General features: G+C 39.2%; 3 protein-coding genes across 3 annotated transcripts; 1 reads left to right on the top strand and 2 right to left on the bottom strand.

Annotated features, from left to right (window-relative positions):
- Positions 1 to 544: 544 nt before the first annotated feature.
- Positions 545 to 19,197, bottom strand: Ovch2 (ovochymase 2). The gene is made up of 15 exons (XM_057778754.1): positions 19,110 to 19,197; positions 16,422 to 16,531; positions 14,772 to 14,863; positions 12,535 to 12,707; positions 12,084 to 12,179; positions 11,698 to 11,849; positions 10,974 to 11,163; positions 9,898 to 9,921; positions 8,326 to 8,416; positions 8,075 to 8,199; positions 7,027 to 7,167; positions 6,535 to 6,665; positions 3,874 to 3,967; positions 3,155 to 3,286; positions 545 to 639 (listed from the first exon to the last, which is right to left on the bottom strand). Exons 1-15 carry the CDS (start codon positions 19,195 to 19,197, stop codon positions 545 to 547), a joined length of 1,734 nt encoding a protein of 577 aa, XP_057634737.1.
- An 8,377-nt stretch (positions 19,198 to 27,574) lies between these two features.
- Positions 27,575 to 28,516, top strand: LOC130879735 (olfactory receptor 481-like). The gene has a single exon (XM_057778520.1). It carries the CDS (start codon positions 27,578 to 27,580, stop codon positions 28,514 to 28,516), a length of 939 nt encoding a protein of 312 aa, XP_057634503.1. The 5' UTR covers positions 27,575 to 27,577.
- A 5,067-nt stretch (positions 28,517 to 33,583) lies between these two features.
- LOC130879653 (olfactory receptor 469) lies at positions 33,584 to 35,185 on the bottom strand. Its single transcript, XM_057778380.1, has 2 exons — positions 34,481 to 35,185; positions 33,584 to 33,823 (listed from the first exon to the last, which is right to left on the bottom strand). The coding sequence occupies exons 1-2, from the start codon at positions 35,183 to 35,185 to the stop codon at positions 33,584 to 33,586; spliced, it is 945 nt and encodes a 314-aa protein (XP_057634363.1).
- Positions 35,186 to 60,948: the final 25,763 nt, after the last annotated feature.

Genomic DNA, 60,948 nt, shown 5'->3' with positions numbered 1-60,948 from the left:
CTTCCTGATTGCCAGTGCTGTGACTGCTTAGTCAGCCTTGACAAATATGTTAGCCATTTCTGATGAAATCATTTGCTAAAGCTACTGATAAAAGAATACTACAAACTGCACCAGTGGCTAGAATAGCATAAATTTATTGTCTCCACATTTCTGGAGCATAGAGGTCCAAGGTCAGTGAGTCAGCAGGTTGATTCTTTCTGGGGGCTGAAATGCTTCTCAATGCCTTCCATGCCTCTCCCCCTGCTTTGATAGGTCACTGTCACTTGCTGGTGTCCCCCTGATGTTTGTCTTCATCTTCTATGTTGTTCCTCTTTGTGTATCTCTCTCTGCATCCAAATTTCCACATTTTATGAGGACATGAATTATATAGGATTGGAATGCTCTAATGACCTTATTTTTAGTCAATTACTTCTGTAAAGACTGTATCTCCAAATATCAGGGTTACCTTCTGGGGTACTGCAGTTTAGGATTCCAGCACATTTTAGAGGACGTTAATATATCCCAGCTCTTACTGTGCCCTGAGTGAATTGTTTAGTACAATTCCTCAAAGCAGCTTACCAGAAACTTTGATTGCTCCAGGAGGCACAACCAATGTTTCCAGAAGCACTGATTCATCCTCTGATATGGAGACGTTGAAATCTGAGTATAAACATAATGCAATTGCTTGGATCACAGACTGTCAAACCTGGTGTATCAGAAAATGATTTATGGTGATTTTATCAGAATCGTCGAGACACCTCAGTAAACAGGGCTAAATGGGTCTTTTAGGTGTAATATTTTAACTGCAACCTGGTTTCCCCTTCAGCAGCTGTTTAAGATTTAACCAAAATGGAAAGCTCAGGAAGCAGATAACTGGCTCTTTGGATCTCCCATACAGAAGGAAATTCATGAGTATAAAGATATGGAGGTTGAGGAACACAAATGCCCAGGGCCTGGGATAGATGAAGTCGTTAAATGATCTTTTCACTGGGTGTGTGTTCCACATTTGCACACAGCCAAGTGAATCTTCTCTCATTTAACCCCGACTCTCACTCTTTTTTTTTGTTTTGTTTTTTCTTAGCTGTGTTAGGTGTAGAACCTAGGGCTTCATGGATGTTCAGGAGATACTCCAGCACTGATCATAGCTTCCCACTCCACTCTTAAATATGAATTATTCTCTCACCGTAAGACTGGAAATATGAGTCTACATGACATTCCCAAGACCATACATCTAGAAAGGGCATGCAGCCTAATTTCATTCTTTGTGGAGTCCACACATGGATCTTCCTAATTACTAAAATGTATTTGTAACCTGCGGTGGTTTGAATGAGAATGGGTCACATATTTGAATATTTGGTTCCTAGATTGTGGACTTTTTAGAAAGGACTAGGAGTAGGACTATGTTGGAGGAGGTATGTCACTAAGAATGGACTTTGCTCTCAAAAGCCCGCTGTGGTGGTTTGAATGAGAAAGGCCGTACAGACTCACATATTAAAATGCTTGCTCACCAAGGAGTGGAATTGTTGGAGAAGATTAAAAGGTGTGGCATTGTTTGAGGAGGTGTGCCACTGGGAATGGGCTTTGAGGTTTCATAAACCCACTCAAGGCCCAGTCTCCTCTCTGCTTGGTGCTTTGGGATCTGATGTAAAGCTCTCAGCTCCTACTCCAGCACCATGCTGTCTGCATCCTACCATGATGATAATGGATGAACCCATAAGCAAGTCCCCAGTGAAAGCCTTTATTTTATGATGATTGCCTTGGTCATGTTGTCTCTAAGACACTCACTCCAGGCCCAGCCATGCTCTTTACTACCATGTGCATGTGGATCAGGAGTGAGCTCTCAGCTATTGTTCTAGCGTCATGCCTGCTTGTCTGCTTGCCTGTCACCATGCTTCCCACCACAATGATCCTAGACTAACCCTCTGAAACTGAGGCACGCCCCTAATTAAATGTTTCTTTTTGTAAGTCATCTTGGTCATGTCTCTTCACAGCAATAGAATGGTAACTAAGACATAACCCCACAGGTCATAGTCATGGTGCTTTTATGACACACATGATGCCATGTTACCTACCAGCTGAGGTGGCACGAGGCACACTCTGCCACTGCTCCGTCCTCCTTTTTTTCCCCAGATTTATTTTATGCGTATAAATGTTTCACTTGTATATGCTTGTATATGCACTTTGTGTCTGCTTGGTGCCTATGGAGGCCATAAGAGGGTGATCAATTTCCCAGAACCAGAGTTACAAATAGTTATAAGCTGCCCTGAGACTGGGGATTGAACCTGGACCTTCTGTAAGAGGAGGGAGTGTTTTTAACCTTCACTAGCTCCAGATTTCAAAAGTCTTTGCCAACATCTATTTGTTGCCCTGTCATTTTGCTGTAGTTTCTGTGTGTATGTGTGTGTTTTATTGATGATTTAGCTGTTTAATATAGCTCCAAAGTTTAGGGTTGAAGTGCCCCCTAGTGGAAGAAGAAGACCACACTATATCCCACAGAGAAAATACATGAATTTGAGGCAGACAAGATGGCTCAGCTGATAAAGGTGTTGGCTGTCAAACCTGATGACCTGAGTTCAATTCCTGGAACCCACAAGGCTGAAGAATAGAACAGACTCCTGCAAACTGTCTTCTGAACTCAAAATGTCTGTGGTGGCATGTGTACACACACACACACACACACACACACACACACACTAAAAAAAGAAAAAAATAAGAATGACCTAGGTATGGCTCTACAAGCCTGTAATCCCACCATTTAAGAGGTGGAGGCAGGAAGATGGTGAGTCTGAGGTTACATCAAGTTCCAGGTCAGTCTCAAATCAAAAGCAAATCAAAATACATCTGCTAGATAAGTTTTTTAAAGACATGCATTATAGTGCTGTTCTCCATGAATTTAATGTTAATGAGTAAAAATGAAATATTAAATAAGGTAGATTTAATGAAGTTATATACTGGCTGGCTGATACACACACCAGGGGTTGTAAAACCTGACCACATCGATTCCTAGAACATTTACTGACTTCCTGTCTCCTATTTAGCATCCTTGGTGACTTTATAGGATGCAGTTGCCCTAAGGAGCATCAGCGGTACCTGTGTTGTACTGCTCAGATTTCCCTTTGCTACCATGATCTGAGGATTAGAGCTGGAAACCTAAGAGCTGATTCAAACTTCTTACCTTCTCTAGAAATGAAGGAGACTTCGGCCTGGAAGCCCCTGGCGGTGCCATTCTCGTCTGATTGGAAGCTGATGAGCATTACACTGGAGGTGCTCAGCACAGGGCTGGGTACCACATAGCCACATAGGCGAGCTGCGAGGCCCCACACAGGTAAGCGAAGCCAATGTGAATACATATAATATTAGATAAAGAAAAGAAAACACGAGTGCTTTAGATATGTTGACAAGCTTTCCTGAAAATACCATAACTCATCTTTAAAACAAAGAGATTTGCCTCTTCAAAATGTGTTTTGACTCCACCAGCATTTCAAGTTTGTCCCATCTGCTGAATACTCCCAAAGTGCTGCTAAGGGAATTGCCTCTAGCCAGAAGATTCACTAAGCAAGATTTTTTTTTTTTTTTGTGCCAGGGCTAGGGATGAGCCCAAGGGCCTTGTGCATGCTGGCTGGGCAAGCACTCTACCACTGAGCTGCCTCCTTATCCCATGAGGCTTGTGTCTATCTGACTCCTCTTCATTTGGGTCTTTTACATTTTGGTTCCAGTAGTCTTTGTTCCTTGTTCTTTGCTCCTCTACACAAAATCAGGGGGTGCTGAAACTATCGGGAGAGACGGAGGAGGGTCAGGGAACACAGGAAAATTAAGAAAAATCGTTTTATCCCTTATCCCAAGACCAGGTCCAAGACCAACCAGCGGATGCCAGGGCTTCAGGGGAATACAAACCTATTTCCTTCTCCCCCTCGACATCACTGTGTACAGTCACATAGTCAGAAGTGCAGTCTCCATTTTCTTCCATTTCTAGGCTCTGAAATGACAGCTGAGAAGACTTCTGGTTATATCAAGGAAAGCTCAAGGAATGAGCAGACAGCTCTAGGTCATTTACCTTGCTCTAGAGGAGTGGTTTTCAACCTGTGGGTCATGACCCCTTTGGGGTCGAATGACCTTTTCACAGGGGTCGCCTAAGGCCATTGGAAAACACAGATATTCCATTATGATCCATAGCAATAGCAGAGTCACAGTTACGAAGTAGCAACAAAAATAATTGTATGTTTGGGGGTCACTACAACTTGAGGAACTGTATTAAAGGGTTGCAGCATTAGGAAGGTTGAGAACCACTGCTCTAGAGTAAGAATTTAGTTGAGAAAGTTCTAGAGACATTCATAAATGACTAAGTTACTTAGGAAAAGACAGTAGATTCACTGTAAATAGTGAAACATAGAAGCTATCAAACACAGCCAACTTGTAAGGGTGAGGATCTGTGCAAGCATCTGAACTCCCTAGCAGCTGTAGGGATAGAAGAACTACCCTAAAGAGACTGTCTTCTCTGGAGGCTGTTTTGGGGTTGTGCTATTTGACCATGTAAGTTTTTCTTAAGGAGCAATTAGCAAAATTGAACTCAAACACAGTATGAATGCACAGTGTTTCTGGTGTTCTTGCCTGTGTTACATCAGGTGACTCTACTACAGCCTTGGTTCTGAACATATAACATGTGCACTTGACACTAAGCATGCAGCTGCATAATGTTTTTTGTTTTTGTTTTTTTTTTTTTTTTTCAAGACAGGGTTTCTCTGTGGTTTTGGAGCCTGTCCTGGAACTAGCTCTTGTAGACCAGGCTGGTCTCGTTGCATAATGTAATGACTGTGAATGCTGCACAAAACACCATGACTCAGATGCAAGCCCAGTGTTTGTTATGACCTCAGGAGCTTTTGCTGCACATACAAAGTTTCCTGCTTTTATAGAAACGCAATGGCTTTATTACAGAAAACAAAGATTCAAATATTTCCCTACCACCATTCCTCAGCATGAATCAGATCACCAGATCTTTGAATCAGATTGTGTTAGAAGACTTGATTTTAAGAACTTCCGTTTGAGTTACTGACTTAAATTTTTTAAAAAAGAAATTTGTCTTGGGATTAAGAAGTATTGCAAGCAATTTCTGAAAGGGACATAAATTACTTCTGTCATTTTATATTTTTGCAAAGTTAAGTCTCAGCACTGTTGATTATAAAGTCAAAACACTGGATCGGTCCTGGAAATCATTGCAGATTCTCTCTGTCCTGAAATATCCACCCTCACTCATTCTTAAAACCAGGATGACCTCATTTATTTAGGCTTCTATCCTCTGACTGCCCATTAGTGTTTAATTGGCAACAACGAATGGGGTCAAATACGCAATACATTTCTTATCATGATATTCAAAGGCCTATACTTTGGCCTCAGCCTCGCTTTCTCTTATTCTTTCTAAGTACAATTTATGATTTTGTTGACTACCTTGCCCTGGTTGGTGCTGGCTCCTTTTTGCTGTATCTTCTCTGCTTGCAGATAGTAACGACACTGGCAAGATTTTATCAACTTTTTAATTAGTAATACTGTATTTGTTTTTCTAATTTGAGTTTATAAGGAAGAGTGATTGTTCTTAAAAATGCTAAAGACTTGTCAAAGTCTCTAGGTAAAGTCAGTCGTTAAGATAACACTGGGGAATTTGGGTTTGAACAAGAGCTACAGAGTGCAAGTGCCATCTAGTGGTGGCTGCAGGGAAGCAAGTTGTCATTGGAGTATTTAATCAGATACTGAGGACAAATGTATGGCTGTAAACAAGTCAGATAAAAACCTCTGCCTGGGCTGGGCGGTGGTGGCGCACGCCTTTAATCCCAGCACTCGGGAGGCAGAGGCAGGCGGATCTCTGTGAGTTCGAGACCAGCCTGGTCTACAGAGCTAGTTCCAGGACAGGCTCCAAAGCCACAGAGAAACCCTGTCTCGAAAAACCAAAAAAACAAACAAACAAACAAACAAACAAAAAACCCCCTCTGGGTTGAGGTCCCAGAGTCCAGTCCAAGAGTGGGAGGAGCAATAATATGAGCAAAGGGGTCAAGACCATGATGGGGACAGCGAAGGGGAACCTGTATAGGACCAAACTAGAACCTCTGAATGTGGGGGAGTTGTGTGGCTTGAGCAGTCTGTGGGGCCACTGGCAGTGGGACCAGGATTTATCCCTAGTGTTTGAACTGCCTTTTTGGAGCCCATTCTCTTTGAAGAAACCTTGCTCAGCCCAGATAGAGGGGGCGTGGAGCTTGGTCCTGCCTCAAAGTCATGTGCCAGATTTTGTTGACTCCCATGGGAAGCCTTACCCTCTCTGAGGAGTGGACGGAGGGTGGGGTGAGAGGAAGATGTGGGGAGCGGGAGGAGGGGAAGGAGTGGGAACTGTGATTGGTATGTAAAATGAGAAAAGATTGTTTTTTAAAAAATAAATAAAATAAAAGTTAAAGAAAGAAAGAAAGAAACAACAACAACAAAACAAGAACACCAAAACCAAAAACCTCTGCCTGCAGTGTCTGTCAGGTATCTCGTGACTGTATCACGTCTAATTTAGGGCAAACACAATACCTTAATTAGGTAATGGTTGGGGGCTTGAAAGATCCAGGTACAGCTAGCCATGTCACTGTAGTCTTCAGGATAGTGAAGGCTATGTATGGTGCCTTCTTCAAAGAGGATAGTTAGAGACTCGCAGCCAGAATCTAAAACAAAGGAGGGCAGAGCAAATGCAACCACTGACAAAAGACTTCTGGTGTTCTTCCTCCTGGCTCTACCAAGTGATAGACTACGGCTTGTGGCAGAGCCAACACAAAGGTAGAGTCTTGTGACCTAGCTAACATAGTTCTTAAGGCCATCTCAGCTCACTTGGGTCAGTGATCACCATGAACCTTCAGGACAGGGGGAGGAGAGACTGCATCCTTCAGCTGGCCAATGTGCCTTCTCCATTATGAAGCCAGCAGACCTTGGTTGGGGGAGGGGATCCCTGCCCCTCATCCAACTCCTCTGATGCCAAAACTTCTGCAAAGGGCCTAGAAGTGAGCAATGGAAGTAAATGGTTTTTACCAGGAAGGTAGTTTGGCTTGAGAGCTTTATAGGTAAGATTAAACCCAATGGCATAATCTGTGGCATCAGAGATGAATCTCAGCTGGATAGAACTGGAGCCAACGAGAATGGACGAAGGGAGGCTCTCTCCACAGAATTTCCCTGTAATGTGAGAAGAGTCTTTGTTCAGAGTCTGGAACACAGCACCATACAAATGCATCAAGGAGATGTGACCTTGTTCTGGAATTTCAGGATGGCCTAATTAAGCTTCTCACCTTCTGCATGGCTGGGGTTTTGATCCGGAACGTTCTCTGTTCATGCTGCTGTTTGGCTTTTGTGGGATGTTTATTTATGTCCTATCCTATACAGCAGCACCTCCTACAGTCTATAGTATCACCTATATTCCCCTATAGTCTACAGTATCACCTATAGTCTTCTATAGTCTATAGTATCACCTATATTCCCCTATAGTGTACAGTATCACCTATATTCTCCTACAGTCTATAGTATCACCTATGTTCTCTGCAGTTGCAACAGTCAAGAATACTTCTACAAATACCCAATGAAGTGGGCAAAGTTGCTTCTGGGTGAAAATCACCGAAACACTACTCCATTTCTGTAATTTGATTGCTTATTTGAGACAGGACATCACTATTTGGGTTACAGATATGTGTCACTCTTCTTGGCTTCATTTCTGTTTTTGACATAAATATATTTTGCTTCTTGGTGCCATTCTTCCCAGTCTATTGAAGCAGATAAAAGCCACTTGCACACATATGTAAGCAGTGTCCTGCTTGGGGTGGCAGGAGGACCCAGCAATTCATGTAAATTTTAGTCCTAATTGGGTCAAAACCCAGGCAGCCTGGCTTTAAAAATATCAGACGCAGCTGCTGAAGTGCCCATAGCAGGCGCAGACTCAGTTCTTCCCCACTTTAGAGAAGGCTCTCAAAATTAGAAAAGGATAATGTGGCATTTACAGATGGCTCAAGGTCAGACATACAGTAACCAGACCTTGTTAAGTCCACTTAGCACAGCTTTCCATATGATGACAGAGTTAAGGACCACTCACCAATGAGTCTGTCTTCTAGGGAATACATTGCCAGGTAATTGTGGTGACAAGATTCTGCATCCAAGTGGGACAAATTGAACAATATATGCATATCCTCTGGAACCAGCAGGGTCCAGACACACAGTCTGCAGGTAGATAGATACATGAAAAGGGTGTTATTTCTAGGCAAAAAGTAACAGTCACGGTTCTGTTAACGGACACAGGCAGACTGGAGGTGGAGTCTTGGGGAGGACAACGCAGGGAGCACTTACTGCTTGCTCTCATAGTACAGGTGGAGGCGTTCTGGAAAGTGCAGCTCTCCCTCAGACCCACTTATTAGACCATCAGGCTCACTACATGAAGCTGAGAGGGAAAGTCACAGCATCAGGGCTGGCACCCAGTGCTAACGGCTAGTACACCTTCCGGAAGCTGAAGACAGGGAGCCTCTGGTGCTCCTTTCTGAATACTTTCATTCTTCATGCACTGTTTCCTGTCTTGGCTGCTATGAAGCCTCATTGTTTTGAATTTTTTGTCACTTTTATGTCCTGCTTACCTTTGAGATGCTGTAACTTCCTCTGTCACTTTGACCTTGTAGCTCCAATCTGTGGGTGCAGGGCCCCCCCGAGGTTCTAGCCTAGGTTTCCTTTTCTCTTTCTATCCAGGTCCTCAGCATAGGCTCAGTCACATCAGCAGCTTCACTGCTTACCTCTATTCTCCTGGACATTAGGACAGTTTTACAGTAATGTCCAGTTATCTTTCCCGAAACTCCTCTTCATCAGTAAAACTATAGCTACTTCTGATTTGATTATGCGTGTGCTTTCTGTAATGCTCACAGCTGTGATGACGTAAAGACTCAAGTTGGATTCTTCCTTGTCTTTCCTTTCAGCCCTCACGAAACTGGTTCTAAACTTTTTTCCTTTTTATCGTTTCATTCTCTGGCCCTTATCTTGTTTTAATCCTTCATTTTTTCTTTTCTACCTTGAATTCTCCTTGATTTATTTGTTCCTTAATCTCCCTCATGCTGTTCTTCTGTTCTTATGGTATAGATAAAATGTATTTATATTAATAATCAAGTTCCCATCATAAAATGAAGCCCATTTTTTGACCGAAATGTGCAGATTCCAGAATTTGATCTCAAATTATCTTTCTATTCCTTTTTCTTGTGAGAATTCCTTACACTTCCTACCCTTGAGCTGTCTTGGCTGTCTTGCTGCTGCATCCTATATTTTTTTCTTCATCCTTTGTAGTCTATCTTGGATAAGGATGCTTCTGCTCCAAAGGCCACACACTGCTCATTTATATCTGTGAGCTGCCTAGCTCTGGGAAGTCTACTTTGCTATATCACTTTTTGGGACAGAGTTCTACAGGCTCAAAGACACAGTGATGAGTAAGCTAAGACCCAGTCTCCTTTCTTTACAGATGATATAACTGAGGAAAGAACTTGCCCCAGATCTCAGAATGAATTCATCCAAGGAGTGATAGTGAGCAGGGATAAGCCCCCTGTGTAAGTAGGGGCACACTCAGGGGAGGGTGTGTAGCTTATTAACTGTTTCTGCACCACATTCCCTCTTCTCCTATTATCTAATTGAAAGATTGTATTTGTCAGTTAGTGTTTGCTAAATTAGACAAAGCTATGGTTTGACAAAAAGATACATGGAATGGGGGCTCGGTGGCCATGGAACTGGCAGACTGGCAGGGATATGTGGGTACTCTTCGGAGTTTTATACCAAGTGATCAGAGAAACACCTCCGAGGAAGACTTTTGATGTTAACAGGAACTGAGACTTGGAAATGTTAGTATGTTAATTCGTGCTCCTGCAAGGGCAGGCTGCAAGGGCTACCCACCTCTGGTGTTCTTTCTCCGATGGCCTGAGAAACAAAAAGAAAGATGCAATTCAAAGCTTCTGCCACCTTGACAAAACATTGACTAAAAAGTAGAGCATTTTAGTCAATATTCAAATACTGAAAATTTAATCTATGAGAAGAACAGCAGCTCGGATAAAATGACAAAGTATAGCAGAGGTCCTGGCATTTTGAAACGATTTCACTTACTTTATTCTCACTAATGAAGAAACGGTGATTAACTTGGAGATTACAGAGAGCAAAAAGAGGCAAGGAAGTATGAGAATAGAGGCCAGAAATAGAAATAACCTTCCTCCAACCATGAGCATTTTGAATAGTCACACACTGAGGAACAGATACCTGTCATTGTATAATATTCCTGAAAAATAACCCTTTAATTCTGAGTTAATTTTAATTAACCCCTTTTGATAAAATGGAAGCCAATTTGAGACTAGAAGACACTGGTTAAGGAAACAGTTGAATTTGGAGGTGGAAGCAAAGTTACAATTTTTTGGGGGGCTGGGCTGATTGACTAGAAAACTGTATGTAGACTACACCTTTCAGATTTACCACATTTGCTTCTATACCAGGGGTTCTAAACCTTTGCCTCATTAATTTGGAGTGAGATTATTCATTATGGTGAGGACTATGTGCTGCACTGTATATGGTTTAGCAGCTCCCATGATCTCTAGCCACTAGGCAGTGATATCCCATCTGTAATTGTGACATCGGAAAATATTTTCTAATATTTTCTGGGTGGTCAGATTATCTGTAGTTAGTTGGTCATTACTGCGCTATGAAGCTTGGTGAATCTTGCTAGAACAGTTGAAAAGTAGGTAGAGATGCATATATCACCAGTTAACATAGTTTCAAACATAGACAAAGCAATTTATGAGGAATGTATTCATTCTTCAGTGAATATTTTAATACTCGGATATGGATGATGTTTTGCTCTTGTATTAGACTGTACATTTCAGAATCCTCAAGTGTTACACTGAGAACAGAAGTGTCCCCTTCAGTCCCGACTTGTCTACCCCGTAGAACTGTAGCTTCCTAAGCTTGCAGGATGGCTTCATTACCAGTCTGGACGTGCTCGTAGATCCAGGGAAGCACTCTGCTAAGATCTGTGAAGATTCCAGGAGATCCTTGCTCTTTTTTCCTTGAATTGTTTCTCCAGCCTCGACCACAGCCTAAACCCCAAGAAGTCACGCCAGCCAGAGTCCAGGCCCCTTTGCTATTCTGGCACATAAGTGATCCTCCTGAATCTCCCTGTAGGAGGAAGAAGGAAGCCTCTGTTACCATAATTGTCAGTGGAGGGGTCTCAAAGTGCCCACTTACCCACAAGGGTGCTAATGACAAGCATAGCATGGCCTCAACTTCTAATAATTTAGACACACACTCCGGAAGAACATCTAGACATGATTTCCATTTAGTCCTCAAACAGCAGAGTCTGTCAGTTGCTGCTCCTTCTCCCCACACCTGGCTGTCATCAAAGCAGCAGAATGCCTCCCCTTTCCTGTTCACATCATGGACTCAAAGATGTCCTGCTTAGTGATACAAATGACCACAGTCTTCATAGTGCCAAGAATTAAGAAGGGTCATTCTCCACTCCCCTAATCTAGAAATCTCAAAATAAGAAGAGACATCCTTACGTGGTGGGAGAAACCTGAGCACCTCATCCTTAGGACCACCTCTATTATTTTCAGTGAAAAACAGATTCCAGGTTTGTCTGGAATCCGCATGCTTAGTCCCCTCCCTGCTAACAAACTTTCCTGGGCCTGGAGCATAGCTGCACCCACTTACCTGACAAGCATCTCTTCCTCCATCAGGGGATCCTGTGCAGAGAAAGGTCTTCCCAGTAACGGGGTTCCTTAGGCTCAACAGAGCCGCCTCACATTCCTCCTGAGTCAAAATTGGCAGGTTCACCTGCTGCAAGACTTGTGGGAGGTTACCACCTGGAACAAGGGGATAGGTCTGTCAAGCCATGCACTCTTCGGAGGTGTAGGTGCCTGGTTCTTTTGTCATCAGCAGTTGGATGCAGGTTTGTGTCTTTTGGGAAGGATGTTGATTTCTTAAATGCACTGAAATTCACTGCCTTTTGAAATGCTTGCCTGGTTTCTTAAAAACTTTCTGGTTGCCCATCAGAAAGTTTTGATTTGGATTAGTAAGAGTGGCGCAGGGGCCCTTACCTTCAGCCAAGCGCCCCCAGCCTGCAGTTGTGCAAACAAATCCAGCCTTAAAGTGTTCTCCTGACTGTGGAAGACACACGGGCCTCACAGATTGGCCTGAAGAAAAGATCAAGGGAGGGGTTGGCTCCTTCATGCAGGAAAGGATACCATAGTTATCCACCTATTGGCATCTGGTGGTCCCCAAAGTCCCCTTAAGGTTTGTGATGTATCGGCCTGGCATCTTCAGGGGTCATTTGTCAGCTCTCTTCCCCAAAACCACATAACCTTCCCTCCAGAACCATAAACAAAGGACATTTTAGGCAGAGGACCCTCCAGAAAAAAATCCATCTTCCAGTTAATGATCCAGAATAGCTGGTCTCAGGCTATATAACATGATGTGTAGGGGATACAATACAGGTCAGATGATACGGGGAAACAGGGTAGACGATCAGGGTGCACTACAATTATTTACCAAATCGGAAGGTTCCAGCCATCTTCAGAAGAGCAATATCATAGTTCATGGGTCTTCTGATGGAGAACTGCGGGTGTATTATGATGGTTTCAATGGCTAGTGTTTGCTCTCCTGGCTCGACTTGGCTTAAGTCATGTTCCCCAGCAGTAACATTCAAAGTTAATGCAATGTTTCTATGAAAAGGCAGAAGGAAAGAGATGGGGTTTTAATGAGCCTTTGAGCGTGGTTGTAAATGCTGGCAAATTGGCCTCTTCAAATTGACATGGGTGGATAATGTGGAACGTGAGGATGCCGAGCAAAGCAACCAAGAATGATTTCATTGCTATAAAAAAAAAAAAAAAAAAACGAAACACAGAGATTCTCATTCCAGTGCAGGGCTTGTAAAGCGTAGAGATAGTGGTATAATATCATTCATATTTGTTATCTGTAATCAGCTAGAGAGATACACGTGCATTGTAATTTGGGGAGCTAAAATACATAATGAGACATATTAGGTCAGTGGTTCTCAATCTGTGGATCATGACCCTTTTGGGGGTCAAATGACCCTTCTACAGGTCATTATTATTATTATTAATTATTATTATTTCATAATAAGATTATTAGGAAACACAGATATTTACATTATCATTCATAACAGTAACAAAATTACAGTTATGAAGTAGCAACAAAAATAATTTTTGAGTTGTGTGTCATGACAACGCTGGGAGCTATAATAAAGGGTCACAGCACTAGGAGGGTTGAGAACCACTGTATTAGGGTGTTCCAGTCACAACACCAGGGAGTTATTTTGTGTATTAGGATGTTCCAGTCACAACACCAGTGAATTATTTTGTGAATTATTTGTGATTCCCAGTAAGGATGATGCTTCAGTGTTAGAAAATTTCAAGTGGCATTTGTATTATAAAGGCAGGACACTAACTCTGATATTCTAGGGATACTCATGAATTTGGGACCAATTACAACAATAGAAAGTGGGGATTGTCTCTATGCCTTCTTTATATTTGTAGTTTATAGTTCTCCCATGAAATGAGGAAGATGAACTTGATAGGATGCAATGGGGTGGAGTAAGCATTTTGAGGTTTTTATTCTTTGGGGCCCTTCATTTCCAATGGTGATACTTTATACATGATTGGAAAAGGTATCGCTTCTCTTGGAATGGGTTCCTGAATCCTGGTTGTGTTAGATACTTAACCTAGTAAATAACAACTCTAGCTTACCACTACCTGTATTGTAGAGACATTGTCAGCTATTTATTCATTTGTTTGTTTGCTCCTTAATTTTTATTTTTTACTCAACATATAGGATCTTTTTATGTTGCTCAGGCTGGTCCCAAATTCCTGGACTCAAGCTTCTTCCTGCTTCAGCTGTTCACATAACTGTGTCTATAGATATGCACCACATATTTAAAATTAACAGGTTAATTTCTCCTTTAAACAATGGACCCTCTGGGAGGCATCATTTTTGTGTCTGTAGTACACACTAACAACTGGTGGTAAATGAGCATCCTGAGAATGTTTTCAGACTTGAATTGAAAGGACAACTGTGGGAGCATGATCTTGGTTACAGCCCAGTGCACATGGAACACCGACAGTGGGGTATTTGGATCACACTAGAAAGTTGATAAAAAAAATGAAAGTTCTTAGGTTGAAGCTCAGAGAAGCAAGGCCAACAGGAAGGAAGACTTGAGAATCGGTATTTTACTGGTCTGTCTTTATTTCTTTTTATCTACTTATTAAGATGTATAAAGGACCAGATAATGCTTCTTCATGGAAATATTTTACCAAAACTAGTAGGAGACTTTTACTAGTCAGTCTTTTGCTACTAGTCTTTGTTGACTTCAGTGGGTTTATATAAATACAGTATTTTACTTCTGCAAAGAAACCTTTTTTAAAAAAAATATTTATTTATTTATTGTGTATACAATATTCTGTCTGTGTGTATGCCTGCAGGCCAGAGAGGGTACCAGACCCCATTACAGATGGTTGTGAGCCACCATGTGGTTGCTGGGAATTGAACTCAGGACCTTTGGAAGAGCAGGCAATGCTCTTAACCTCTGAGCCATCTCTCCAGCCCCCAAGAAACCTTTTCTAACATGAGGATCAGCCTACAATGTCAAGGAGCTTCATTTGTTACACCCAGTTAGAAAGATTCCTTGTGTATTACATGAGTAATTGATTCTGATTCCAAAGAGAAAGAAGAGGCAACCTGGTCCTCCTCCATGAGCCAAGCTTTCCTACCTGTTAGCCATGCAGTGAGCGGCTGTGATGACCCACTGTGAAGAGATGATAGTTCCTCCACAGACATGCTTCTGCTTTTGTTTCAGGGACACCTAGATGGCAATTTAAGTTGGTGAAAGTTAATGCTGTGGGATAACCCTAAAACCTATAACTTAGCATTTTCTGAAAGACAGATACAGATAGCTTAACCACAGTGATTGTGACTTAGGGACGATAGCAGTCTATACGAGAGTAGTTTGGGCCTACTGTTTTCTCATATGCTTAATGAACTATTTGACCCCTAGAATTTCAAATCTTTCTTTTAGTTAGCCTCTTCAACATACTTAAAATGATTTTATTCATTTTTATCCCCATTTCTCTTTGAGTACACTGTGAGTTTGTGTGTGTGTGTGTGTGTGTGTGTGTGTGAGTGTCACGCATGTGAGCCCACATGGAGGTCAGAGGGCAAATCTTGGACATCAGTTCTCTATGTCCACCATGTAGGGCCCTGGGCTCTAAAGCAGCTTGTCAGGCTTAGTAGAAAGCACATTTACTCATTGTAATGTCTTTTTAGGCCCTATTAACTTTCTTTCTCTTCTCAACTTAATCTATCCATGATAATTGTTTTGATTCTAAGGTGACTTAGACAAGTAAATATTTTCAATGGATAGCCTCACATTTTTAGGATGAGAAAAAGGCAGTTGATTACAATTTTTCACTTTTTAACCAAAAATTGTTTATGAACAATAGAAAAGAAAAAGTAAAAGAAACACCAAGAGACACAGAAAAAAGTTGCTAAAGTTGAGTAACTCAGTGGTACAGTAAATTCTCAGAGCTTTTTTGGTTCTAACTTAGAAGCTTTAAAACAAAACAAAAAACAAGGAACAATCAAAAAGGATAAATACTGAGAGGAAGCTAAGGATAAAAGGTGTAGAACCAAAAACCATGAAAGAAAACCCAATGGGTCACCATTATGATTTAAAATGAACTTCTGATTTTAACAGATAACCAATTGATCAAATGATCAATTGTCTACTCAAGCAAGTATTTGGTAAGTTTATCAGTGACAGTCAGTGTGGTAGTCTGAATGTAATTGGTCCCCATAAGCTCATAGGGAGTGGCACTATTAGGTGGTGTGGCCTTGCTGAAGTAGGTGTGACTTTGTGGGAGGAAGTGTGTTACTGTGGGGGTGGACTTTGAGGTCTCTTATGCTCAAGTTATGCTTAGTTCAATTCACTTTCTGCTGCCAGTGGATCAAGATATGGCTCTTCCTCAAGATTTTCAACTCCTCCAGCACTATGTCTGCCTGCATGCTGCCTTGTCCTGCCTTGATGATAATGGACTAAACCTCTGAACTGTAAGCAAGTCACCCAATTAAATGCTTTCCTTTATAAGTGTTGCTGTGGTCATGTGTCTCTTCACTGCAATAGAAACTCTAAGATAGTCAGGCAACTCACTGAACAACAATTCAACCATGAATATTAATCTTGATTAATTGGGCTGGGAAGCATCTTTCTTCAAGATTAGGAAAGTACAGCTCTGGGAGTGTTGTGAGGGTTTTTTTTTTTTTCCCTCCAGAGAGGGTAACCTAAGGGAGGTAGCATGTGATCTGGGGAGATACAAGCTTGAGCATCATAGTTCACCTACTAGAGAAGAGTTTGCAAGACTCACCTGCCAAGGAAAGGAACCCTTTTCTACTTGGCTTCCCCCAACAATGCGACTGAAAAGGCTAAAGTAATTCTGAGGTTGGTGCTTAACCAGACTCTGCCCACAGTTATGAGCTGGGAAAGACAAGACAGACACTGATTAGATTCTAGGACTATGATATATAGAAAAATCTGAACAAGAAAAAAAAAAAACGCAGTAGATGGAAAATGTAGAAAAATTACAACATGGCTTTAAGTTAGTGGTTGAGATTAGCTATGTTGTGTAAAACAAGAGATTATTACTCAGGTTTTGTCACACATAAGATGTGCACCATCAGGAGACAACTTCTATTTTATTTGCACATGTGGGTGTGTTCATTTGTGTGTGGGTACATATGCTCATGTGTACATATGAAGATCAGAGGTCAACTTTGACTGTCTTCCTTAGCCTCTTTCCTTTCATTTTTAGAGACAAGGCCTCTCACTGACCTGGAACTCTCCGAATGGCCTAGGCTGGCTAGCCAGATAGCCCCAGGGATCTGCGGTCACCTCCTCTCCAGAGTTGCAGTTGGGTATGGGCATCACCGTATCAGCTTCTTAAAAATGGTTTTTATGGATTGAACCTAGTCTTTTGTACTTCACTGACTGAACTGTCTCTCCAGACCAAGGGATGACTTCTAATGTGAAGGTTAAGGGCTCTAGGTTTAGGTTGGTACTGCAATGTTGTCAGGAATGCAGCCTCTTTTCTTTCTGAGCTCTCTGGTCTCTGAAAAAAGAGCACAGCACTCTCTAGCACCCTATGGCACTAACTTGGTGCCAGGACAATTATTTTTGGCTTTCAACCCAGCTAGATGGTGGGCTCCACAAACATGGGATTTAGTATTTTCCTTCTTTCCTTCCTTTCTTCCTTTCTTCCTTTCTTCCTTTCTTCCTTCCTTCCTTCCTTCCTTCCTTCCTTCCTTCCTTCCTTCCTTCCCTCCTTCCTTTCTTCCCTCCCTTCTTCTGCCCCTCCCTCCATCTCTTTCTTTCTTCCTTTTTCTCATTTATGAGACAAGTTCATTTAACTATGGAGCTTAGGATGACCTTAAGTTTACGATTTCCTGCCTCTGCCTTTGGAATGCTGAGATTACAGGTGTGAAATGCCATATCAGGCATATGCACAATGTGTATTACTAGTCCTGATGTACAGAGTTGCTTGGTTAACTTGTTGATGATGCTGTAATTTGTAATTGTGTCCATATCCCTCCCTCTGCTTTGTGCATGAGACTGAGTCTGAGACCATGGTCTGTGGTGCCTGCCACAAATCAGAAATAAACAAATCTAATCAGATTTAATGTAGGACAGAAAATAGATTGTTCAGGGTTAGTGGCATGAAGACAACTTCAATTCACATATCAGTATTAAGACAAATACCTGTCAAGTAAAGAGAAGAAATAATTTTACAGAAAAAGTTTTCATTCCTGAAAACATTTCATTTGTGTATATTTAAGTGAGCGTTTGACTTTTTGTGTAAGGGGCTAGATTAAATTTATTTACTTGCACCGGGCAATCCAGTGATAAATTTGTTACTCTTGAGGACAGTTCTTTCCATGAGGTTTTCAGGAGTGCATATAAGACTCTGCCTCATCATCACCTGGCTTCTTTACCTAGATGACTCGTTGAATGCTTACCTACCATCTCAACTGAGATTTCTGCCTTGATTTCCTCAAACTGGGTTCTGACCCTCTCCCATAGCATAGCACTCTCTCTCCCGGCTCTTCATCAGCCTTCAGTAGTTCTTTATGTGAATAAATTGTTTGCTTCCCTCACTGCAGTATGGACTTCTTCAGTGAGAAACTCAGGAATGTGGGTCCTCCATATTTGTACTTCTAAGGTCTAGCACAACTCTTGGCCTGCAGATTGCACTTGAAAAGCATGGGTGAATGAGCAAATGACTTTTCTTAAGAATATAATCTTAAGAAGATAGCTAATTAGATCAATGTTAAAGTATACAAGCTCACCCATATAACTTATTACTTAATCCCCACACCTTGCCTGCAAAAGACACTTTCATTTTTAGATGTAAAAACTAAAAATCAAAGAGACACATAGCTCATAACAGTAGAACATGAAATAATCTTTGGTGTCTTCATTCTGAACCCAGTGCAGGTATGAGCAAAAACTTTTCCAGCTGCTTTAGCTGAATGAGTCATAAATCTGCTAGACGTAAAATTTAGTATTCCTTGAAGTCACTGAGGCAGAGGCACAAAACATATTGATCGTCCATGCTGGCAAAGTCTGATTACAGAGAAGTCTGCCAACAACTGTTTTCAGCTTATTATAATCAAAGAAAAAGTCATTTGTGGTATATGTCATTGAGCAGGATAATTTCCCTGAGGCTTCTAAATGTTTGTAAAGCTGTGCTGATCTCCTGAATTGTTTCATGAAAGAATACAGGATTATGTAATGTATTCAAATAAGTGAACAATCCCATATCTGTTGATGAAACTAGGAGAAAATACTTACCCCCCATAAATGTTTCACTTTAATTTCATATGCTTATCACAGGATCAAAATTTAAAGAAATGGTTTTGAAAACCAATTACATTTTTGAAATAATTTGTTTCTCTTATATTCCAAAATGAACAAGAAGTGGAATTGTTACTCTGATTCACAGAAAGTAATTCCATCAGGCAAAGAAAGAAGGTAGTTACAAAGTTAATTTGAAACTTACCTCTGATGGAGGAAAGGGTTGCAGAATTACCTTGTTCCAAACAGACCATTCCTAGTATTAGAATCAGCTTTTCCTTGCTTACAGTCATTTTGAGATTCAAAGCTTCTCACAGAAATGTAGAGAGGCTAACGGAGGGAGAGGCTAACGGAAACAAGGGTGGCAATCTTTGAAAGAATAGCAAGAAAACACTTGAAACAGCTTATTTATTAACTAAGACTTTGGGCATTCAACCTTGTCCATAAGATGTTTCTGAATGTGGTTTCTTAGAAATGTCTTTTGTAATATGTGGGCCATCAACTACAGAAGCAAAGTCTTGGTTGAGCAGCTTAACGTATTCTCTTCCACCTACAGCAATAAGTTGCTTCCTCCAGTGTTTCTGGTTTAGCAAAGTGGTTTGTGCCTGAGGTTTTCATTTGTGATTGTTACTTGCTCTGTTTTCTATTAGAGGACTGAATATTGGTGTGTGACACTATTCATGGAGTGACGCAAACAACTGCTTACTCACCCAGGTCGGGAACTGATGACAGACTAAAGCAAGGATACTGCCAATGTCCAACTTGGTGGGCCAATGAGTTTTATTGGAGTCAATCACAGAAATATGAGTGAGGAGTTACTCACAAGAGCTGAAAGAACTCAAAGACATCTGTATTAAGCAGCATGGGTGACAGCTCACAAAAGTTGGAAACCTAGAGGGCAGTGTATGAATACAGACAATTGGACAAGTTGAAGAGAGTCTTTTGTAGGCAGCTCTATTGGTTTGAGCTTCTAGGCAGCTCAGCTGTTCTGAGTATCTTTTCAGCAGTATTTACTGTTTTGCACATGGGAGGAGTCTAGTGAATCTGGTCAGTTTCAGGGAATTCCTAAAGCCTTTACTTCTTGAGCCTTAACCAGTCTTCCTTTAGAACTTCCTAAGTCTTAAAAAGCTTCCTTCCACAATAGAATGTTTTATCTCAGAAGAATTTGCTACACAACAAATACCAACATTGTTCCTTTGCAAGTGTAGACATCCTTAGCTGTTTGCAAACAGTCCACTAGAATGTACCAAAACATTTTACTTTTCTTATTTTCCAAGTGTAACTGCACGGTTATTATTACCATGTGTTAGTGAGGAAGAGGAGAAGAAAAGTAACTGAGTATTGCACTCCATAAGGCATACTGTTAGACACTCCTTTAGGATTTTAGGATGTTGTCCACTAGGGTTTTTGTGAAGTATCACTTTTCACCATTTAAAAATATATTCTAGAAGACAAACGATATTCACTTCTACATGTGGTAGATGTCTAGACACAGAAAATTGGCTATAATTACTTCCAGATTTTCCTCTTCCCTGAATGAATTATCAGTACACTGTGTTGGCCAGTTTTATGTCAACTTGATACAAGCTATAGCCATTTAAAAAGAGGGACAAAAAAATGCCTCCTAAGCTCGGCATAGAGCCAAGACTGTAGCACATTTTCTTGATTAACAAATGATGTGAGAGGGCCAAACTCACCTGGGCTGGTGATCCAGGATGGTCTAAGAAAGGCTGAACAGCCATGAAGAGCAAGGCAACAAGGAGCACTTCTCATGGCCTCTGCAACAGCTCCTGCCTTCAGGTTTCTGCTTGAGTTCCTGATTTCCATGGTTGATGAACTGACTATGAGCTGTAAGATGAAATAAACCTTTCTTCCCAAGTTGCTTTTAGTTATGATATTATCAACACATTGAATATATATCTACACTCTACCGTGAGTATATATAAGCACCTATGCACAGCAGGGAACTGGGAATTGAGAATTTGGTGCTCTTACCTTTTGGGACACATTTTGTCTTATTCATTGTTCTGTGAAGAGACACCATAACTAAGGCATCTGTTATAAAAGAAAGCATTTAACTGGGGCTTGCTTACAGCTTCAGAGGCTTAGTCCTCATCATGACAGGGAGCATGGCACAGGCAGGAGTGGTGCAGACAAAGTAGCTGAGAGCTGTATCTTGATCCACAGACAGAGAGGCAGAGAGAGAGACTGGGCCGGGAATATGCTTTTGAAACCTCAGACCTCACTCTCAGTGACACACTTCCTCCAAGAAGGTCGAACCTCCTAACTCTTCTAAGCCTTTCAAAGAGTTTTAATCCCTGGGGACTGAACATTCAATCATATGAGCCTATGGGGGCCCTTCTTATTCAAACTATCATATTTACTCCCTGGCCCCAACAGGCTAGTAGCCATATCATAATGCAAAAATGCATTCAGTTCAATCCAGTCCCCATAGTTAATCACAATCTCAACATTGTTTAAAAGTTCAAAGTTCAAAATCTCTGAGACTCACGTTAATATATAACTGTAACCCCCTGTAAATCAAAATAAAAAAGCAGATCATACACTTCCAACATATAATGACACAGAAGATACATTACCATTCCAAAAGGAAGGAAGGGTAGTGAGGAAATGCTGGACCAAAACAAGACTGAAAACCAGCAGATCAAACTTCAAATTCTGCATCTCCATGTCTGATGTCCACGCATTCTTCAGATCTCCACCTCTTTTCAGCTTTATTGACTGCATACATTTCTCTCTCTTTGGCTGATTCTACACGCTGCTCTCCTTGGAAGGTATCTCACTACTCTGGTATCTCCAATATTTTGGGATCTCCCATAAAAACCAGGCCTCACCTTTAGAGCTTTTATTCAGTGGCCTTTCTGGGCTTCCATGTAGAGACACCCCTGTCACTTGCCCAGCCTCAGAGCTTTCTTAGCCATAGAGGAATTAGCATCAGAATTTATCCTGAGCCAACAATAGAAAAACTAAACCAGGAAAATGTTGCCACTGTGTCAGAGAGAAGACTTAAATCATTATGGAGACTAAATAATATAAAATATAATAGACACGATGTTAATATTTTTGAAGAAATGAAAGGACAAACACTTTAAGAAAAGATCAAAAATAAAAGAAAGCACCCACATCCATCCACACATACAATAAAACACTCTGTATGTAAAACAAAAATGAAACAAAACAGAGGCAGTTTAATCACAAAATACATACTCTGGAAAGATAAGATAAACAGTAAATTAGATATCAACGAAGAGGGAGCAAAAGAGCTGGAAATTAGCTTGGTGAAGAAAGGTGGTGGTAGCCAAAAATGAAAAAAAAAAAGAAATCCTACATGTTCAGAAAAGAATGAGGAAGTCCAACAAATGCCTAAGAGGAATGACAAAAACAGTCAATTATGCACAGACTAGAGGACATCCAGCGTTATGAATCATGATGACCAACTTAAATTCCATATAAAATACAAAGGTAGATAGAGTAGGGACCTCCATAGACCCATCATCTGGCCTCAACAGTTACATCCAAGTTGTTTTAATTTGCATTTCCCTTATCGCTAAGGAGGTTGAGCATGACCTTAGGTGTCTTTTGGCCATTTGAATTTCTTCTGTTGAGAATTCTCTGTTCAGATCAGTGCCCCATTTTTTTATTGGGTTCATTAGCATTTTAAAGTTTAGTTTCTTGAGTTCTTTATATATTTTGGTGATCAGACCTTTGTCTGTTGCAGGGTTGGTGAAGATCTTCTCCCAGTCAGTGGGTTGCCTTTTTGTCTTAGTGACAGTGTCCTTTGCTTTACAGAAGCTACTCAGTTTCAGGAGGTCCCATTTATTCAATGTTGCCCTTAATGTCTGTGCTGCTGGGGATAAACGTAGGAAGTGATCTCCTGTACCCAACAACTTTGAGATACCATCTTACACCTGTCAGAATGGCTAAAATCAAGAACACCAATGATAGCCTTTGCTGGAGAGGTTGTGGAGAAAGAGGCACACTCATTCATTGCTGGTGGGAATGCAAACTTGTGCAACCACTTTGGAAATCAGTGTGGCGATTTCTCAGGAAATTTGGGATCAACCTACCCCAAGATCCAGTAATACCACTATTGGGAATATACCCAAGAGATGCCACATCAAATGACAAAAGTATCTGTTCAACTATGTTCATAGCAGCATTGTTTGTAATAGCCAAAACCTGGAAACAACCTAGATGCCCTTCAATGGAGGAATGGATGAAGAAAGTGTGGAATATATACATATTAGAGTACTACTCAGCAGTAAAAAACAATGACTTCTCGAATTTTGCGTGCAAATGGATGGAAATAGAAAACACTATCCTGAGTGAGGTATCCCAGACTCAAAAAGAGGAACATGGGATGTACTCACTCATAATCGGTTTCTAACCATAAAATAAAAGACATTAAGCATATAATGTGTGATCCTATAGAAGCTAAATAAGAAAGTGAACCCAAAGAAAATCATATAGTCATCCGCATGGAGAGGGGGAAGTAGACAAGATTCCAGGGCAAAAACTGGGAACTTGCGGGTGAGGTGGCATGGGGCAAAGGGGAAATGGGATGAGAAATATGAGAAGGGGAGGATGGGAGGAGCTCGGAGGATTGGGATGGTTGGGATATAGGAAGGATGGATACGGGAGCAGCGAAGTATATATCCTATCTAAGGGAGCCATCTTAGGGTTGGCAAGAGACTTGACTCTTGAGGGGTTCGCAGGTGTCCAGGAATATGTCCCCAGCTGGTACCTTGGGCAACTAAGGAGAGGGAACCTGAAATGACCCTATCCTATACTGATGAATATCTTGCATATCACCTTAGAACCTTCATCTGGCGATGGATCGAGGTAGAGACAGAGTCTCAATTTGGAGCAACGGTCTGAGCTCTTAAGGTCCAAATGAGGAGCAGAAGGAGGGAGAACATGAGCAAAAAATCAGGACCACGAGGGATGCACCCACCCACTGTGACAGTGGAACTGATTTATTGGGAGCCCACCAAGGCCAGCTGGTCTGGGACTGAATAAGCATGGGTTGATTCCGGACTCTCTGAGCATGGCGGTCAATGAAGACTGATGAGAAGCCAAGGACAATGGCACTAGGTTTCGATCCTAATACATGAACTGGCTTTGTGGGAGCTTAGCCTGTTTGGACGCTCACCTTTCTGGACATAGATAGAAGGACCTTGGTCTTCCCGCAGGGCAGGGAATTTGGACTGCTCTTCAGTATCGAGAGGGAGGGGGAATGGAGTGGGGGGAGGAGAAGAGGAGTGGGGATAGGGGGAGGGAAGTGGGGGGAGGGCAATATTTGGGAGGAGGGGAGGGAAATGGGAAATGGGGAGCAGGTGGAAATTTTAATTAAAAAAGAATAAAAATAAATAAATAAGTAAAAAAAAAACAAAAAAAAAAAACAAAACAAAACAAAAAAAAAAACAGTTACATCCAGTCCATCTCATTTCTTTTTGGATGCTCTCAACACTCCACTCCACAAATTAGTTTTTCAGAAACAAATTTTGTGTGTTAAATTACTTCATCTGTAATTCAGAATGAGTCTCTTCAAGATGAGAGGTCAATAAAACACAACAGGAGGCAGCATCGTTAAACTAAAATTTCCTCCCATCACTTCAAGAAATGCCATATCATATTTTATTCATGACATTTAAAATTTACTAAGCATTCTGCAACATATTGAGCTAGTTTCCCAAGATCTGCTGAACTTGCTGAAGTTGTACCTAGGAGACCCTTTCTCTCTGAAGGCCCCTTTTCCCTACAAGTATCTTAGTGTGAGTTCACCATTCCTACTCTCAAGAGACTCTTATATGCTGAACTTCCTGATCTATTCAATTTTTTGATCTATTTCCATTTTAATGTTATTCCATGTCTTAGTCCTCTTGTGTTCTAGGCACCTAGTGATGGTCATTTTTCACAGATTTCACAGATGATCACAGCTTAGTCCATGTTAATTGTGTTTATACAAATCACATCTCAAAATTAATTAGATCATTGCAGTTGTAACACTGTCTACCAAAGTAAATATAATAAATGAAGCCCCTGGGATTTGATCAGCACAATCATAAATGAAAATGAAAACACATGCAATTTTCTCAGTCTCATTAACTTCTCTCCCACTGGACTTTCAATAAGATGCTAGCAGACAGGAACATGTCTAGGGGTGATATTTATGGTCTTACATTTCAAATGGTCCCTAGTCCTGCATAAAAAAGGCCTGCAGTACAAGGATGATTCCTGAAGCTTTTTCTTGTAATGTGTAGCTAGCAGGTAACATTCAATCTTTGTTATTGATCTGTACATGTCCCAGAAACAAAAATTGCAGTCACTTTTAATCTGTCACAAATAAATCTACAATCTACAATATCCACTGAGCATCACAGTAATCAATCCTACTTTATTGACAGTATTATTACTTCAGATACCTTAAACCTTGGGGACTTAAACTAAATAAGAAACATAAATTCAAATTCAACCTTACATCAGAATAAATAAGTATAAAAATTTTTAGGAGAGGGGAGTACATGTAGGGTTTTTGTTACTTTCTGTTTGGGTTTGGTTTTGACCCAGAGATGAGTTTGAGACAGAAAACTTTCCTTCTCGCCCTTGGCTAGTAAGAGGATATTTTCATTGAGGTTGAAAGGGGGGATATTCTTGCATTTTTAGTAGCTATGGAGTGAGGGCAGGCATGGGAGCCTCCACTCTCCATGCCCCACTGTCTCATGCCCTTGTTTCCAGTGCCTGTACAGTTAAAGCATAGTTCCTTAGTGTGGAGTGGGGCTCATATCTCTAGATAGTGTGTTCCTGTTGTAGCTAGTTTAATGCTGGTGATCAACACCCAGTGAGAATACTTTTTATTTTACTGAATCCAAGTTTTGAATTCTGAATAAAAAATCAAATTGTTAAATGATTAGACAGTGGTTATGTATATTTATGGTGTACAACATGACATAATGTATATATCTATATGTGTATATATATATATATCTGTATAAAAATCATTGTAGAAAGGTTAAAGCTGCTCACCATATCCATCACCTCACTGTTCTGTTATTTTTATATTGCATTTCAAAAACCTCAAATCTATTCCTTAATAAGTTTGAAATATAATGCAGTATTAATTATGGTTACAACATGTCAAACTCATTGCTAAAATATATTATTACTATTTAATTTAAACTTTGTACCAGTCCGTTCACTCCTCTCTGTTCTCCATTCATGTTGTCTACTGCCTCCATTGCCTGGTAATCACCATTCTACTCTTTGTTTATGAAATGGACTTTTAAGTTTCAAAATATGAGATTGTGCATTATTTGTTTTGTTTATCTACTTTTAATTTTCATAACACAGAGCCCTCCAGGACTTTCTATATTACTGTAGTGATGAAATTTCCTTCCTTTTAAGGCAGCATGCTTTCTGTGCAGGTATCTTACTAGTAATAAATATTCTAAGATGTGAGAGGTGCTATCTTACTGTGAAATTAATTTGCATCTCTGTAGTAACTGTAGATGTTGAACATTTTTCACACTTTTAGTAAATAAATGAATAGTATAAGTATTAAAATATTGTAGAATATTTCCTCTTGCGAGCATTGTTTAGATGAAATATTGCCTTCATTTTGTTTACTTGTTCATTCTCCTAATGAATTTTCCCTCAGTGATCTCTTGGTACTCTTACTTGCTTATTACTATGCTTGCTTTGACAAGACTGGCATATTATAAGTTTGGTATTTTCTTAAAAAGCCATTGCCTTATCTAAATATGATTATAAAATGTATTCTATTTATTGTTCATCCTGTGTAGTTCTTAAGATACAAATAATGACCCCTAAATAGAACTATTTTTCATTATTTTCTAAGTATTAATCTCTACATGAAACTTCCATTTATAATAACGTGTAATTATATTACCCAGGTAGTGTTAGACTGTCCCAATAAATTAATCTTGGGAACTTAGTGTTAGCTCACATATAATAGCTCTGCCTTACTTCCAGTGCATGTACCGTATATTTCCTCTTCTCATGTTTGAAGCTCACATTGGTAAGAAGTGCCACCATACTGTAGATGTAACATGTGAAATGTGCCACTGTGGAAAGGAAGAGAGAGTTGTCCATTAGAACACTGATTTAATTTTGAAGACTCATGCACATTTGTTTTCACAGCAGATTGGCATGCACACAATGGCACATAACTACAAGAAGACGGGAATAGTGGGTAGGCTCCAAGGTTCGAAGAAATAGTGTGATACCGTAAACACCAGCATGCATCCATCATTTCAACCATTTGAGGTTTAGAACATCAGTCTTCTATGTACTCACTCAACTATTTGGGATCTCAGAACATCAGTGTTCTAGGCATTCATTCGGACTCCTGACTTGATCAAATGTCAGATCTGTGAGTGAGTCCTGTGTTCTGATCTGAGTCAGTGTGCAGTTTATATCTGTAGCTTTAAGATAAATGGTGATTAGTATTCTGAAGTCAGGCATGATGTAACTTAGATTGGGAACACTTTGGGGAGAAGAAACATGAGACCAAACTGAGATCCATATTTATTATTATTGGGTCAAATGTAGAGTGGAGTATATCAATCATAAAGTCATTTAGTGTATCTGATAGCCACTGGTTTTATTTCAGTAGGAATCGTCTCGAAAAAAATGGAAACTGGAAACCACACAATGGTAACAGAGTTCATTATTTTGGGGCTAACCAAGGACCCCACCCTTTGTGCCATCTTCTTTGTATTGTTTCTGGGGATCTACCTCACCACTGTATTGGGCAATATCAGCATAATCATGTTGATCAGAAGAAGCCCTCAGCTTCATACCCCTATGTATCTCTTCCTCAGCCACCTGGCCTTTGTGGACATTGGGTACTCTAGCTCAGTCACCCCAGTCATGATTGTGAGTTTCCTGAAGGAGAGAACTACTATCCCTGTGGCTGGCTGCATAGTCCAGCTTGGCTCTGATGTGGTCTTTGGGACTGCTGAGTGCTTCCTGTTGGCTGCCATGGCCTATGATCGCTATGTGGCCATCTGCCAACCCCTGCTCTACTCCACGTTCATGTCTCCCAGGATCTGCTTCATATTATTGGTCATTTCCTATGTGGGTGGATGTGTGAATTCTTCATCATTTACCAGCTGTTTATTGAGCCTGACTTTCTGTGGAGCAAATGAAGTCAACCATTTCTTCTGTGACCTCCCACCACTGGTGGAGCTTTCTTGTACCCATGTTTACATGGTTGAAATGTCTCTGGCCATCTCAGCAGGCTCCATCATCGTCATCACCCTGTTCGTCATCATTGTTTCGTACCTTTACATCCTTCACTCCATCCTCAGGATGCGCTCTGCTGAGGGCAGGCACAAGGCCTTCTCCACCTGTACCTCCCACCTCACCGCAGTCACCTTGTTTTATGGGACAGTTACATTTGTTTATGTCATACCAGAATCAAGCCATTCACCCAACCAAATTAAAGTAGTGTCTGTGTTCTACACAGTGGTGATCCCCATGCTGAATCCCTTGATCTACAGTCTGAGGAATAAGGAGGTAAAAGAGGCCATGAGGAAATTGATGGTGAGAACACATTCCTCATTTTGAACAATATTCAATGTGTATATATAAATATTTAAATGAATTTTTGGGAATATTTGCAGTAGTTTTTGTTGTTTGCCTTCTTTTATATGAAAAATCTCTTAATTGTACAATAGCATTATGCTTATTAATGATAACTTACTTAATACCTTTTATGACTTTAGTAAAATTCATCATTTGCACTAAAATCTGGACTCAAATTAAATGTATATAGTTCATGGTTGTGATACCTGTGTGATGCGGTTTTATTCATTCTGTATTATTTTGATAGTCCATGGTTATAGGTTACTTTCTCATCTATTTAGTATTGTATTTTTAAAAATGTTAATTATCATCTTGGCGGATGTTAAGTGTTTCTTTCCAATCCTATTGATGACATTGTTGATGGAACTTGACTCAGGAACTCTTGGCAACTTTTGCATAGGATCATCATGCTTCTGGAAATCTTGAAGTTTTGCAGTATATGTATTTCAGTGAGATTAATCAAACTAATGTATGAAACTTCTACTTCCTTTCTAAAGTTTTTCTTCATTTTTAAAAAGTTATTATGGTTTCTGAAAGGCCTTACATCATTATTTTTAATGAAAATACTTTAATTCTATCAACATTTTTTTTTTTTGCATTCTGAAACCCGACTCTGTTCCTTGTGTTTTTGGGTTGTCACCCGAGTGCTCCCTGCTCCCTGCTATGACCTACAATTGCTGGAGTGGCTGTTTGCTCACCTGTACTCTACCCGCATATCCTATAGGGTCTGTATCCCAATGTTGTTTTTTATGTGGGTGGTTGTGTGGATGTTTAGAAAGTTGTTAGTGACAGTGAGTCTGTTCTGTGGACGCAGTCAGCTCATTTCCTCTGTGACCTTACCTATGCTGCTGTATCTATTACTGAAATTGTCTCCTAGATCTCTTCAGACTCCAACATTATGGACAGCATGTCATTTCTCCCTCTTCAGTCTTCATCCTCGTTACTGCCTTGAAGACACAATCGACAGAAAAGTAACACAAGGCTTTCTTCAGATGGACCTCTCTCCTCACTGCTATCATTCTCTGCTATGAATTGATTGCCTCCATTTCTGTTGTTTATGTCCAGCTACTCCATGGATCAGAACAAAGTGGTTGAGCTCTACATCGGGATGATCCCCATGTTGAATCACCTGTCTACAGTCTGAAAAACAAAGATGTAAAGGAGGTTTCAAGGGAGGCAACTGTTAGAGTATATTCATTGGATATGTTCTTTGAATTGAAGAGAACCATTTAAAATTTTCATATAATATTATCATCCATAGGACCTGTCAATTGATGTGTATGTGGTTCTTTAGATTAAGAATGTACTGTGTTGTAATCTTCACTTGTTTCTTGAGACAAGGTTTTTCTGTTTAACTCTGGCTGTCCTTGAACTTGCTCTGTAGACCACGTGGCTCTGCCTCCTGAGTGCTGAGATTTAAAGTTGTGTCACCACCACCCAACTGCAATTTTCAGTTTCAAACACATGTAATCTGTCTGTTTGGGAGACAATGAGATCTGTTGTATAATCTATCATCTATCCTATCTATCTATCTATCTATCTATCTATCTATCTATCTATCTATCTATCTATCATCTATCTATATATCAACTATGTATGTATCTATCATCTATATATCTATGTATCTTTGTATCTATCTATTTATCATCTGTCTGTAATCTATGCATCTTTGTGTCTACCTGTCTGTCTATCTGAGATAGTCATAATAACTGTTATGATTTCCTTCAGATGTCATCCACTTCTCTTTTACTTAGTTTATTTAGCAAACAATAATCTGTACTTACAACATGTCAGATATCATTCTCGGCATGTTACTTTCATTAGCTCACTCATTCCTTAAAACAACATAGTGAGGCAGTCCTATTAGCCTTAATTTAAAAATAAGTAACCTGAGGCCCCACATAAGTAAGTAGCTAACCCATAAAAAATATCCTTAGAATATAAGAAACTATTATTTGAATCCAGAGTATTTGATTTTTACAAATACATTATTCTTCCACTTAAATTTTCACAGCAGTTGTATGATGCCAGAAATTAAGAATTCCCTCATTATTAGGAAGTTACAAAAGATTGCTTGACATATATGATCTCAACTTTGTTTTAGGTTCCTTGCATTTAGTCTATACCATGAAATACATTGATGCATGGGCTCCTAACTCTATGCTTACTCGGAAGAAACAGGAGTGCTAGAATGAACTTTGTAACAGAGCCCCCTAGTGGTGAGATAATCTTAAGCCGCTCAGCTCAAGAGATGTGGAAGGAGAGTCAGGCAGAACTGTAGATGGGTCACAAAAGAGGAAAAGAATCAGTGGCTGGGGCTACAAGGGACAACAGAAGTAGCGAGGAGTGGAATATATAGGACAAAAAGAATCTCAAAACAATGTTTTGTTAGAAAATGTCACAATGGTATCTAGCACATTGTATTTCGAGTTTAAAAACTTAAAAGTTGACTATCTTAATGCGATCTAATAAACATTCTCTCTAATTTCAAAACAAGAATTCACAGTTTCACAGCTGTGTTTGTGATCCTAATATTTGCCGTGTGTATCTCAGTTACAGCTGCTGTCAAACTAAGGCTAAGAACCCAGTGGCACCAACAGTTCAAGTAAGATGAAGCTTGGTCATTCATTTACCCATTAGTTTATTCGGTATTTTATTCCATTCGTATCAACTTGCATTTCAGTTTACTGTGTTCTATGACCCAAGTAAAATTAGGCTTTGGTACACCAGTTGATCCATCTACAAGAAGCTTCCAGCATTCACAGGTGAAAATCAAACCCTAATTATGCAATTTCCTGTATTATTTGCCTAATAATATAGTGGCCTAAAAAACAAGTACACAGTGTTCTCTCTCTCTCTCTCTCTCTCTCTCTCTCTCTCTCTCTCTCTCTCTCTCTCTCTCTCTCTGTGTGTGTGTGTGTGTGTGTGTGTGGTGGGGGGTATAGTGGTGATCTTAGCCTTTGAGTTCCAGTAAGGCTCTTTGGAAGTGGATTAACAAGGGATGGATTGGTGTCTGCAACATTGAATAGGTGCTGCACCGGTGATGAAAGGAACATGCTGCAAGTGGGGCTGTGAGAGACTCTTGAGGCAGCAGAGAGTGGGCATGCTCAAATTTTTGAAAGGAAAGGAAACACCATGAGAGAGAGAAGGGGAAAAGACCACATCCAAGGTCTTTAAAAATATTTTATTTTTATTTAAAAAATCATGTTAACAAGGTAACAGGTTTTCATACATATTTCACATTGGTTATTTCTCTGTCCTCTTATATTCATTATGACCCCATTGTATCCTTTGGGCCCCAATATTCTTCTTACCAGTTAGTTCTTCACCATACCACTTCCTTAAAGTCTCACTTACCCCAAGTTTCATGGGCCCTTTTCTAGTTAGAGACTAGAATCTTTTGAAGTTTTTATGAAGAAAGTAATTTGTTTGTATATATGGTTATGGTGGTACTTTGCAACATGATTTGGAAGATGGAAAGATAGGAAAATTCATCAGAGATTGTATTTATTAAGCTTTCCCTGGAACAGAATACATATATATATATATATATGTATATATATATACACAAATACTTTGATATTTACATTTATGCACCTATATTTACTATTGTTAATATATTTATTTCAATATTTATTATACATTTTATATCCATGATTTCATTTTAACTATACATATAAGGGTGTTATATATGTATATATATAAACTTTCTCAAATTATATATATGCAAAGTGCACAGTCTGTTAAGTATACAAACAGCTTGAAAATACTGGCAAGAGTTGAAACTGTAGTCTAGAGGTCGAGTGTTCCAAGAGGTCCTCTTTGGAGGACCTCAGGCTTTCTTTTAAGGTCTTTAAATGATTAGACAAGAGCCATCGATATTAGGTATTTTCTTTTTACAACTATCAGCTTAAATGCCAAGCATGTTTCAAAAAATAGCATCAAAGGTACATTTGAACTAGTGTCTGACCAAGCACCTGGGTGTCACACTCTTATCAAGCTGACAGCTAAAGTTAACCCTTTCACTGGAACTGTTTATGAGAAACTGACTGTGAAAGAGGTGGGGCTGAGGCAGAGGCATTGGCAATGAAGACAGAGAGAAGTAAACAAATCTTGGCCCCAAACATGAAAAATTTTATAACCAATGTAGGAGTGCAGAGAAGAGAGATAAATAAATTACTCTCATGCTTCTAATCTATAGAAGGATTGAGTCCCAGAGCCCCTAATTAGAGAAGGCCAAGCTGGAGGTAAAAGGGAGGATGGAGAATGGTAAACACAGTGGTGGTCCTTAGTAAACTTAGATAAATTAAGACTCTTAGGAGGAGCTGGAGAGATGGTTGAGTGATACAGACCTTAGTAACCAAGAACCAGACACTGGGTTTCATTTCTAGCACCACAATGGGCAATGAAAGATTTTCAGAAGAGTGGGTTAATCAGGGATCGTGCCTCCTTTCTTTTCTAGAGAAGCCTACTTCTTACCCCAATCCAGAGACCAGGGACCCAGAATAGAATGTTACGAGTTCACAAAATCCCTTAGGAGCAGTTACTAGTACTCCAGGAAGAACAAGTCCAGGATACAGGAACAACACTTATAAATCTGAAAATAACTACAGGAAATTTATTTGTCATTTTCTCTTGAAATGTATCCTCAGAAATGACTATTCTTACCACGCACATTGCAGAAGGAGTTACTCTTGAAAATCCAGAGACCTTAATCATTTGCTTGTTCCATGATTGTAATTTATAGAAGATACCTACTTTTGAAAACAAATGACTGAAAATAAAAAATAATTTTCAGAAAATTATTTTTTATAAAAATTGTTCTTTTATTAATCATAGGTTTATTTAAATATATTACATGTAACATTATGAAAATATGATTTATTACTTAATATATAAACATCCACCCTCTACAGTTATAAAAAGTTTTCAAGTGGCTAATTATATATACCAGGAAATACATTTCAGCCACATGCATTTAGTTTTTTCCATTATTGTATCAGTAGGATGTTATTACTATATTAAATCTTACAATATAACAGACATCACTTAAGAGAATATTTTCCTACCAAGCTGTCTCTTCAGAGCACCCTTAATCTCATTATTTCTGAGGCTGTAAATGAGGGGGTTCAGCATGGGGATCACCACCATGTAGAACACAGACACCACCTTGTTCTGGTCTGTGGAGTAGCTGGACTTGGGCATCACATAGATGAAGGTGATGGTTCCGTAGAACAGAGTGACTGCAGTGAGGTGGGAGGTGCAGGTGGAGAAGGCCTTCTGGCGGCCCTCAGTGGAGCGCATCTTTTTTTTTTTTTTTTTTTAAAGCATTATTTATTTATTTATTTATTTATTTTTACTTACTTATTTATTTTTATTCTTTTTTAATTAAAATTTCCACCTGCTCCCCATTTCCCATTTCCCTCCCCTCCTCCCAAATATTGCCCTCCCCCCACTTCCCTCCCCCTATCCCCACTCCTCTTCTCCTCCCCCCACTCCATTCCCCCTCCCTCTCGATACTGAAGAGCAGTCCAAATTCCCTGCCCTGCGGGAAGACCAAGGTCCTTCTATCTATGTCCAGAAAGGTGAGCGTCCAAACAGGCTAAGCTCCCACAAAGCCAGTTCATGTATTAGGATCGAAACCTAGTGCCATTGTCCTTGGCTTCTCATCAGTCTTCATTGACCGCCATGCTCAGAGAGTCCGGAATCAACCCATGCTTATTCAGTCCCAGACCAGCTGGCCTTGGTGGGCTCCCAATAAATCAGTTCCACTGTCACAGTGGGTGGGTGCATCCCTCGTGGTCCTGATTTTTTGCTCATGTTCTCCCTCCTTCTGCTCCTCATTTGGACCTTAAGAGCTCAGACCGTTGCTCCAAATTGAGACTCTGTCTCTACCTCGATCCATCGCCAGATGAAGGTTCTAAGGTGTGCCTCTTTCTCCACAACCTCAGTGGAGCGCATCTTTAGAATGGTGATGAGGATGTAAGTGTAGGAGACGGCTATGACAAACACTGTGACTATAATGACAAAGGCAGTACAGAAAGAGGCAGAAACTATGGGGACATTGCCACTAGAACAGGAGAGCTCTATCAAAGGAGCCAAATCACAAAAAAAATGATTGACTCTATTTGGTCCACAGAAGAGAAGAGAAGAGAAGGAAAGAGTAAAAGAGGAAGCATTAAGGAAACTCCCTATATAAGATCCTACAAGCAACTGGACACAGACTCGTGTGGACATTTTGGCTGAATAAAGCAGTGGATTACATATTGCTACAAAGCGATCATAAGCCATGCTGGCCAGAAGGAAACATTCAAGTGTTCCAAAGAAAGCACCTGAGCCAAGCTGGATGGTACACCCAAGGAAGGAGATGGTATTTCTCTCCACCAGGAAGCCGACAAGCATGTTGGGGGTGACAGAAGATGAGTAGCCTATGTCGGTAGAAGCCAACTGACTCAGAAAAAAGTACATGGGGTGATAGAGCTGGGAAGAGACTCTGATGAGAAGGATGGTGCTGAGGTTCCCAGACACGGTCACCAGGTAGATGCACAGGATGATGGTGAAGAGGACGACTCTAAGGACTGGGTCATCTGTCAATCCCAATAAAATGAACTCTGTCACTGCAGTGTGGTTCCCATCCTCCAGGAGAGCCATGGGTCAGTGTAGCTGCTGACAGAAAAAGGCTGTGATGGTGACATTCCAGGAAGGGATTTTTAAATATGTAGCATCATTTTCATCAACTCATATATGAATACTATTATAAACAGATATGTCATTTAAGAAAAAATTTCAGGAAAACCATTGAATAAAAATTTAAACTAACTTTTTAAATTTAATTTTTATTTTATGCCACAGTTTTAGAATTTATGTATTTATTTGCAGTAAACCTTCTCATATTTCAAAAATTGTTTTTAACAACAACAACAACAACAGATAATTTGCTTCAAGTATGCTCTGTGGATTCAACTTTGAAGAAAATATTTCTTATGTGGTATTTATATAAAATATATAATATTACATATACTTAGATGTTGTTAAATGTTTTCAAAGGACTTTGAAGATAAGGTTTTTAAAAGAAATCATAAATATAAGAAAATGATTACAACTTCTAAATTTAGGGTTATGTGATAAAGATTAGAGGAAGCAGTAATGCTTCCTAAATGCTTACTAAATCAACAGCCTAGAAATTAAAACTCACGTATAGCTATATTTTAATTTCCAGGGGATAATATTAAGTACTTTCACTGTTTCTGTTTCATAGGCAAGGAAACTAAGGTTAAAAATGTTAAGTTACTCACATCAGTTAACACAGGATGTAGACTGGATTTGGGATATCAGATGCAGGCAAGCTGAACTTATTGCACTCATTCTGAAACTCATGTATGATAAATGAAATAATCACGTATGATAAACGAAATCATCATAGCAGTTAAGTGAATACTAGTCACAGTGATGCTGGTTAACAATGTTGGATTCTTCAGCTTTCTGATGCAAAAGCCCAGGGTGCCATCTTTGCTGTCTAGTTCACAATGCCTGTTGGTTAAACAAGACTGTCTTAGAATAAATTTTATACTGAGAAGTCAGATATTTTTTACAGAACAAGGAAGATCTAGAAAGGAAGTGAAAGCTACAAGTGAAGTCACTATTTAAACTTTAAAAATGCTTCAATGTTTCCAATTCAGGCATAGCTTTCTGAAATCATCTTAAATATCGCGTGACTAATACTTCAAATAAAATTATGATTTAAACACGCCAGAATCTTTCCTACTGTAACAATGTTCAATTGAAGTGTGGAGATAATAAAACTTCCACCCTGTTAAGTTAAGGAGTGGTGCTGGAGAGATGACTCAGTGGTTAAGACATTGTTGTTTTTGCAGAGGACCTGGGTTCACTTCACACACACACACACACACACACACTGCATGTCTCAGCACTGCCTGTAACTCCAGTTCTAGGGGTTCCAGGTCCCTCCTTTGGCCTCCGTTGGCACCAGGCACCCATATGGTTGCACATACATGTGTGCAAGCACTCACATAAACACATAAAATAAAAACAAATCTTAAAAAATTAAAAAGGATACTCAGGTTCACTCATCTAGAGACCAATTGAATCTCATTCTTGCCACCCCACTCCCACCCCGCCACAATTTGGCTTTATTTCCTACTCTTTGCCCAAAATGTTTGGTGTCTGGGATGCTAGAGTATCTGTATAATTAATAAATGAAGCAAGTTTTTCTAAAAGAAATTTCCTAAAGGTAATTCCAAGTGCTTTGAAATTATCCACTAGTTTAGGCTTATTGCAGAGTGATAAATTTACATAGTTAGACATCATGCGGTTTCTGGTCTTAGGGGTTGTAAACTGGTTATGCACACTCTACAATGGAAATTTAATTTACCCCAGCTGAAATTGTTTTCTCCCTAACTGCTTGTTTTATCTGCACTATTGTGAAAGGAAGGCTTTTAGATGCAGATACTATTTGAAGGAATAGTTCTCTTTAGGCATAAATGGAAACAAGCAAGATTTGATCACAAAAGCTCAAATCTTACCTCTTGAAAAAAGAATTCATTCATCTTACCGTTATTATTACATGACAGCCATGCTATCTTTTATAATGTTTGGCTGAGGATAGGTCTCTGAAAATCCTAGAAATTCAGAAGTAAATTCAAACCCAACAGGGAGCATGATCATAGCCTACCCAACAGGGAGCATGATCATAGCCTCAAGTGAATATTGAGGAGTTCAGTTCATATGAACACATCTAATTTTCAAGGATTCTGTCCATCCTGAAATGTCTATTTTACAGTATGCAATGGCACACTTTTATTTAATGATTACAGTGGGTGAAATACAACATATTGTGCCATTTCTAAATATTGGCGTTAAGTTTACTTTGCTATTTCAAGTTATCCCACCAGTTTCTGATGGGTTCCAAACTCAGGGTCACATAGATAGCCCTATGTGACACTAAGCAAAACAAAAACCTATAAAATGGGAAAGGTATTTGTCAGAAGAATAAACACTGGCCAGGATTGGGCGAAATAAATTATGTTGAGGGAAGAGTAACCATAGTTCATTATATTCATGTTTGAAATTGTCAAATTATGAAATTTATTAATTAAAAAAGAATACAAAACTGAAAATATAAATAGGCAGTATTACATCCAGCACCTCTTCATTTTACAAATAAATGTTTACAGTACACAATGCCCATTATATTGTTGAAGTGCAGAGAGGAAATAAACAACTATTTAAAGCACACACATAATTTTTATAAGTACTTCCAATTTATATTAAATACTGAAGCTAATGAGTAAAATATTTTTTCATGGATTTCAGACTTAAGTGAAAAAAGAGTTAGAATAAACCAACTTTATAAACACAGAACATGCCAGGATGAAGAGATTGGCCAGCGGTTTAGGCACTTGCTCCTCTTGTAGAGGAATGGAATTTCAGCAGCGACACCCACTTCAGGCAGCTCCCAGCTGCCTTTATCTCCAACTTCAGGGGATCCTATGCCCTCTTCTGGCTTCTGTGGGAACTCACCCATAAATACATGTGTCTTCAGGTTTCTTTTGCTGTGATGAAACATCATGACAAGAAAGCAAGCTCGGAAGGAAACAGTTTACTGGAGATCCACACTTCCACATTGTCCATCTCTGAAGGAAGTCAGGACTGGCGTGCAAACAGGGCAGAAAGCTGGAGGTAGGAGCTGATGCAGAGGCCATGAAGGGGTGCTGATTACTGGCTCCCTCACCATGGCTTTCTCAGTCTGCTTTCTTATAGAACCCAGGACCACCGGTTCAAGGAAAGCACCACCTAGATAGTCTGCATCCTCCCCCATCAATCACTGATTAAGGAAATGCTCTAATGGCTTTCCTACAGTTTAATCTTCTGGAGGCACTTTCTCAATTAAGGTCCCTTTCTCTCAGGTGACTTTAGCTTGTGTCAAGTAGATATAAATCTAGCCAGCACACACAAACATATACACACAAACACAAACAAATACATAAAGATAAAATATATAAATCTTAAACATTAAATAAACCCAGAGCATGGTAAACATGGTATGGAAGAGACACAAGCCAGTGGATTCACATGATGGCTGGAGGGTAGCTACAGTGCCAGCTTACCAGTCTAATGAGAAAATCCAAACCCAGCCATATGATATCTGTGGGAGAATGGCAAAGGACCCAATGATGCAAGCCCATGAGAAAAGGCTGCCAGACATAAACAGCAAATGCAAAGATTCTAGGAAATTCAAGAGATTAAAAAATGAGGCCATGGTAAACCATGCAGAGACCCATAGGCCATGAAAAACGTTTACAATTCAGTTTTTATGTATGGTATGCTATAATTCTAAGTGTTGTAAGAAGTACTACTTACAAAACATTGAATGGAGGAGTTAGCAGATGAATTTTCATTATTTTTATATAAATCTATGAACTTGATGATATTTTAACAAAACTGATAAGCTACGATATATGTTGTTCTATTAGTGATTTATACAATTAACTGTCAATCACATTATCTCTATGAGGTCATTTCTTATCTTGGGTATACTATATACTAATCTACATAATTATACAAATTTTATTAAAATATGCGGAAAAGATGTAACTGTCAAAAGAAAAAAACACATAATGACAGACATTATTTAGAAGACACATTGCTGATAAAAGGCTGTCATTAAAAACATTGAGTAACTACTGAATCTCAGCAAGAAGGAAACAAAGAGGATGACTAAAAGCTAAGTCAGAAACATTCACAGAAACCCCATTGGAGGGAGTAGAACAAAGAGTTTATGCAAGAGTGCTCCAAAATTAGTTCATTAAGGAACTGAAAATGTAAAGAGAGATACTCTTATATACCAAATATAATGCCAGAATCTAAAACACCAAGATCACCAAGAAAATTTAATTTCCATTATTTGTTGGAATGTACATAATATACCCATTTTGAAGGGTATAGTTGAAATTTCTTTTAAATTGTTTTTACTGAGCTATATATTTTCTCTGCTCCCTTCCCTTCTTCACTCCTCCCCTTCTACCATCTCCCACAATCCCAATGCTCCCAATTTATTCAGGAGATCTTGTCTTACATGGTCAATAAGACAAAATGGCAGCCTACAGAATGGGAAAAGATCTTCACCAACTCCACATCAGACAGAGGGCTGATCTCCAAAATATACAAAGAACTTAAGAAATGATCATCAAGGGGGCTGGAGAGATGGCTCAGTGGTTAAGCTCTTCCAAAGGTCCTTAGTTCAATTCCCGGCAACCACATGGTGGCTCACAACCATCTGTAATGAGGTCTGGTGCCCTCTTCTGGTCTGCAGACATACACACAGACAGAATATTGTATACATAATAAATAATAAAAAGAAGAAATGGTCATCAAAAGAACAAATAATCCAATAAAAAATGCGGTACAGACCTAAACAGAGAACTCTTAACAGATGAATCTAAAATGACCAAAAGACACTTAAAGACATGTTCAACATCCTTAGCCATCAGAGAAATGCAAATCAAAACAATTCTGGGATTCCATCTTACACCTGTAAGCATGGCCAAGACCAAAAGCACTGATGACAACTTATGCTGGAGAGGATGTGAAGTATAGGGAAGACTCCTCCATTGCTGGTGAGAGTCAAACTGGTGCATCCACTTTGGAATCAGTGTGGCAATTTCTCAGAAAATTAGGAAACAACCTACCTCAATATGCAACAATTAATTTTTTAATGAAAAAAGAAAGTTTTGGAAATATCATCAAATAGTACAAGATGCTATAATCAAATGTATGTGTTATTATTACATAAACATAAGCTACCTTATTTTATGATTGTCTTGAAATGTCCTTATTCTTCCACCAGTATTAAAAGGAAGTTTTCCTGGTTATTGTAACCATGGTTGACTGCTATTTTCTTTTGGGGCTTGAAATATTGTTTTCCTGGCTTCCAGGGTTACTGATGAAGGCTATGATGCCATTCTGATATGTTGGTCTTTGTGTTTGAATTCATGTCTTTTCATTACAGCTTATGTATATATTTTTCCTGAGTTTTTGATATATTTACTGTTGTATGTTGTGGAGAATTTCTGGTACATTCATGCTATTTAGAGCTCTAAACCCCTCATATATTTAGATGACAATTTCTCTAGATTCTGGGGGAATTGTCTATATCATTTTGTTGAATTGATTCTCTGTTCTTTTGTTCTTTATCTCAGCTACTCCTATTCATGAATTCTTAGGTTCATTTTCTTGACTGTATGCCATAGCTCCTGTGGTTAGATTAATGTTTTCTTTATTGGTGTCTGAATATATTGATTTCTGATACTCTTTCCTCTGCTCCATGGAGTGATTTTTGATGCTTTCTAAAACATTTTACTTTTGATTCACTGGCCTCTTTACTTCCAAAATTTCTATTTTTTTTTTAGATCTCAATTTCTTTGCTTAAGTTTTCTGTCATGTTGGTAACTTTGTCATCTGTACTGCTTATGTTCTCATTCATTTTTTTCTAACTTTTTTCTTTTGTTGCTGAGTTTTGATTTTTCTCTCCAGGTATGGGGCTGAATTCATGTATTCCTCCATTCAAATTATTAATCAACTTCTTACAAGTAAATTTTTTAAATTAAGTCTTCATTATTTCACATTTCTGATGTGGGATTCCCCTCTGTATCCTGTGAATATGTTTTATTACCACTGATTAATAAAAAAGTTGCTTTGGGCCTATGGCAGCACAGAACAGAGCGTGGTGGGAATTCCAAGCAGAGACAGAGGAGAAAAGAAGGCAGATTCAGTGAAACACCATGTAGTTGCCAAAGGAGACAGACGCCCCAGAGCCTTACCAGTAAATGATGAACCACATGATAAAATATAAAATAAAAGCAATGGATTTATTTAAGATATAAGAGCTAGATAGACATACACTTAAGCTACTGGCCAAGCATTGTTGCAATTGATATAGTTTCTATGTGATTATTTAGGGTCTGGGAAGCTGGGAACAAACATGCAACCTTCTATCTACAGAATGGAGCCCAATGAACATTAGGGGTTGATGCCTCCCACCCACTTCAGGTCTGGATGCTTGTGTGCCCACTCAGAGTTGTGGGGAAAATAGCTGAGCTCATGCTTGCAGCTCAGGGCCCCTGACCTGGGCAGGTGACAGAATCAATTCTGCTAGGAGTACACAGGCAGGAGAGCATGATGGATTCCTGCCACCATACACAGAGATATTTCCAGGCCACACACTGTGCTGCATGGCAGATTTAGCTTTTACTCAAATAAAAGGGGTTTATAAGTTACATGGTGCTACCCAGAGTTGAGGTGGTGAGGACGGTTCCTACCCAGCAGTCCCAAAGCTGGTGGTGAACTACCTCTGCCATATTGAAAGCCTGAGAGAGGCAGAGCCAGCATCCAGGGCTGCTGTGATCAAACTGCTTACCATTTTAAAAGTACTCCTGGTCAGAAAAACATTACAGATATGCAATAAAGACAAATTCATGTAAAAAATAGCTCTAAATGGGTCACAGTGTTAAATAAATGTATGCAGGCTTGGGAGAGAGAAAAAAAGAGTAAAGAGACAGTAAATGTAATATAAAAGATTATAGACAGTCATAGATTAAAGGAGTAAAGATAATAAAATAAATATTAAACTTATAGAAAAAGTAATAGAGTAAGAAAAATAAGTCATGTAAAGATGAAATATACACAGAGAGTCTGGATTATGGATATTGTTGAGTTTTTTTAAAATTTTTTGACTGTTAATGAGCTAAGTACAGAGAGACATTCCATTGTACAGGCTGCTAAGATAAACCAACATATATACTTTGATGGTATCTTGACTTCAAAATTTGGGCCTAAGGATATGTTACTTTGGAACAGAGGATAAAAAGCTGTGAATTCCTTACCAGATAATATGATTTAATTAAACAAGATTCCCTGATACAATGGCTTAGATGGTCTAACATTCATGACAGTTTAAGAACTGCTGGCTGAGATGGACCTAGCACACAGGATACCCCATGAAAGACCTAATAAACAGTGCCCCCAATCAGCAGGAAGTAGTCTAGAGAACCACACCCAAATTCCTAAAAATATTGCTTATTAACTTTTGTTTAAATCTAAAGGGAGATATGATATAGTGATGAATGCTTACATTGATATGGTACTTGGTTTACTGATACAAATTTAAGGTCAATTTTGTTATATATGTATTTCTGCTCTTGATTAAGGTATTATGTTTGTGAAGCTCATTTAAATGTAATGAATGATTAAGAAATACAGGTTAATAGGTAGTTATCTATAATAGCCAAGCTTGTAGTCATGTTAGGTTTTGTAGCTGTACAGAGACATATTTCAAGTGGATAAGCATTCTTCAAACCTTTCAAAGACTTATAGAATATTGCATTTAAAATGTTTTAAGAACTTAGGACTTTTCATGACATTGAGACACATATGTTCCTGGCAGCACTAATCCACTTTAAGAGGATGATGGGCATCAAAGAGGCTCCTTATGGAGTTTTTTAGCCATTTGGGCAAGAAACTGCTCTTGCCTGGCCTGCTTGATGATATGCTGTATAAATTGGCCATACAGGATCCACAGAAAAATGAGTGTTGAAGTTGCCTAAAGAAGGTGAGACTGTCCTTCAGGGTTCCTGATTCATGAAAGAGTCTGCCAGACATTCTTCAGGACACAGAAGAAAGTGACTGACAAACTGCCAATATAGACAGAAATGTCTTTGAAATTTCCTGCTTCATGGAAAAGTCTACTGAATAGGATGGGTCTGTAGGTTAAAGATGAATGCTACAATGTTACAGATAAACTTAGGGTGACTGTCCAGGCATGGAGATGTCTCTGTCAATTCTAGAGTTTTGGAAGCTGCTTACAATGCACTTCCTGTTTACTTAGGTAATAGTATATCCTTCTGGAGTCTTTGATGGAGTTGAAAAAAGATAGTTATAATTATTATTATTTTTTTTAGTTTTTCGAGACAGGGTTTCTCTGTAGCTTTGGAGCCTGTCCTGGCACTAGCTGTTGTAGACCAGGCTGGCCTAGAACTCACAGAAATCCGCCTGAGATAGTTATAATTATAAAAGATAGATTAGATATAAAACTTAGACTCACAAAGATAGGATAGGTGCTAGAGTATTTTCCTTAATTTTCTGAGTATAAATGGACTAAATATTGTAACTACATTTCTTGCTTGGTAACTTTTGTTATATGCAATTTTACTATGTTAAAGTTAAAACCTTTCTTTTTATTTAGACAGAAATGGGGAAGTGGTGTGGGATTTTCCTCTGTATGCTGTGAATATGTTTTATTACCATTTGTTAATAAAGAAACTACTTTGGGCCTATGGCAGTACAAAATAGAACAAGGTCAAAATTCCAAGCAGAGATAGAGGAGAAAAGAAAGTGGAGTCAGAGAGACACCATGTAGCCACCAAAAAGACAGATGCCTCGGAACTTTACCAATAAACCATGTGCCTCCTTGTATAATATAAAATAATAGGGATGGGTTAATTTAAGATGTAAGAGCTAGCTACAAGTATGCCTGAGCGATTGACTAAGCAGTATTGTGTTAAAGTAGTTTCTGTATGATATTTTCAGGTCTGGGCAGCTGGAACAAACAAGCAGCCTTCTGTCTACATGTTTCAGTATCTTCAAGTTTAGCAGTTGAGGAGGTTGGGGTCTCCTAGAGAAGTTACACTTCCTTGCTGATGCATGTCTCTTATATTCCTGCATTACAAAGTATCCATCTTTTTTGTATGTTGACCTTGCAATTGTTATAAATAATTTTTAGTTTTTATATTTATTTATTTATTGTTTTAATTGAACTATATATTTTTCTTTACTTCCTTCTTTTCTTCCCCTTCCTATTCTACTCACTTCCATTATTCCCACATTCCCAATTTACTCAGAAGGTCTTGTCTTTTTCTACATCTAATATAGATTAGATCTATGTGTGTCTCTCTTAGGGTCTTCTTTGTTGTCTAGATTCTCCAGGATTGTGAATTGTAGGCTGTGGACTAGATTTTCTTTGGTTTATGTCTAAAAGTCACTTATGAGTGAGTACACAGTGTATTTGCCTTTCTGGATCTGTGTTACCTCACTCAATATGATGTTTTCTAGATCCACCTATTTGCCTTCAAATTTCAAGATGTCATTTTTTCCCACTGTGTAGTACCCCATTGTGTAAATGCACCATATCTTATTTATCCATTCTTCAGCCTAAGGGCATTTAGGTTGTTTCCAGGTTCTGGCTATGACAAATAACACTGCTATGAGCATAGTTGAGCACATGTCCGTTTAGGCTGTTTCCAGGTTCTGGCTATGACAAATAATACTTCTATGAGCATAGTTGAGCACATGTCCTTGTGGTACAATTGAGCATCATTTGGGTATATATCCAAAAGTGGTATTGCTGGGTGTCGAGGTAGGTTGTTTCCTAATTTTCTGAGAAATTGCCATACTGATATCCAAAGGGGCTACCTGTTTGCACTCCCACCAGCAATGGTGGAGTGCTCCCTTTACCCCACATCCTCTCCAGCATAAGGTATCATCAGTGCTTTTGATCTTGGCCATTCTTATAGGTATAAGGGAATTTCAGAGTTGTTTTGATTTGTATTTATCTAATGGCTAAGGATGTTGAGCATTTCCTTAAGTGTCTTTCACCCATTTTAAATTTATCTGTTGAGAGTTCTCTGTTTAGGTTTGTACCCATTTTTTTATTGGATTTGTTTTTCTTTTGATGATCAATTTCTTGAGTTCTTTGTATAGTTTAGAGATCAGCCTTCTATCTGATGTGGGGTTGGTGAAGATCTTTTCCCATTCTGTAGGCTGCCATTTTGTCTTACTGACTGTGTCCTTTGTTTTACAGAAGCTTCTCAGTTTCAGGAGGTCCTATTTATTAACTGTTTCTCTCAGTGTCTGTGCTACTGGTGTTATATTTAGGAAATGGTTTCCTGTGTCAATGCATTCAATTATACTTTCCATTTTCTCTTGTATGAAGTTCAATGTGGTTGGTTTTATGTTGAGGTCTTTGATCCATTTGGACTTGTGTTTTGTGCATGGCAATATATTGATCTATTTTAATTCTTCTATATATTGATATTCAATTATGTCAGTGCCATTTGTTAAATATGCTTTCTTTTTTTCCATTTTATATTTTTTGCTTCTTCGTCGAAAATCAGGTGTTCATAGAAATCTGGATTGATATTCATGTCTTCAATTTAGTTCCATTTTTTTGTCTGTTTTTATGCCAATACTAGACTGTTTTCAGTACTATAACTCTGTCGTAGAGTTTGAAGTCAGGGATTGTGATGTCTCCAGTAGTTCCTTTATTGTACAGGATTGTTTTGTATATCCTGGGTTTTTTGTTTTTTGTGGCGGAGCAAATGAATGCAGACAGATTATATAGATATATACAGCTTTAATAAGGAAATAGACTTACAGGACCACAGGTTCCCGCGGAGCACTGGAAAAGCAGAGCAAAAGAAAAGGGCTGCTGGGCTCACGCCCGGCAGCTTTATCCGTAAACATTAGCCCGAGGCGAACACGCCCCCAATGGGTGGGGCTATGTCCCTACATCTCCCCCTTTTGTCTAAATAAGATAGAACCAAACCAAATACAACTATATACAATAATAACAAATAATAAATATAACGAACAATATTGAGAACAAAACTTTTGCTAAACATTCTATCTCAAGGAGTCTAAATAACAGAGAGAGTAACTACAATTATATAATCTTCAACTCCGTCAAAGATCTGAGAAGAGAATAAATATTACTTAACAATCGAGAGATATCCAAAATGTGCAACAATTGACAGAGACAACTGACTACCTGGGCAATCACCCAAAGTCTCGTTTGCAATGTTGAGTCAACCAACTTTGGCTAAGGCCTAACATAACTGGCATACCATTATAAAAGGCAAGGAACTTTCTTAGGACTATCCTACCCTGTCTTGGCAAGATAAGACAATCCTGTTTCATCCACTTAGGGATATTCTGTATCTTTGTCAGAAGTTGAGGTATGGGCTTTTCTTAACCCAAAGGCCAGTTCTGCCAAGAAGACAAGCTCCCAGTGGAGTGTCTTTGGTGCTCAACGTTCTCTCGGGAGTAGAGTGGTGTTGCCAGGAGTAATTGTGTCTCTTTGGCACAGAAATTTTAGGTTAGATTAAAGGCCATTTTCTACAGCTCTTCGAAGAGGCTGAAGATCATACTATCTATACTAAATATAATCTCTATGTAACTAAAAGACCTGATTAACTTAAAAATAAATATGACAAACATATAATTCTCAATACCTATCTAACTTTGAAGACTAAAAGAATAAACAACTGTGCAATATATGAAGACAATGATCTTCAACTGTAAACAATGTCATAGTATCAGAGGTAGAAATGTACAATGTAATATGGTAGATGTATCAATACAATATAGACAAAGTTATAAGCATACTCATACAAAAATAGAGGTAGGAACACTCACATTCAATATTCAACATATCAATATACAAGAAACAGTACCAGTACAATTTTCTATAAACAGTAATTCACAAATACCAATCATCCCAAAAAACCAGTTACCCCCTTCTTCTTCCTCTTCTTCTTCTTCTTCTTCTTCTTCTTCTTCTTCTTCTTCTTCTTCTTCTTCTTCTTCTTCTTCTTCTTCTTCTTCTTCTTCTTCTTCTTCTTTTTTTCCAAAAAAAATATCACCCCATCCCCTCAACCCTAAACCAACCACTAAAAGATGTCCCCAACCCTGAGGACAAACTCTGTTGGGAGAGGGGATGTCGTCCTCTAAGATTGCTTCTAGCTGACATGGGGGCAACGTTCTTCTTAGGGGGTCCTGTGAAAGCAAATGATGGTAAAATTCCCAAATTAACCTTTGACCTAAGAAAATTGTAACTAGTCTCAGAGCGTTTTGAGAAGGTCCGACCAAAGTGTTGTCAAAAATGTGCACCATTCGAAATTGTCTCTTGTAGTTGGTACCAAAAACCAGGTCTAATATTAGCGCTTTAAAAAAAAAATTCATGACTTCATAAAAACCAGATGGAGTTGATGTTGTGGGGCCCCATCTTCATCCTGGAAACTTCAAAGATTACTGTAGGAAAATTTGTTGCTTGTTATGGGAAATTTAAACATTAACAACAAGGACATATACTGACATATAAAGAAAGACACAGATATGAGGAAAAGCAAAGAAAGTTTAAGATATATATATATATATATATATATATATATATATATATATAAATTAATACTTACAGAACAAGTCCCTCCATCAGTAATTAAATATTAGGGGTCCCTTAAATTCTTTGAAGATGGGTATTTTCCTGTGGATATAAGAAGAGAACCCTGCCCCCAACCTATCTGTATTACTTACCATCAGTATGATTGCCATCCATGTGATTGAATTGTTATTTATCTTTCCCAACTGGCTTCTCTTCATCAAAACGAACCTTTATCAATTTTGATGGAATCCACAATTTTTCCTCACCTGTGGAGACAAGAGCAAATCCCCTTCCCCAACGCAGCACATCTCTTGGCTTCCATTGTGAGGTCAGCACATCCTTGAAATAAACTGGTTGATTTAGTTCAGTAGACTTTTCCATTATCCAATGTCTTTCTGCAGCCGATGTTCCCTTCTCATTAGCGTTGAGGAAATTCAAGGTTAACAAAGCATTATGTAACCTATTTCTGGGGGTATTTTCCACACCTTTCTGTTTGTTCAACATATCCTTTATAGTTCGATTTGATCTTTCTATGACTGCTTGACCTGTAGGATTGTATGGTATACCTGTAACATGCTTGATATTGTAATAATCAAAAAACCGTTTCATTTTCCTAGAGACATAAGCAGGACCATTATCTGTCTTTATTTGTGTAGGTATACCCATGATAGCCATGACTTCTAATAAATGAGTGATAACTGAATCAGCCTTTTCTGAACTTAAAGCCGTTGCCCACTGAAAGCCTGAATACGTGTCAATGGTGTGATGAACATATTTTAATTTGCCAAATTCTGCAAAGTGGAACACATCCATCTGCCAGATTTCATTCCTTTGGGTGCCCTTTGGATTAGCCCCTGCAGGCAGTGGCGTTTGGTTATAGAAAGAGCAAGTAGGGCATTTCTTTACAATTTCCCTAGCTTGTTGCCATGTAATAGAAAACTCTTTCTTCAAACCTTTGCTATTAACATGATGTTTTTTATGAAATTCAAAGGCTTGTAGCACACTACCAATTAATAATTGATCAATTTCTGCATTACCTTGTGCTAGAGGACCTGGCAGACCCGTATGGGATCGGATGTGTGTTATGTACATAGGGCAAAGCCTGTTCCTAATCAAATCTTGCACCTGGATAAACAAAGAGGTTAGTTCTGTATCATCAGGTATAAACTCAGCAGTTTCAATATGTAAAATAACTCTTTCTGCATATTGTGAATCAGTAACTATATTAATAGGTTCTTTAAAATCCCTTAGCACCATAAGAATGGCATATAATTCTGCCTTCTGGACAGAATAATAAGGACTTTGTTCCACCTTACCCAAATCTTCTGATTTGTAACCTGCCTTCCCTGATTTATTGGCATCAGTATAGAACGTACGGGCTCCAGTTATTGGAGTATCACTGACGATTCGAGGAAGGATCCATGAAGTTCTCTTTATGAAGTTAAGCCTCTTACTTTTTGGATAGTTGTTATTAATGTCTCCCAAGAAATTAGCACAAGCTCTTTGCCATGGTTCATTATCTTCCCATAATTTCCTTAGTTCATCAGCAGTGAAAGGCACTATAATTTCTGCTGGGTCTATGCCTGCTAGTTGACGAAGTCTCAACTTGCCTTTTATAATTAACTCAGAGACTTTTTCCACATAAGTTTTCAGTTTCTTACTTGGTTTATGTGGTAAAAAGATCCATTCCAAGATAATATCATCTCTCTGCATTAAAATTCCTGTAGGGGAAATTTTTGATGGTAGTATGACAAGAATACAATCGAGCTCTGGATTTACCCTATCCACATGTGCCTGTTGTAATTTTTCCTCAATCATCATCAGTTCCTTTTCTGCTTCAGCTGTTAATTCTCTGGGACTGTTTAAATCTTTGTCACCATCCAAGGTTTTGTTCAAATGAATTATTAGATCAGGTGTTATCCCAATAGCTGGCCGTAGACTGGAAATGTCCCCTAATAGTCTTTGAAAGTCATTAAGAGTCCGTAGGCGATCTCTCCAAATTTGTGCCTTTTGTGTCTTAATTTTTTGTAAACCTATTTTATAACCTAAATAATTAACAGAATCTCCCTTCTGAATCTTTTCAGGAGCAATTTGCAATCCCCATTTTGGTAAAAGTATTTTTATTTCTTCAAACAGTCTGTTCAAGGTATCCATGTTTGAATCGGATAACAAAATGTCGTCCATGTAATGATATACTATCGATTTGGGAAATTTCTTGTGTATTATTTGCAATGGTTGATTCACAAAATATTGGCACAGGGAGGGGCTATTTAACATACCCTGGGGGAGGACGGCCCAGTGGTACCTCCTCGAAGGTTGAGAATTATTATAAGTAGGCACTGTGAAGGCAAATTTTTCTCTATCTTCTTTTTGTTAAGGTATAGTGAAAAAAACAATCCTTTAAATCAATAACTATGAGAGGCCATCCTTTTGGCAATAAAGAGGGCAAAGGAATTCCAGATTGCAGAGGGCCCATAGGTTGAATAACCTTGTTGATAGCCCTGAGATCTGTCACCATTCTCCATTTACCTGATTTTTTCTTAACCACAAATACAGGAGAATTCCAGGGGCTGGTAGATTCTTCTATATGTCCAGCATCTAATTGCTCTTGTACCAACTGTTCTAAAGCCTGTAACTTTTCCTCAGCTAAAGGCCATTGCTTTGTCCATATTGGTTTCTCAGTCAACCATTTTAAAGGCAAGGCTGTTGGTATCTCTGAAGGACATCAATTGCTTGTTCTTGTACAGCCCGAATGGCCGGTTTTCTCTGTTTGTAATATCTTTTAATATTATTCTCAGAAATATAGGCTCTAGAAGTAGCAGGAATGTTAATTTGGGTATTCCATTGTTGTAATAGGTCATGACCCCATAAATTCATTGCAATATTGGCTACATATGGCCTTAATTTTCCTATTTGTCCCTCTGGTCCTATACATTCAACCCATCTCGTGCTCTGCCTTACTCGAGATAGGGTTCCAATTCCCAGGAGCTGAGCATTTACATTCTGAAGAGGCCAATATGGATGCCAAGATTCTGGGGTAATGATACTTACATCCGCACCTGTGTCCAGCAGGCCAGTAATAAAAATGCCATTTACACACACTCTCAGCTTTGGTCTTTGGTCATTTATAGAATTTTGCCAAAACACACGGAACTCATCTTTCTGATCATTATTGCTTGTAACAGTAGGCATGGGGCTTTCTAATTGTCCTGAAGAGTCACGTTCTCTGTAGTAACTGGAAATGACTGAACCATGTTTGCCATGGGGGCCTGTGAGGCCCCCCCTCTCACGTTTCCCATCTGTATCAGGTTGCCTTGTCTATCTCTTGTAGACCTGCACTCATTCGTCCAGTGTCTGCCCTTTCCACATCTTCTACATAAACCTGAAGGCTGAGTCCTCCTATTTCTGTTATTTCTAGAAGATGCATTATTATTATTTCTGAAAATCCATTGTCTACAATTCCTTTTCATATGACCCATTTTGCCACAATTAAAACATTTGGTATTCTGATGCCTCCTTTTACCATTGGAAATTGCTTCTTCTACCCATGCTTCAGTGCCATAGTCAAATGTATCAACATCTAGTGTATGCAAGACCCATTCTTCTAATGGCACTGATCTGAGCTTTAAAGGTCCCAAAATCCTTTTGCATTCCACATTTGCATTTTCATAAGCCAAAGTCTCGATCATTATACCTCTTGCTTCTGGGTCAGATATCCCTATTTGTACAGCTTTAGTTATTCTTTGTAAAAAGTCAGTAAAGGGTTCTCTCTGACCCTGTTTAACTCTGACAAATGATTCCATCCTCTGTCCTGGGTCTTGCACCCTGTCCCAAGCCCTTAAGGCTGCTGTAGTACACACGGAGAGTGTGTTTTCATCCAAATTAGCTTGTTCCTGAGGGTCAGAAAATAGCCCCTCTCCCAAAATTTGATCTATGGAAATCTCAATTCCCTTTGCTCTTTCTTGCTGTTCTAAAAGTCTAGCCTCTTGCCTGAATAAGCATTTCCATTTCAATTGCGTTCCACTCTCAAGGACAGCAGAGCTCAGTTGAAACCAGTCAGAGGGCGTGACCTTATTCGTTGTGGCCCAAGATCTTAGCATCTCTTTAACAAAAGAGGCATTCATTCCAAAAGTCATTACAGCCTGTTTAATTTCTTTGAGATCATTCATACAGACAGGTTCCCATGTATCTTCCTTGATGACCCTAGGGTTTCTGGAACCAACTACTTTCTCGGTTGTTACAACTGGAAAGGCAGGTAGAACTGTAGGTAGAGCTTTGTGGGAATTGTCCCGGAGGGATTTACCCACAGATTTAGTTAAAATTTGCCTTTCTACCTCTTGCTCTTCTTCCTCAGAATTTAGAAATTCCTCAATCTTTTCAATTCTATTCACCATTGCCTTCTTTAATGTCTGAATCTCCTGTCCAGAATTATGTTCTAAAGCCTTCATTGAGGATTCTAAAGTATGAAGTTTGTCCATTAGAGATAACGTCTCATCTTTGGACATAATTTTTATAGCATATACCGTGCCTTCTTGTATAGATAATCTTTCTGTCAATCTGTCATAAGCTTTAGACAAAATCCGATTGTCACATTCAGCAGTTTTGATTCTCTCAGTTAATGTTTCAGTTCCTACTGAAAGGGACTGAAGCTTACGATCCAAATCAGCTGTTCCTTCTTCCATAGTAATGAATTTCTCCTTAATATCAGCCGTTAATATTTCAGTTCCTACTGAAAGGGACTGAAGCTTACGACTCAAATCAGCTGTTCCCTCTTCCATAGTAATGAATTTCTCCTTAATATCAGCCGTTAATGTTTCAGTTCCTACTGAAAGGGACTGAAGCTTACGACTCAAATCAGCTGTTCCTTCTTCCATAGTAATGAATTTCTCCTTAACATCAGCCTGTACCTCTTCCAAATTTTTTTCAGTTTGTCGAGTTGTGTTAAACAAAGATCTGTTTTCTGCCTGGAGAACTTCAAACTGATTTTTGAGAAGATTGTTGTCATTCTCAATTGTTTTTAAGCGTTCAACCTCGTCTCGTAAAGACTTTATCATATTTCTATTATCAAACCATACAGTACCAAGGAAAACTACGAATCCCAGAAAGATCCATATCTGTGGGCTGACAGACACTTCTTGTAAAATCTCCCACATGGTACAACTGAAAAGGCTGTTAAAGTCTTGAATGGTAATGTTTTCAGACATTTTTCTTATTTATAAAAGAAAATTATGTACATGTAATGAAGTTTTCCTGCCAGTGGTGGCTAAAGAAATGCACCTGAGTCCATGTGGTCTAAGCCAGAGCCGGTCTGAAACAATTAACTCAAAACAAAAATTATTGTACTGCCTGTTAAGGGAAGGGGTTGGCGGCTTTTGCTTCAAAACCGCAGGTGCTTCCCTTAAATCAGGCAGTGAGGATTTGGAAGAAGCAGGGAGCTATTAACTGCTCTGTGGGGGGTCGCTGCTCTGCCACTGTAGTGGCCTGGAGTGGGGGAAGGGAAAGCGAGCAGGGAGCGCGCTGTAAATCGCCTTCCTGAGCTCAGGTAACTAGCCGGGAAAGGTGGAGCTTGCGCCCCCCCTGTGCCGGGTCGGGGGCAAAATAGCCCAACGTTGGGACGCCAAAATGTGGCGGAGCAAATGAATGCAGACAGATTATATAGATATATACAGCTTTAATAAGGAAATAGACTTACAGGACCACAGGTTCCCGCGGAGCACTGGAAAAGCGGAGCAAAAGAAAAGGGCTGCTGGGCTCACGCCCGGCAGCTTTATCCGTAAACATTAGCCCGAGGCGAACACGCCACCAATGGGTGGGGCTATGTCCCTACAGTTTTTCATATGAAGATAAATATTGTGCTGAAAATTTGATTGGGCAATGCATTGAATCTGTAGATTGTTTTTGGTAACATTGCCATTTTTACTATGTTAATTCTGCCTACCCAAGAGCATGGGAGATCTTTCCACTTTCTGGTGTCTTCTTCAATTTCTTTATTCAAAGATTTAAAGATCTTGTCATATGAGGCTTCTACTTGTTTTGTTATAGTACTCCAAGATATTTCATGTTATTTGTGGCTATTGTGAAGGGTGATGTTTCTCTGATTTCTTTTTCAGCCCATTTATCATCTGTATAAAGTAGGGATACTTATTTTTTGAGTAAATCTTGTATCCTGCTACATTACTGAAGGTGTTTGTGAGTTATAGAAATTCCTTGGTAGAATTTTTGTGGTCTCTTATGTAAACTATCATATCATCAGCAAATAGTGAGAGTTTGACTTCTTTTCCAATTTGCATTCTCTTGATTTCTTTTTGTTGTCTTATTGCTCTAGCTAAAACCTCAAAAACTATATTCAATTGAAATGGAGAGAGTGGACAAACTTGTCTTGTTCCTGATTTCAGTGTGACCTCTGTGAGCTTCTCTCCATTTAGTTTGATGTTATCTGTTGGCCTGTTGTATATTGCCTTTATTATGTTTAGGTTTGTTTATTTTATCCCTGCTCTTCCACAACCTTTATCATGAAGGGATGTTGTATTTTGTTGAAGGCTTTCTCAGCATTAAATGTGATGATCACCTGATATTTTTTTTCAGTTTGTTTATATGCCAGACTACATGACAGATTTTTGTTTATTTTGTCCCTGCTCTTCCACGACCTTTATCATGAAGGGATGTTGTATTTTGTTGAAGGCTTTCTCAGCATCTAATGTGATGATCACCTGATATTTTTTTCAGTTTGTTTATATGCTGGACTACATTGGCAGATTTTTGTATTTTGAACCATGCCTGGATCTCAGGAATGAAGCCTACTTGGCTATGGTGGATGATTTTTCTGATGTGTTCTTGGATTCAATTTGCCAGTATTTTATTGAGTGTTTTTACATCAATGTTCATGAGTGAGATTGATGTGTAATTCTTTTTCTTAGTAATGTCTTTGTGTTTTTGGTGTTTGGATAATTGTTGACTCATAATAAGAGTTTGGCAATGTTCTTTCTGTTTCTATTGTGTGGAACAATTTGAAGAGCATTGGTATTAGTTCTACAATTGTAGAAATCTGGCTGAAACCATCTGGTCCTGGGATTTTATTGGTTGGGAGACTTTTGATGACTGTTTCTATTTCTTTAGCAGTTATAGGTCTATTTAATTTTCTTCTCTAATTTTAATTTTATTTTGGTAAGTGATATTTTCCCAGAAAGTTGTCCAATACTTTAAGTTTTCCAATTTTGTGGAGTACAGTTTTTCTAAATATGACCTAATAATTTTCAGAATTTTCTCCATGTCTGTTTTTATGTCCCTCTTTGTTGACCAAGGTTTCTGTCCTGCCCAGTTACTGCAGTCATTAAGTCCCAAAGAAATCACACAGAGGTCTACTTTAGTTATAAACTGATTGGCCCATTAGCTCAGTCTTCTTATTAACACATAACTTATATTAGCCCATTATTCTTATCTGCGTTAGCCACTTGGCTCAGTACCTTATTTGATGGGGCAGTCACACCTTGCTTCTCCTGTGGCTGGGACAGGACTGTAGAAAGATCTTCTCTCTTCCCAGAATTCTCCTGTACTCATTGATCTGCCTCTACTTCCCGTCTGGTTGTCCTGCCTATACTTCCTGCCTGGCTACTGACCAATCAACATTTATTTAAAATATAATTGGCAGAATACAGACCATTGTCCCACATCACCTCTTTTCATTTCTGATTTTGTTAATTTGAATATTCTCTCTCTGCCTTTTGGTTAGTTTGGTTAAAGGTTTCTCTATTTTATTGATTTTCTTGAAGAACCAACTCTTTGTTTCATTGATTCTTTATATTGTTTTCTTTTTTTTATTTTGTTGATTTCAGCTCTCAATTTGATTATTTTCTGCCATCTAGTTCTCCTGGGTGAGTTTGCTTCTTTTTGTTCTAAAGTTTTCAGATGTTCTGTTAATTCGCTAGTGTGGAATGTTCCCATCTCCTTTATATAGGCATTTAGTGCTATTAACGTTCCTAACAGTGCTTTCATTGTGTCCCATAAATTTGGGTATGTTTTGTGGTCATTTTCATTGATTTTTAGGAAGTCTTTAATTTATCCCTTTATTTCCTTGACATTAAAAGATATTAATGACCAGTGATTGTTAATGCTTGCTATTTTTAGGTGGTAGTGTTTGTGTGTTCTGCTTGTGTGAGGTTATCTGTTGGCTGTGTTTTTGTGGGTGCATGCAGTAAGCTTCCTTGAATTGGAGTTTTCCTTCTAATATTTTCTGTAGGACTGGATTTGTGGATAGGTATTGTTTAAATCTGATTTTTGCCATGGAATATCTTGTTTTAGCCATCAATAGTAAAGGAAAGCTTTGTTGGGTGTCGTGGTGTGGGCTTTCATCCTTGATCTCTTAGTGTCTGCCACAATCTGTCCAGGACCTTATGGCTTTCATGGGTTCCATTGACAAGTTGGATGTAATTCTGATAGTTCCACCTTTATATGTTACTTGGCATTTATCCTTTGCAGCTGCTAATATTCATTCTTTACTCTGTATGTTTTGTATTTTGATTATTACATGACGAGGGGACTTTCTTTTTTGGTCCAGGCTATTTGGTGTTCTGTAAGCTTCTTATACCTTCAGAGGGATATCATTCTTTAGGTTGGGAAAATTTTCTTCTATGATTTTGTTGAATATATTTACTGTGCCTTTGAGCTGGAGTTCTTTTCCTTCTTCTATCCCTGTTATTCTTAGGTTTGGTCTTTTCATGGTGTCCCAGATTTACTGAATGTTTTAAGAATTTGTTGGATTTAACTTTTTCTTTGACCAATGAATTTATTTCCTCTATAGTATCTTCAACACCTTAGATTCTCTCTTCCATCTCGTGTATTCTGCCGGTTATACTTGTATTCGCAGTTCTTGTTTATTTATCCAGATTCTCTATTTCCAGGATTTCCTCAGTTTGTGTTTTCTTTATTGCCTGTATCAGTTTTCAAGTCTTGAACTGTTTGTGTAACCTGTTTGAATGTTTTTCTTTATTTTCCTGGGTTTCTTTAAGATGTTTATTGATTTCCTCCAATTTTTTGTTTGTCTTTTACTCCAATTCTTTAAGGGGATTTTTCATTTCCTCATCATCCTCATAAAGTTACATTTAAAATCACTTCTGCTTTTTCTGGTTTAGGATGATCAAGTCTTCCTGTTGTATGATCACTGGGCTCTGGTGTTACTATGTTGCTTTTTAGGTTGTTAAATGAATTCTTGCATTGGTGCCTAACCATCTCTTGCCCTAATTGGTGCTGGCAGTTTTTTTTTCCTGTTGGTCCAATCATTGCAGTTGATGTGTGTGTCTTTAGGGGCTGTTCTTGTTCTGCTCTTCACTGTCTGTGTCTCAGGGAGCCATTGAGTTCTCTCTTGCCAGCTCTCTTGGTCCACTCTCTTGTTCTGCTTTCTTGGTCCATGGTCTTGTTCTGTTCTGTGTAGTCACAGCCTGTGCTTCAGAGTTCCTCTGAGGTCATGGGGGTTAGGAGGGTTTAAGAACAGAGTGGAACTTGTAGTCTATGGGGTCCAATGGATGGGGTGGGGCTGTTGGAGTAGCCTACCTGCAGGAAGTATGCCTGCTGGCTGGCTAGAGAAGCTGAGGCAGGTGGGGGGTACCTGGGGTTTTGCTCTTGTACAGATGGCCTAGAGAATGGCGTTTCCAGCTGCATAGGTGATCACTCACCTCTTGGTCCACTCTGTGTAGTTATAGCCTGTGCTTTAGGGTTTCTCTCCAATTTGTGTATCTTATGGTATAGCTTTGAGAAGATCTTCTTACTGAGTGGTCTACTCTTTAAGGCTCGATACTCAGTACCACACAGAGAGAAGAAAACAAACCATTGTAACAGTAATATTATACCTTTCAAGACATAGAAATACACTCCAAATTAATTAAAGCCAGCTAAGTCAACACCAATCACCATAAAACAGAAATAGATAAAACCACCGTAGAACATGCTAGGAAGGTAGAAATTATTTGTGGTAAGTGGGGAAATAATAAATGATGAATCTAAGTGAAGGAGGCAGAAAAAGTAGGGGAAAAGAGAAGAAATATGGGGAATATGAAGACACCTATGGAGGGTAAAAGATCAACACATTAGTGAAAAAAGTGAAAAAAAATACTTCCGAATAATGACAAAAATTCAGAACTCAGATTAGATAAATGTAAGAAGCGAAATAAAAGAAATAAAAAGATTCATTTAAAAGAAAACAGATAAGGTGATTTCAAAATGCTAATAAAAGTTGTGGTGGGGGAGGACAGGAAAACGGAGTGGCTAAGAAAGGAAAATATATTACCCCATAATGTTTAAATTGCATTAAAATGACCCTATGAAGGGAAATATTACAAAAATATAAATTTCAAAAACAAAATAAAATTGAAAGTTTGTTAAAAAGCAGAATAGAAAGCCACAAGCATAAAAAACATGTGTTGCTATTGCAGAGTACCTGAGTTTTGTTGACAGAGGTTTCTGTCCTGCCTAGTCCCTCAGTCATTCAGTCCTAAAGAAATACACAGAGGCTTACATTAATTATACACTGGTTGGCCTATAAGCTCAGGATTCTTATTAACAAATTTTTACATCTTAAATTAGCTCATTATTCTTGTGTATGTTAGCCACATGACTTGATACCTTTTATCGATGATGCATTCTCATCTTACTTCCTCTGTGTCTGGCTTCCTCTGTGATGACTACAGACTGACTCTCTCCTCTTCCCAGAATTCTGTTCTTTTCACCCTGCTTCTACTTCCTGCCTGGCTACTGACCAATCAGTGTTTTATTAAAACAATACAAGACCATTGTCCCACAGCAAGTTTGGTAGACAGCACCCAATAGCAGGCCACAACTGCTTGTATCTCTAGCCCCCAAGAGAACCAAATATCCATTTCTGGCTCCACAGGTACCCACATGCATGAATCAATATACACATGCATACACAAATAAAAATAAATCTTAAAGAACATGAAAATATTGTAAAAAGAGGAAGAGTTGTTGCAATTTCTTTCTGGGTTGGCTGAGAGAAAGTCAACTGAATCTGGGCTGTTGTGTTTCCTACCATTTATGAGTTTCTGAGGTCCCACAAAGTGGTCTTCACTTTGGTTGCTTTCCTTCTTTGGTACCAGGGACCTCTGCTGGCCACACACAGGTTTGCACTGTGAGACTGGATAGATTCTCCCACAGTCCCAGGCCTAAAACCCTGGGGTGCTATAGGATAGGGCCATTTCAGGCTCCCTCTCCTCAGCTGCCCAAGGATCTAGCTGGGGACATCTCCATGGACACCTGGGGACCCCTCTAGAGTCAAGTCTCTTGCCAACCCTAAAATGGTTCCCTTAAGACATATACTTCCCTGCTCCCATATCTACCCTTCCTCCATCCCAACCGTCACATTCCTCCAAGCTCTCCCCATTCCCCCTTCTCACTTTTTTCTCCCCATCTCCCCTTACCCCCATTCCACCCCACCCCCACCCCCAAGTTTCCAATTTTTGATAGCAATCTTGTCTCCTTCCAATATCCAAAAGGATAACTATATATTTTTCTTTGGGTTCACCTTCTTATTTAGCTTCTCTAGGATCACAGATTATAGGCTCAATGTCCTTTATTTATGGCTAGAATCCACTTATCTTGCATATCACCATGGAACCTTCATCTGGCGATGGATGAAGCTAGAGACAGAGACCCACATTGGAGCACTGGACCGAGCTCCCAAGGTCCAAATGAGGAGCAGAAAGAGGGAGGACATGACCAAGGAAGTAAGGACCGCGAGGGGTGCGCCCACCCACTGAGACGGTGGGACTGATCTAATGGGAGCTCACCAATGCAAGCTGGACTGGGACTGATGGAGCATGTGATCAAACCGGACTCTGAATGTGTCTGACAATGAGGGCTGACTGAGAAGCCAAGGACAATGGCACTGGGTTTTGATCCTACTGCATGTACTGGCTTTGTGAGAGCCTAGTCTGTTTGGATGCTCACCTTCCTAGACCTGGATGGAGGGGGGAGGACCTTGAACTTCCCACAAGGCAGGGAACCGTGACTGCTCTTTGGACTGGAGAAGGAGGGGGAGGGGATTTGGGGGGGAGGGGGAGGGAAATGGGAGGAGGGGAGTAGGTGGAAATTTTTAAGTAAAAAAAAACCCTGGGGTGCTAATATCACAGCAGAAACGGCTCATACATGTTTTGGGGATTTGTTTACCAACACAGCACTGGGATGTGAATATGTGGAGGGCATATTTTCATGCTTTCAAGACGTCCTATGTATTAATCACTCCAATGCAGCAATTCAGCTGTGGGTATTTCAGCACACTGCTGAAGCATCAGAATTCCCAGGGTCTGCAGCAATGAATAGCAGATGTCAATCTACCTTTGGGATGCATTCTCAGAGCTACTGAGCTCTAAGGTGATCCTCAGGTGATAATATCTGCTGTGGACTGTTGAGGGTCAGCTTGTCTTTATGCATGTTTTCCCCTGATCTGAGTTTCCTGCCAACTGTAGTTTGGTATCTATGGTCTCCTAATTTCCATCCTGGGGCTCTAGAATGCTAAACAGGCCTTCCCTCACCCTGGGGCTGTGGAATTCTAAACTGAGACTCTCAGATCTGCGGTTATTCCCTTTCCTCAGTACCTACCCAGATTCTACCCACTGAGTCACATGGGGTGATTAGGTAAGATTTTTTTTTTTATTCTTTGGAAACATTTCAATAGAGAAATCACTGTCTTAACAAAACTCATAATTGGATCTGAGGCTTGGAGGCTAGTGGTCTTGTCTTAAGGTCTGGACTGTCTGCTCTTTCTTTGAGATCCTTTATATAATGGTAGCAGAAATGATCACTATTATTGCACTGTAGATGACAATCACTTTGTTTATTCAGCAAATATAATTTACACTTACAATGTTTCAGGACTTATTCTGAGCATGTTACATATATCAGTTCATCTCTTTGTTACATTATCACAAAATAGTTCTATTGCTTCTATTACTAATATTTTTAAGTTGTAAATAAATAATATGTGGTTAAAAGGGGAAAGTGACCAATACAGTAGAAATCCAGAACAGTGTCATTTAATTCAATTTTATATTGTTATCTTTAAATACTTTGTTCCTTTTTCCAGGACTGGATTTTATTGTGTAGCTCTAACTGTCCTGAAACTCACTCTGTAGACCATGGTGGTTTCAAAAATCACTGAGATCCACCTGCTTCTGCT

The sequence above is a fragment of the Chionomys nivalis genome, chromosome 8, assembly GCF_950005125.1.
Source record: "Chionomys nivalis chromosome 8, mChiNiv1.1, whole genome shotgun sequence".
Lineage (NCBI taxonomy): Eukaryota > Metazoa > Chordata > Mammalia > Rodentia > Cricetidae > Chionomys > Chionomys nivalis.
Note: the sequence above shows the minus strand (reverse complement) of the source record. Positions and strands in the feature narration are given on the sequence as shown.

Excerpts from the sequence above, each read along its gene's own strand:
- Ovch2 (XM_057778754.1), bottom strand. The coding sequence starts at position 19,197 with ATGACTGTAAGCAAGGAAAAGCTGATTCTAATACTAGGAATGGTCTGT. Across the intron at positions 8,417-9,897 it reads TCGGAGAAAGAACACCAGAG|CTTCATGTAGTGAGCCTGAT; the intron begins GTGGGTAGCCCT and ends TTTCCCTCTCAG. Across the intron at positions 7,168-8,074 it reads CCTAGAAGACAGACTCATTG|GGAAATTCTGTGGAGAGAGC; the intron begins GTGAGTGGTCCT and ends CTCACATTACAG.
- LOC130879735 (XM_057778520.1), top strand. The coding sequence starts at position 27,578 with ATGGAAACTGGAAACCACACAATGGTAACAGAGTTCATTATTTTGGGG.
- LOC130879653 (XM_057778380.1), bottom strand. The coding sequence starts at position 35,185 with ATGGCTCTCCTGGAGGATGGGAACCACACTGCAGTGACAGAGTTCATT. Across the intron at positions 33,824-34,480 it reads TAAAGATGCGCTCCACTGAG|GGCCGCCAGAAGGCCTTCTC; the intron begins GTTGTGGAGAAA and ends CGCTCCACTGAG.